The sequence below is a fragment of the Entelurus aequoreus genome, linkage group LG16 (assembly GCF_033978785.1).
Source record: "Entelurus aequoreus isolate RoL-2023_Sb linkage group LG16, RoL_Eaeq_v1.1, whole genome shotgun sequence".
NCBI lineage: Eukaryota > Metazoa > Chordata > Actinopteri > Syngnathiformes > Syngnathidae > Entelurus > Entelurus aequoreus.
This window is the reverse complement of record NC_084746.1, coordinates 17280671-17350670: the sequence shown is the minus strand read 5'-3', so window position 1 is coordinate 17350670 and position 70000 is coordinate 17280671. Positions and strand designations below refer to the sequence as shown.

The window sequence follows — 70000 nt, the reverse complement described above, 5'->3', positions numbered from 1 at the left end:
CGTTTTATACGCCGCAGGGTTCAAAGGTTTGGAAAAAAGTAGCGGCTTACAGTCCGGTAATTGTATTGTTTATATTGTAGTAAGCCTTTCCTAAGTGGCCTTTCCTGTTGTATCTTCATAAGAGCAACTAAAATAAAATTAACAGGGAAAAACCAATGAAGAAAGCAAAACACACTTTTGGAGTTTCATGGCAGCTCATGAAATTTTACACAAGATGGTTTGCATTTTATTTGAGGCGCAAATTTCCAGACTTGATGTAAATATATTTATCATCTGGGAGGATAAATGCACTTAATTATGAGAGGACTTTCAATATACAGTACATGGAAATATTAAAGGCCTACTGAAAGCCACTACTACCGACCACACAGTCTGATAGTTTATATATCAATGATGAAATCTTAACATTGCAACACATGCCAATACGGCCGGGTTAACTTATAAAGTGCACTTTTAAATTTCCCGCTAAACTTCCGGTTGAAAATGTCTATGTATGATGACGTATGCGCGTGACGTCAATCGTTGAAACGGGAAGTATGCGGACACATTGAATCCTATACAAAAAAACTCTGTTTTCATCTCAAAATTCCACAGTATTCTGGACATCTGTGTTGGTGAATCTTTTGCAATTTGTTTAATGAACAATGAAGACTGCAAAGAAGAAAGTTATAGGTGGGATCAATGTATTAGCGGCGGACTACAGCAACACAACCAGGAGGACTGAGAGATGGATAGCAGACGCGCTAGCCGGCAAACTCACCTTAACTTCCTATGTCTCCGGGCCGCCAACCGCATCTGTGATCGGGTGAAGTCCTTCATTGCACCGTCGATCGCTGGAACGCAAGTGAGCATGGGTGTTGATGAGCAGATGAGGGCTGGCTGGCGTAGGTGGATAGCTAATGTTTTTAGCATAGCTCTGTGAGGTCCGGTTGCTAAGTTAGCTTCAATGGCGTCGTTAGCAACAGCATTGTTAACCTTCACCAGGCTGGAAAGCATTAACCGTGTAGTTACAGGTCCATGGTTTAATAGTATTGTTGATTTTCTGTCTATCCTTCCAGTCAGGGGTTTATTGCTTTTGTTTCTATATGCAGTTAAGCACGATGCTATCATGTTAGCTCCGTAGCTAAAGTGTTTCGCCAATGTATTGTCGTGGAGATAAAAGTCACTGTGAATGTCCATTTCGCGTTCTCGACTCTCATTTTCAAGAGGATATAGTATCCGAGGTGGTTTAAAATACAAATCCGTGATTCACAATAGAAAAAGGATAGAGTGTGGAATGCTATGAGCCAGCTTGTACCTAAGTTACGGTCAGAGCGAAAAAAGATATGTCTTGCACTGCATTCTAGTCCTTCACTCTCACGTTCCTCATCCACTAATCTTTCATCCTCGCTCAAATTAATGGGGTAATCGTCGCTTTCTCGGTCCGAATCGCTCTAGCTGCATTGTAAACAATGGGGAAATGTGAGGAGCCTTTCAACCTGTGACGTCACGCTACTTCCGGTACAGGCAAGGCTTTTTTTATCAGCGACCAAAAGTTGCAACTTTATCGTCAATGTTCTCTACTAAATCCTTTCAGCAAAAATATGGCAATATCGCGAAATGATTAAGTATGACACATAGAATGGATCTGCTATCCCCATTTAAATTTAAAAAATTCATTTCAGTAGGCCTTTAAACAAAAACTGCAGTTTACCTCACTGAAAATCTAACTGTATATACCGTATTTCCTTGAATTGGCGCCGGGAATATGGTATTCGCATGCCTAGAATTACAGCCGGGTCAAACTCGTTTCGCAAAATAATTAGCGCATGCTTGGCACTTCCGCCGGGTCAAACATGAGTCATTAAATGACTCCCGCCTCCTGGTGGTAGAGGGCGCTAGTGATCCTTCTTGCGACTGCTGGTACTGCAGAAGACCTGTGCTGCAGAAGAAGACAACAGCAGCAATAGTGCGCAGCCATTTATTTTACCATGGAGGATTACATATCTAAAATAAAACAGTTTTCTAAACTGGACTTTCAATCGAAGCAGGAGGTAATACTTAAAAGGAAGATCTCCATCGAGACAGAGAGACTTTTAAAACTAAAGGAAGACTTCTATATCGATGCTTTTCTTCAAAAGGAGCTGGCATGGACTCATTTATATCTAAAGGTAAGACCATAATAATGTTTTTTTTTATTAAATGTGCTTTTCATGATAAGGTAAGCGCCGGAGCGAGAAGAGGTTTTAAAATAATTACCGCATGCATGGCAATCTCGCCTGCTTTTGGTAAACGCAGGGGTGAGAAGAGGTTTTAAATTAATTAGCGCCCCTGCGGCTATTCAAGGAAATACGGTACTCCTGCATGTACAAAATGTCTATGTTTCTTTTAACAGGCTTCTAAAAAGGCACACCTATTTAATATATATAATATGCAACTCTTTGTGTGCCCCCATGATGCATTGAGTTTGAGTTTATTTTGAACATGCATGCATACAACATGTTCGAAAAGGAGTAGGAAGAAGCAGAGCTTATTCAATCCTACCCCTTTTCACTTACATAGCAGTTGCTAACACTTTTGATCACTTCCTGTTCTCAGTTTATTCACAGTATACTCCATTAGTAATAACAATAAACATAACTAAATAAATATATTTCATATGGTGAGATAAATAAGATGATCTAGAAAATGAATGGATGGATGGAATAAATTCAGAATTGTTATCATGGTTCTTCTTATTTCTACTTTGTAAACACTTTAAGTTTGAAGAGTTTCTTGAATTGGATCATATTAGTACATTGTTTGATTTCTTTGCTTAATCCATTCCATAATTTAATTCCACATACTGAAGGTCCTAAGTGTTGTACGTGCATACAAATGTTTTCAATTAAATTTTTCACCAAGGTTATATTTAATTTCATTGCATTGTGACGCGACATTACTATTTCTTGGAAAATCATCCAAGCTTGACGACGACCCGAACAAACGTTTGTAGATTCCAACACACTCCCCCTCCAGAGATGCTAAATGTACACAAGCCTTCTAAAAGGACAACGACAATCACAGAAATGGAAATGTACTGTATATAACAATTATGTTTTCTTTATGTAATTATAAATACCATGGGACTATAATTGATGAACGACAGAAATTTGAAGCTAACTGTGATGCGGTATGTAAAAAGGCTCACCAAGGTTTGTACTGTCTGAGAAAACAGTCTCATTTTCTTGTTTTACAATGCTTTTATACAGTCTGTTTTGTCCTTCTCCCTGGTCCCATGGTTCAGTCACCTGTCACTGAAGGACAAGAATTCTCTGAATCAAATTGTTAAAGTGTCACATAAATTAATTGGTGAGTCTCAGTTGTCTCCAGCCACCCTTTACAACAACCATTTTAACTGATGTATCTCACTACCTATACAGCCATTTTCAGCTTCTCCCATCTGGACGGAGGTTTTTGTCCTGAAGAATTTGAAGGTAAACCTCCTTTTTCATTGTCCCATTTAAAGCACCAGTTCCATTGGCAGCGAAACAGGCCCAAGAGGCAAAACAAAACGGTACAGATGTAGTTTTGTTCCAGCTGCCATCACAGAACTAAATAAGCTGTAGTACAGGGGTGTCAAACTCATTTTAGATCGGGGGCCACATGGAGAAAGATCTACTCCCAGTGGTCCGGACTGGTAAAATCACGGCACGATAACTTACAAATAAAGACAAATTCAGATTGTTTTCTTTGTTTAAAAATAGAACAAGATCATTCTGAAAATGTACAAATCATAATGTTGTTTTTTTAAACTTACATGTCGTGGTTAATAACTTATTTGTCGTTATTTATATTTTCTGAATAAATTATGTGATAATGTTTATCAGTCAACTCATAGGTGTTAATTTTCAATCAAGATAAAAAAATGTATATCAAAATCAAATCACAAGATGTTATTTATGTAGTTTGATCATTTTCCTCGACTGATGTACTAACATCATGTGGTTTATTTTGTACGTATGTAGCATCATCTACGAAGATACAAAGAATTGCTATTGCGACATTCAGTGGACACATTTAAAACAGCTGTTTCATTCATTCAAAAATTTCAGCTTAATTTTTATACTTAGCAAATCATCCCGCGGGCCAGAAAAAACCTGTTTGCGGGCCTAATCCGGCCCTCAGGCCGAACGTTTGACACCCCTGCTGTAGTATCTATTTTTGTCGATATTCATTTTAGTGCAATTTATTCTTTTATTATTATTGTATCATGGTGTTTTATTCTGGCTTGTCCCAAATCTTATCTGATTGGGATTTTATGTTTTATCCTTTTTATGGGGAACTTTGAGTACATGTACTATTTTGTGATCTCGGCAATGTTTTTGATGCTAGGTCTTTGTATTGCATGTCTAAGATGTTACTTTCTCTGTATGTTTCAATGGATGTCCTGAAGAATTTGGAGGTAAACCTCCTTTTTCATTGTCCCATTTAAAGCACCAGTTCCATTGGCAGCGAAACAGGCCCAGAGCATCTGACCACAGAACTTTCCTCCAGAAGGTCTTATCTTTGTCCATGTGATGTCAGATGAAACAAAAAGTGAGCTGTTTGGCCAACAATACCCAGCAATATGTTTGGAGGAGAAAAGGTGAGGTCTTTAATCCCAGGAACACCAATCCCAGGAACACCATTCCCACCGTCAAGCATGGTGGTGGTAGTATTAGGCTCTGGGCCTGTTTAGCTCCCAATGGAACTGGTGCTTTAAATGGGACAATGAAAAATTACCTCCAAATTCTTCAGGACAACCTAAAATCATCAGCCCGAAGGTTGGGTCTTGGGCGCAGTTGGGTGTTCCAACAGGACAATGACCCCAAACACACGTCAAACGTGGTAAAGGAATGGCTAAATCAGGCTAGAATTAAGGTTTTAGAATGGCCTTCCCAAAGTCCTGACTTAAACGTGTGGACAATGCTGAAGAAACAAGTCCACGTCAGAAAACTAACAAATTTAGCTGAACTGCACTAATTTTGTCAAGAGGAGTGGTCATAAATTCAACCAGAAGCTTGTGGATGGCTACCAAAAGTGCCTTATTGCAGTGAAACTTGTCAAGGGACATGTAACCAAATATTAACATTGCTGTATGTATACTTTTGACCAAGCAGATTTGGTTACATTTTCAGTAGACCCATAATAAATTCATAAAATGCACAATGTGTCCGTCATGTCCTCATGTATTATGTCTTTTTATTTTTTCTGACTATAATGTGCAATAATGTTATATGTGTATATGTATATATATATGCATATGTATGGATATATGCATGTGTGTGGATATATACATATATATAGATACATATCTTCTTTTTTATCTTTTTTTTTTACTATTTATATTACTAAATTATTGTATATGCACCTTAGGGGATCTGCTCCAATTTCGTTGTTCTTTGAACCTGTTCACTGTAATAATGACAAATAAAACTCTATTCTATTCTATTCTATAAAAGAACCAAACTTCATGAATGTTTTTTGTGACCAACAAGTATGTGCTCCAATCACTCTATCCCAAAAAAATAAGAGTTGTAGAAATGATTGCAAACTCAAGACAGCCATGACATTATGTTCTTTACGAGTATATGTAAACTTTTGATCGTGACTGTATTTGTACCATCATTGACAGAAAGGCATCATATAAATGGTTTCTGTGGGCCTTAGAGAAACAGGGTTAAAGCGATGATATTCATCTTTTTAATACAGCACAGATGTCTGTCTATGGCGGGCTTATACACGGAGACTAAACGGCACAGCGCCTCATTGGCCAATTCAATAAAGTCCAGACAGAGCTAACTCATCTCTAACCGTCTGCCGTCTCCTGAGTGTTAAAATATGTAAATGTATGTAAGGGCCCATAGGAAACACATATTTACAATACGTTTAGGTAATCACAAGAAATGTGAACAGGCACTCAAGGCCCCGGAGACGAAGGCAGTCAATACAAAAATAGCTTTTATGTGTCATTAATTCCCTTTGCATCGTCCAATACATCCCCCTTGCACCGCAGTAATACAGTAATCACTCACAATCGCTCAGATAATTATCTGCACTCATCTGTGGAATAAAAAAGCGGAGGGGCAAAAGCGGGCCCATTTTAGCTCTCTGCTGCTGCCGTTTTAATGTTCATCTGGGAGCAGCGTGGCGGTCCAATGTGGACGGCAGTTGGTGTGCTCGGAGCAGCTTAATGACAGAAGCGAGTGGATGATACTCCCGCCTTCCCTGCTCGTTAGACACACACACCTTTTTCATGCTACATTGACTGGCCGGGACTACATAAAGGGTCATCTACGGCGTGATGGGGGAAAAAGAGACACCTCTCCACATTTCACCTCTGACTGATGTCAATGCAAAACAGAACGCTGCACATATTGAGATTGGTCAAATAAGTCATCGGCTGCCTGCTCGTTATGACCTCCTGCCACATATCGCGTTATTAGGCAAAGCTATCAAACCTGACGAAAGCTAAAAGAAGGCGGTGTATTGGGGAAGAAATTTGTGGATGTGATTTCTCAAGCTGAAAGCATCGCCGATGTTGATCGTTATCATCTGACACAGAGCAGGAGGACTGACTGGCTTCATATTTGCTTTAGTTATAGTCCATTAGTGGCCTCTAGTGGCCAAAGAATATACGAGGTCTATACACTTCATTTACTATGAACCAAGGTGGTTTGATCAAAACATTTTAGGGCATTTAGTTTTTACAAAATGATGCTCATAAATTCACTGAATTCACTTCCACAATTTAATGTGATCAAATACATTACAATACATGGTATCCAACACAATTTATATTTGATTACAATGCCTAAATTGGCCCTAGTGTGTGAATGTGAGTGTGTATGTTGTCTATCTGTGTTGGTCCTGTGATGAGGTGGCGACTTGTCCAGGGTGTACCCCGCCTTCCGCCCGAATGCAGCTGAGCTAGGCTTTGTGTTTTGCAATGATGTGCACTTCACTGGCTGGCAACTATATGCCCTTTTTAATTGAATTTTTAGGGGGAACATAGCCTTGATTAAAAACATACCTTAGTTGAAATAGTGCAAAACTTAAGAGAAATAAATGAAATAATAAGCATATTTTGTTTGTTAATTAAGTTGTGTTTTTGACCAACATACAATTGTATTTCTATTTTTGTATTTTTCTCTCAAGTTTAACATTTTTTTTATACATCACAAAAGCTGTAATTATTAAAACTATTATTTATAATATTTTAACGGTAGGTGTTGGTCTATACGTCAATTGTACAAACCCCGTTTCCATATGAGTTGGGAAATTGTGTTAGATGTAAATATAAACAGAATACAATGATTTGCAAATCATTTTCAACCCATATTCAGTTGAATATTACGGAGCCCCTAAAGGGACATGGGAATCTATTTTTTTTTAGACATGTATCTCGTGGCCACGAGAAAGTATCTCGTGGCCACGAGAAAGTATCTCGTGGCCACGAGAAACTTTTTATTTAAAAAAAAAAAAAAAATAATTATTATTATTTTTTTATTTTTTTTTTATAAAAAGTTTCTCGTGATGCGATGTGTAAATATCAAAATATTACGTACGTCGTATCACTTTTTGTCAGGCAATATTACATTTAATGACAATTTTACATAAATGAATACATCCAAACACGTTGTACATATTTATTATTTGCAGGAAGAAATAACAGTTACAATTGTGTGTGTATCTTCCAAGCAAGAAAGAAGTTTGATCACATCAACATCGGACTAACTGACACACTCCGCTTCGCTGCAGGTCCGCAAGCCACGCCCACCCCCCACAGCCACAGAAGAGGAAAACTGTCCTTTCCCGGGCATGATAAAGTCTTAAATAATGTCAAACACGTAGCGTTACAATAACCAGGAAGATAAAGTGTTTGTCTCACACCTACTAATCAAGCATTCACATTTTGCCACAACACACATGGGGGAAAGTCCTAATTGGAAATACAGCCATATTAACTCCTAAACTGCCATTTTAACACACACCAAACCATCAGCACGCATCCAATGCTTTCTCGTGGCCACGAGAAACTTTTTATAAAAAAAAAAAATTATAAAAAAAATATATATATATATTTTTTTAATAAAAAGTTTCTCGTGGCCACGAGATACATGTCTAAGAAAAAAAAAATTCCCATGTCCTTTTAGGGGCTCCGTAGAATATGCTAAAAAGACAACATATTTGATGTTCAAACTGATAAACTTTTTTTTTTTTTGCAAATAATCTAACTTTAGAATTTGATGCCAGCAACACGTGACACAGAAGTTGGGAAAGGTGGCAATAAATACTGATAAAGTTGAGGAATGCTCATCGAACACTTATTTGGAACATCCCACAGGTGAACAGGCAAATTGGGAACAGGTGGGTGCCATGATTGGGTATAAAAGTAGATTCCATGAAATGCTCAGTCATTCACAAACAAGGATGGGGCGACGGTCACCACTTTGTCAACAAATGCGTGAGCAAATTACTGAACAGTTTAAGAAAAACCTTTCTCAACCAGCTATTGAAAGGAATTTAGGGATTTCACCACCTACGGTCCGTAATATCATCAAAGGGTTCAGAGAATCTGGAGGAATCACTGCACGTAAGCAGCTAAGCCCGTGACCTTGGATCCCTCAGGCTGTACTGCATCAACAAGTGACATCAGTGTGTAAAGGATATCACCACGTGGGCTCAGGAACACTTCAGAAACCCACTGTCAGTAACTACAGTTGGTCGCTACATCTGTAAGTGCGAGATAAAACTCTCCTATGCAAGGCGAAAATCGTTTATCAACAACACCCACAAACGCCGTCGGCTTCGCAGGGCCTGAGCTCATCTAAGATGGACTGATACAAAGTGGAAAAGGTTTCTGTGGTCTGACGAGTCCACATTTCAAATTTGAACATTTTTGGAAACTGTGGACGTCGTGTCCTCCGGACCAAAGAGGAAAAGAACCATCCGGATTGTTATAGGCGCAAAGTTGAAAAGCCAGCATCTGTGATGGTATGGGGGTGTATTAGTGCCCAAGACATGGGTAACTTACACATCTGTGAAGGCGCCATTAATGCTGAAAGGTACATACAGGTTTTGGAGCAACATATGTTGCCATCCAAGCAACGTTACCATGGACGCCCCTGCTTATTTCAGCAAGACAATGCCAAGCCACGTGTTACATCAGCGTGGCTTCATAGTAAAAGTGACTGCAGACGCCGAGATGAGCGGTCGCACTCTCTTTCGCTCCCGATCGGGAATCCAAACAACTGCTCGGATTATCCCACACTTCCTCCTTTTTCTACTGTGGATTACGGATTTATATTTTAAACCTCCTCGGATACTCTACCCTCTTGAAAATGAGAGTCGAGAACGCGAAATGGACATACACAGTGACTTTTATCTCCACGACAATATATCGGCGAAGCACCTTGGCTTCGGAGCTAACGTGTTAGCATCGTGCTTGTCTGCACATCGAGGCAGAAGAAACATGCCCCTGACTGGAAGGATAGACAGAAAGTCAATAATACTACTATTACTTCTACTATCAGGAGACACTGAACTCAACCCTGGACCTGCAACAACACGGTTAATGTTGTCCCGACTGGCGAAGACTAGCAATGCTACTGCTAGCGTCGCCATCGAAGCTAACTCGGCTACCGGCTCATCTCAGCTCAAGCTCACCTGTGCTCCTGCGGTCGGCGGCTCGGCGGAGGACTTCGCCCCGTTCATCGACACGGTCGGAGGCTCGGCGGCGGCGGTGGAGGACGACCCAGTCATCAGAGAAGGCAGCGACTCAGCGGCGGTGAATGACGCGGCGGCTGCGGTGGACGGCGACCCAAACATCGGTGATTGCGGGGAACTGCACGAGATGGCGGGGGTCCACGCGACCTCTCCCCGGTCCCGGACGGCCGAGGACGCGCCATACACAGGATTTAGAGGCGCCTTTACACAGACATTTTCGTTATTCTCTTTCTCTTTGTCTTCAAAAAAGCCCGCTAAAAGGAAACCCAACCCATCCCCCAGCAACCCTACCTGGCCTCCTCCTCCCTCTCCCTCCCCTCCCCCTTTCTCTCCCTCCCCCTTCACCTGGAGGACGATCAATATGCCTCTCTCTCCTCTCTCTCCTTGCTCTTCAACTGCAACAGCAATAATAACCAACAATTTTTCTGGTCAGTACCACAACACAGCGGACTCTGATGCTCTTTTTGGTTCCAGTGGACTACACATCATCCACCTTAATGTGAACAGCCTCTCTGGAGCCAAACTCGACCAAATCAGAGAAATGTTCCTCAACACGAAGGTAAAAATCTTGTGTTTCTCTGAAACCAAATTTGATCAAAGTATTTCTGATTCAGAGATAGAAATACAAAACTTTTCGGTTATCAGAAAGGATAGGAATAAACACGGTGGGGGCGTTTGTATGTATATTCACCAAGATATTAAATACATAACTCGCACTGATCTTAACCACAATAACCTGGAATCTGTGTGGGCGGAAATCAAATTTAAAAATGCTAAGCCGGTACTAATAGGGACTGTTTATAGACCCCCTAATCAGAGTGATTTCTATGGGGCTTTGGAAGAATGCTTGGCGGGGACAGACAACATGGAGAAAATTATAACTGGGGATCTGAACACAGATATTCAACGCAAAGATGCGCCTGTCTTCAGATCCTTCAGCAAGTTTTGTAATCTCCACGGTCTTTCCCAGCTAATAGCGCTACCCACAAGGGTGTGTGATTCCACCCAATCAACCATAGATCTCATTCTCACTTCAGACCGGCCTAAAATAAAAAATAGTGGGGTCATGATCTGTGGTCTTAGCGACCACTATCTAACCTTCTGCACCCGTAAAATAGCTAAACCTAAAGCCAATGGCCACATAACAGCCCAATCCAGATCACTCAAAAAATACTCCAATGACAATTTCAATTTAAAATTAGATGAGTGGGACTGGTCCCCTGTGCTCGCGAGCAACCTGGTCGATGTCGCTTGGGATCGCTTCAAAACGGCGTTCCTAAAGATACTAAATGACATGGCTCCCGTGAAAACAGTCAGGATCAAAGCCCGCTCGGAACCATGGATGAATCCGGACCTATTAGCTGCCATAAAAGACAGAGACAGGAAATACTCTGAATACCAAAAATGTAAAACAGAAGTAGATAAACAACCCAATAATATCAACCTCAAATTACTCCTTTCAACTCTCAAAAAGCAATGCAATAAATTAAGAAATAAGTCAACCAACCTGACTAAATCCTTAAAAAAAAATTACATTAACGACAAAATAGAGGAAAACACGAATAAGCCACGTGAGCTCTGGAAAATTCTCAACAACCAGCTTCCTGGTTGCAGCCAGAAACTTAAAACAAGACTCACCAACATCAGCATCAAGGAGGGTGACTCCCTCATTACAGACAAAATGGAGGTAGCTAGCAGACTTAACGCCTTTTTCACCAGCATAGCTGCAACTCTTGTCAACAAGCTGTCCCACCACTCTGGTCGCTTTGGTGTAGAACACATTAAAGCCTTCTACAGAAAGCTAGGAGTATCCAACAATGATTTCAAATTAGAAATGGTCACAGCTGATGAGGTGTTTAAAAAATTGAGCGCTCTCCACCCTAACAAGGCCACCGGCCTTGATAATATTCCCTCCAGATTCCTCAGGGACTCTGCCTCCATCATTGCCCCGATCATCACGCACATAATAAACCTATCAATTACACAAGGCCAAGTACCAAAAGATTTTAAGATAGCAAGAGTAACTCCCCTCTTTAAAAAAGGAAGCAAATTGGAACCTGGCAACTACCGACCTGTTTCTATTCTCAGCTCCATTTCGAAAGTAATGGAGAAAATAGTTTATGAACAGGTCGATAGTTACCTTGCCACTAATAAACTCATGTACAAATTCCAATCCGGCTTCAGAACTAACCACTCCACTGACACATGCCTTCTCTATCTGACCGACCACATCAAACATGAGGTGGACGCGGGCAAATACTGCGGCATGGTCATGCTGGACCTTCAGAAGGCCTTTGACACCGTTAACCACGCTATACTGTTGGATAAGCTCAGAGCAATCGGATTTAACAAAACCTCTTGGAGCTGGATGCAGTCTTACTTGGAGGGGAGGGAGCAGGTGGTAGAGGTGAACGGCACCGTGTCCCCCCCCCTCTCGGTGAACTGTGGAGTCCCCCAAGGCAGTATATTGGGACCTTTACTGTTCCTAATATACATAAACGACATGTCATCGGCATGTGACTGTGAATTGTTTTTGTTTGCGGATGACTCTGCCCTGCTGGTATCCAGCAAGGACAAGTCACAGGTGGAGAAAATCCTCAGTGCTGAGCTCTGTAGAATTTGCACCTGGCTCGCTGACAACAAGCTATCCATCCACTTGGGTAAAACAGAATCCATCCTGTTTGGGTCCCACATCAAACTTAAGAGAGTCAATCACTTCACCATAAAAGTAGGTGACAGTGTCATCACCAGGAAAGATGAGGTCACCTACCTAGGTTCCATTCTAGAGGCTAACCTTTCCTGTGATAAAATGGCAACCAAGGTAATCAAAAAGGTTAACCAACGAACGAGATTTCTCTACAGAATTTCCTCTCTGGTCAACAAAAGCACCTTGAGGATTCTGGCGGGAACTCTCGTTCAACCCTTTTTCGATTACGCATGCACCTCCTGGTACCCTAGCACCTCCAAAACCCTCAAATCTAAACTCCAAACATCTCAGAACAAGCTAGTCAGGTTACTTCTAGACCTCCACCCCAGATCCCACCTCACTCCTACCCACTTCTCTAAAGTGGGCTGGCTCAAGGTGGAGGACAGAGTTAAACAACTTGCACTGAGCCTAGTCTATAAAATCCGCTACACCTCCCTGATACCGAAGTACATGTCAAACTACTTCCTTAACGTAAATGACCGCCATAACCACAACACCAGGGGGTGCTCCACTAACCACGTTAAACCCAGATTCCGAACTAACAAAGGTCTTAACTCATTCTCTTTCTATGCCACATCAATGTGGAATGCGCTCCCAACAGGTATAAAAGAAAGGGCATCTCTATCCTCCTTCAAAACCGCTATAAAAGTTCACCTCCAGGCAGCTACAACCCTAAACTAACACCCTCCCCGGATTGCTAATAATCAAATGTAAACAATCAAATGCAGATTCTTTTTCTTATGCCTTCTGATCTCTCTCTCTCTCTCTCTCTCTCTCTATGTCCACTACTTGATGTCCATACCCCCCCCCCCCCCACCCCACCCCCCCTCCACACTCCTGATTGTAAATAATGTAAATAATTCAATGTGATTATCTTGTGTGATGACTGTATTATGATGATAGTATATATGATAGTATATATCTGTATCATGAATCAATTTAAGTGGACCCCGACTTAAACAAGTTGAAAAACTTATTCGGGTGTTACCATTTAGTGGTCAATTGTACGGAATATGTACTTCACTGTGCAACCTACTAATAAAAGTCTCAATCAATCAATCAATCAAGAGTGCGGGTACTAGACTGGCCTGCCTGTAGTCCAGAACTGTCTCCCATTGAAAATGTGAGGTGCATTATGAAGCCTAAAATACCACAACGGAGACCCCCGGACTGTTGAACAACTTAAGCTGTACATCAAGCAAGAATGGGAAAGAATTCCACCTGAGAAGCTTCAAAAATGTGTCTCCTCAGTTCCCAAACGTTTACTGAGTGTTGTTAAAAGGAAAGGCCATGTAACACAGTGGTGAACATGCCCTTTCCCAACTACTTTGGCACGTGTTGCAGCCATGAAATTCTAAGTTAATTATTATTTGCAAAAAAAAAAAAAAAGTTTATGACTTTGAACATGAAATATCTTGTCTTTGTAGTGCATTCAATTGAATATGGGTTGATAAGGATTTGCAAATCATTGTATTCCGTTTATATTTACATCTAACACAATTTCCCAACTCATATGGAAACGGGGTTTGTACTTACTTCCCCAACAATGAAACATTGTATTGTATTGTGGATAGCAGTGTACTTAAAGCTCAGATTCCTTTGCTTACATTCCAAATCACTACTCAGTTGGGATGTGTATCGTTAGGATTTTATCGATATCTCTTATCGTTACCCGAGAAAGAGCCATCAATCTGTCAATCCTTTCCATTTCATTGGTTCTCTTATTAGTACTCTATGTAATTTGTGGAAATAAATATGTGAAATAACACATTTTTTATTAGCACAAGGGGTTGTGCACCAGCAACTTCATGATGTAACATCTCACAGCAGGGAAGTCTTTCATCAACACTAGCCTTTTGGGTCTTCAATAAGTTAACTATGTGTGCATGTGCAAGTATCAATACAGTTGTTATGTCATCATCTTGTAAAGACCACACATGCTCATCACTGTGTTTCTATTCATACAATCAGCATATCTATCCATTTTCTACCGCTTGTCCCTAAAATAATATTTAAAATAATGTAATAAAATTATAAACAAGTAAAATAGTATTAATGTATTAATGTTCATTCATAAAGCTAAATATATAATATATATCAATACAATCAATTAGCATGTTAAGTAGTACCGGTAATCGTGTTTATGTTGCACAGGGACCTATTTGGGTGATGGACCGGACATCAGTCTTGACAGCCATCGACTTATATGTGTCTGTGTGCAATATATAACAAAAAACACTCAGTGATTATTTAAAATGTTCCCTTTTTTTGAGTGGATTAATATTGGCCTACTGGATCGCTTAGACCAGGGATGTCAAACTGATTTTCAGTGAGGGCCACATGGCAGTTATGGCTGCCATCAGAGGGCCGCTTGTAACAGCGAATAATGTATGAATTTGCCTCTGGGTTTCATTATTAATTATATAAATTATTTGAAATAGACTGTCGATATTACAGTAAAAACTTTACATTTACAAAATTTTACTGCAAAATATAGTGGTTTTTAAAAAAATTTTTTACAACATTTTACAGTAAATGGAAAAACAGTACCACTGTTTTATTTTGGAGGGAAGGGGGGGTTTAAGGAAAAAGCTGGCAGCTTGGTTGACAGAATGTTTGTGTTAAATTTACATTTACAATGGACAAAAAGTACAAGTTATTTTGTATCGTTTTTCCATTTACAGTAATACACCGTTAAAAACAAGATTTTACAGTAAAAAATATGGCAGCTCAGTCAACAGAAATTTAACGCAAGAAAACTTGTCGTTTTTTTCAATTTACAGTAACATGCTGTAAAGAACACTGTAAAATATATTGTCATTTTTATTACTTTGATGGGAAATTTGCTGTAAAATCACAAGCCAAGCAGATATTAAAGTATGTATTTTTATTTAGACAAAAAATGTTTGGAACGTATGATAATATACTGTAACATTTGTTGCAATAATGGATACTGTGGAAGTTTAAAATGCACGCAAGTTCAAGCAGTACATATATTTTTTCTGTCAAAATGAAAAAAATCCATTACATTTAGTGAGAAAATATTAAGTACTTTATTGGCAAATATCATTTCCAGGTGTTTGCGGGCCAGATAAAATGATGTCGCGGGCCAGATATGGCCCCTGAGCCTTGAGTTTGACACCTGTGGCTTAACCGTCGGTCGGATTGATGAAGCGCAGTAGTGGCGGTCGTGAGTTAGGTAGCGCTCACTTCAAATTGACACTAACTCTTATTTGTTGCATTGCAAACTTTTGTATGGTGTTGCCTCCTTATTTGTGATTACTCCAAGCTGATTATCATCTACCAGTGCTTATTAGCAGCACTTGAACTGAATGTGACAGCGTGTCATAATAATAATAGCAGTATTATTTGTTCAGAATCTAAACAGTCTTCCTGGACTGGCCCAATTTGGAACCAGTACCAAAAAACAAAAAAAACGGTACATGGTGTACATCCCTACTCCTCAGTGTTTGTTAAGTGTACTTATACTGTTGAACATTTCATATTACAAAGTATTGATGACTTTTATTGGATGTGTGGCCATGCATTCACTTTTTAACTGATCTTAGCAAACAAGCAAAAAGTAAAAACCTCAGCAGAGTCTTCCCACTGTCCACAGTCTATGTCAGCCTCCTCAACTTGCACATATAAATGGGTCCAAAGTTAGCTGTTAAATGTGGGATGACCATCTCACCCACATGGAGGCCAGGAGCGAAGTCAAAGGTGTTCCTGAACATGTGTGTGAGCGGTCGCAGGTCCACTACCTGCATGTGGATTTCATATTGGAGAGGACAAACCAAAACGGTTGAATTACTTCTTGTGTTTGTTAACAAAATGTACATTGTTGGTAGTCTGCATCTACACTGGTGTCTTCTTCATACTGACCTGAAGCTGAATGCCATGGTTCTCCTGAGCCAAGTGGATGGCTTGCTGAACAACGCCAACATTCTGGATTTGAGAAAGCGTACAGGTGGAGTAAACGATCTCGCCTCCCGGACACGCCGCCGCCACTCCTGCCCTGCAAGACAATAGGAGTTTTAGTTTACATCCAAATAAACATGACCCTTTTAATAGGTAGGGATTGACTAATATTTTTTGGGTCACTTGTGGGGAAAATTAACAATCAATAATTAATTCACTGATACCCTTTGAATATTCAAGGATTCATGGAATAGGACAAGCTGTAGAAAATATATTACATGTATTATATAATATTTTATTTATTAATATGAGTAATTGGATGGAAGAAGTTGTCCGAATAATTGTATCTAAGTTATCACAAATCTTTATGTTTCCATAAGTTCCCAGCGAGAGGACAAAAGCTGTCTTTGATCTTACCAATCAAAAGGCTTGTAAAACTCCACTGTGTAGGATGGGAAGCGACATGAAGGTGTCGGTTTCTTTGATCTATTGTAATCCACAGGAAGATTTTGTCTTGACCCGAGATCTACAAAGCGGAGAGGAAGCAGGACCTGACCCCCCTCCAGGCACCTTTTCTTTGAACTGTTTTGTAACCAAAACAGGAACCAAAACTTCCTTTAGAAACAGCTGTTGCCATGTAATCAGGGAAAGTCCAAATAAAAGAGGATGCGTACAATCTTTCGTCAGAGCGTGGTGGAAGACTGTGCAAAGAGTACAGCCCAGACGTTTCTCCTCAATGAGCTAAATTGAATTCTGTCTCTGTTTAATTCCTTGATTCTTGTCTGTTTAATAGATGTCATCAGTGTTTGAACCTGACAGAAGTGTCATGCTGACCAGAGCTTTTCAGAGCAATTTTGTGTCAGCAGCTGACACATGTTGTTGTTCTTCAGACTAGTTGAGGCTGAATCAACAGCACTTCTACTGGCGGCAGCCAAGTAGTGCACTCTAGTTTGCGGCACTTCAAGAAAAGATGAATTCTACACTCCACAATCAACAGATTTATTATCAAATTAATTAGGGATGTCCGATAATGGCTTTTTTGCCGATATCCGATATTCCGATATTGTCCAACTCTTAATTACAGATACCGATATCAACCGTTACCGATATATACAGTCGTGGAATTAACACATTATTATGCCTAATTTGGACAACCAGGTATGGTAAAGATAAGGTCCTTTTTAAAAAAACAACTTAAATATTATTATTTATCATTATCATTATAAATAAAATAAGAAATAAATTAAAAACATTTTCTTGAATAAAAAATAAAGTAAAACAATACAAAAACAGTTACATGGAAACTAGTAATTAATGAAAATGAGTCAAATTAACTGTTAAAGGTTAGTACTATTAGTGGACCAGCAGCACGCACAATCATGTGTGCTTACGGACTGTATCCCTTGCAGACTGTATTGTTCTATATTGACATATAATGTAGGAACCAGAATATTAATAACAGAAAGAAACAACCCTTTTGTGTGAATGAGTGTGAATGAGTGTAAATGGGGGAGGGAGTTTTTTTGGGTTAGTGCACTAATTGTAAGTGTATTTTGTGTTCTTTATGTTGATTTAATAAAAAAACAAAAATAAAAAAAACGATACCGATAATAAAAAAACGATACGCGATTCATAACGTTACTTTTTGGTGTAACCATCATGAGCGTTCTGTTCAGGTATATTTCTTTTATATTTTGATAAATCATCATATTTATGTATTACTAAATTTAAATAGGTATTGATCAATCTTTAAGCTGTGTGTATTTGATTTCAGTTTGCTTTTGACATCTTATTTAGAATTGTAGTTGAAACTTTTACAACCTTGTGTTGCGCTCATGATGGCGTAACCAAACTAGATTTCATTTAATGATCTCATTTTGAATATTTATTCCCTTTTTTACATTTAGTATATTTAAATATTCATTTATAAACATTGAATACATTTCAAATATCAATAAAATGCAATTGCTTTCATCTTATAGGGTAATGTTTAGTTACACCAAGTCATGAGCGTAACACTAAGCTTCATCACTTTGACTTGTAATATCTCTAATTCTGGTGGTGTTTTATGCTTTTTTTCTTTTTGGACCATGTACTATACATATAATACAATAAAGTCCCATATAAAATTATGTTTCTAGCAATACTTTAATTTTGCCTTTGAAAGTAACACTCCAATGTCCATTAGTGGAGCTGAACACATATACGAATCCTGTTCAAGAACCAATTAAGTTCATAAATCAAGGTTTCACCGTATTACAATCACAAAACTATAATCAACTACATTTTTTGGGGGAAATATTTTCAGAAAGCTAAAACCTGGGGGCCGTACTTCTCCCTTCACTATTAGTTTTATTGTGTATATTCTGAAGGACAAGCACCCTGTTGAGTGGACATTTGTTTTTGCTGTATTTATTTTGTCAAAATTACAGGAGCGCTCTGTTGTTTTTAGGGACCTTCTGCAAAAAAGCTGGTCAAAGATCATCTCTATGACAGCACTCTAGTGTTTTGAAGAATTTGTTGCAAAACAATTTTTTTTCTTTTTACTGAACTCTCTGGCCACCAGTTGAATAGCCCAAATGATGAAAAAGAGAGGACCTAAAGTGGAACCTTGAGGAACACCACTATCCATCCATCCATCCATCCATCCATTTTCTACCGCTTGTCCATTTCAGTGTCGCGGGGGGTGCTGGAGCCTATCCCAGCTGCATTCGGGCGGAAGGCGGAGTACACCCTGGACAAATCGCCACCTCGTCGCAGGGTCAACACAGATAGACAGACAACATTCACACTCACATTCACACACTAGGGCCAATTTAGTGTTGCCAATCAACCCATCCCCAGGTGAGGAACACCACTAGTATAACTAAAACAGTTGAACTAATAACTGACTGCGTCTAAAGTAAACAAGCTACAGCAACACCTTACTTACATAAATCACATTCCGAAAAAAATGTTTAACAGTCAAAAAGAAGAGGACTTAAAGGAGTGCCTTGAGGAACGCCTCAAATTTGGACCCCAGTGTTCCATGTTTGCTAGTAAGGTTAAAATGTCAACGCGAGGATCTTCCAATGTGTTTACAGTGGTCCAAGTTCCTCTATACAACAGGAGCACTCTAATGTTTTTAGGAATTTGCTGCAAAAATGTTTGTCTGCCAAGTTTTAAAGTGAACTCGAGGGCCTGTATGGTGTCATTCACTGGCCAGAATTTACAGCTTCAGACAAGATTAAATAAAGAAATGTGGTTCCTTATGTGAACCACACAATAAAACATATATTTATTATACTGTCATATAGATAGATAGATAGATAGATAGATAGATAGATAGATAGATAGATAGATAGATAGATAGATAGATAGATAGATAGATAGATAGATAGATAGATAGATAGATAGATAGATAGATAGATAGATAGTACTTTATTGATTCCTTCAGGAGAGTTCCCTCTGGAAAATTAAAATTCCAGCAGCAGTGTACAGAATTGAGATCAAATTTAAAAGTAAAAAGTAAATAATGGGTGTATAAATGGAAACAAAATAGAAAAATATTACAATAGAATAAAAATAAAAAGCAACAATGAGAATAAAAATATAACAGTAAAATAAGAATATAACAAGAGAAACTAGGCAGTAGTGACCATGTTATGAAAAATTATTGCATTGTTATTGTTTTGCATCCCCTGTCATCCCAGTACCCCCCCTCCCTCCCAGAGAGGAGTTGTACAGTCTAATGGCGTGTGGGACAAAGGAGTTTTTTAGTCTATTAGTCCTGCACTTGGGATGAAGCAGTCTAGCACTGAACAGGCTCCTCTGGCTACTGACAACGGTATGCAGAGGGTGACTGGCATCATCCAGGATGCTCACTAGTTTTTCCACAGTCCTCTTCTCTGCCACCGTCACCAGTGAGTCCAGTTTTATTCCGATTGTAGAACTATAATGTACATACCCATTATAATTAATGATAAAAAATAGACAAACATTTAGAAGAAACAGGAACGAAAGACAAAACACGCATGTAATTGTGCATCTATTTGATGATCAGCATATAGCTTACAGACTTTCACCAATTTTAATTGATAACCCAAAATAAAAAACCTAACCAAGGACAGGTTTCTCGTCCTAACCATTGGTTTGGGGAAGGCTGGTAAGATAGACTAACGTGATGGACAAGTTCCGAGACTAAATTTAAGTCTGACATAGGGCTGGGCGATATATCGATATACTCAATATATCGCGGGTTTGTCTCTGTGCGATATAGAAAATGACTATATCGTGATATTCGAGTACCGTATTTTGCGCACTATAAGGCGCACCTAAAAACCTCCAATTTTGTCAAAAGCTGACAGTGCGCCTTATAATCCGGTGTGCCTTACATATATATGGACAAATATTGAGCCACAACAAACTTCATATTCATAAAGTTTAGGTCTCGCAACTAAGGTAAACAGCCGCCATCTTTTTTCCCCCGTAGAAGAAGAGGTAAGCAGCCGCCCCCGTAGAAGAAGAAGCGCGCGGTGCATGCTGGGATATATGACGTTTCATTTCCATTTGTGTGTTTATATAAAGACCCCAAAATGGCTCCTATTAAGTGTGTTGTCTGTCTAATTATAAATAATGCAGACGAGGCGTGTTGGCTGAGTTCTCAACGTTTACTCACAACGTGCTCATAACCACATTCTAACTGCCGGCATGGCGAGTCTTGGCGACATACAACAACACTTCTCAGGGCTACCGCGCATGCTCGTCACTCCCGTTGCATGCTGGGTAGTGTAGTTGTTATATTCCCTAGCCTAGCTCATAACATCACATTAAGAGACACGCTTACGCGCTTAATTCAATACTCGCCGTCATTCCGGGTGGGTTGACAAAAGAACTCCAGCCGCTAGATATTGGTGTCAACAGGGCATTCGAAGCTAGACTGCTAACTGCGTGGGAACAGTGAATGACAGAAGGCGAACACACGTTCACCAAGAAGGAGACAGCGCCGGACGACATACGCCACTATCTGCCAGTGGATCGTAAATGCCTGGGCTGATTCAGTCTCAACTGTGGTCCGAACTTTCAGGAAGGCAGGAATTGTCACTGAACTGCTGGACAACAGCAGCATTAATGACTTCGACGAGACGGATCCGGCCATTTTGGATGCCGTATTCGCCCACTGTTTAATTCGGACACTGAAGAAGAAAAATTCGAGGGATTCGAGAATGAGGAATAACTTCATAAAGTGAGCTTTACATGTTTATTGTGTGTGTTGTGTTGTGTTGTGTGACATTAACGTTTGAGCAACGTTGAGTTATTGATATATTGTTATTGCTCTGCACTATTTGGAGTGTTACTATATTGTGATAGCACTAACGTTTGATTTACGTCACACGAGTAAATCAGCTGTTTATTCATTTTGGGAGTGAACAGAGTTGTCAGAACGCTGGTTTGTAATCTATTAATAAAGTTTGACTGACCTATCTGACTGTTTTGTTGACATAGGTGCGCCTTATAATCCGGTGCGCCTTATATATAGGGTTGGGTATCGTTTGAATTCGAACGATTCCGATTCCGATTCTTTGTTTCGATTCTGATTCCTGGCGATTCTCTGTTCCGATTCTTTTAAGAGGCAGGGTCAAAAAAAAGTTTAGGATATTTTAAATGAGCTAGCTAACCTACAGTCTTTCTGAATGAAATAGTCTGACATTCTCCATCAATTTTAATTCTATTAACTTTTTATGAACTTTACTATACATTCCTCACAGGGCTGTTTTCAACTAGAATATAAATATCAAATCTATGAACTTGAATATAAATATTATAAATTATGAATACATTTTCCCAGGGGTACACTTTCCTCAAGAGAGCTTTATTTTTGAAAACCTCATGAAAACACATTTACACACACAAGTGTATGATGCTGCAGGTACTTAAACATGTTACCGTGCTCTCACTGATGGGCTAACCTGGTGCAGAAAAGCAAATAAACAATAAGAAACAACTTGCAAAACCCAGTCCAGATTAGCAGCAGGTACAGTATAAAATCAGAGACAGTTCTTGTTTAGGAAAATGACCATATCCGCCTTCTCAGGCAGGATGCGTGAGCGTTCTGGACAGATAGTGTCTCCTGCTGTGGAAAATACACGTTCGCTGGGTGTGGAAGAAGCTTGAACGCATAAATAGGAGAAAGCGCGATCTGACAGCAAAGGATAAGTCTTTTGTTGGTTCCACCGGACCACCACCATGCAGCAGGGTCGTCAGACATAAGTATCGGTGGAACGTCCTGGTACATCTGCAGCTCTCTCTCCACTCGTTTCTTGATGGACATGGAGCTCTGTTATTTCGCGGTTATTTCAATTTTTTTTGTAAAGTGAAGCCACACTTTCGACCGCCGACGCCCGCTATCCATGCTTGAGCTTGACTGACTCGCTCGGCTATTAGTGTTGTGTCGTTCGCGAACGATTCGTTCGAAAGAACGAATCTTTTGAGTGAACGTACTGAACCGAATCACTTCATGAACTGATTCGTTCCTTTCTCAGTTCAGTTGAGCTCTGCCGCGACCATGCCGGTATGAGTGGAACTGGCGCATTCTGTGACTCACTGAACCCTCGACGTCGGCGAACGACGCAGCCAATGAGAGGGCGGGGGGAGGGACTGAGCGAACGATTCGTTCACCGCGGATTAACGACATGAATCACTCAGTGAACGACAACGCTCTCGCTCTCTGCTCTGCGGGGGCGGGGGGTAAAGTGTAGGGCAGGCTGTTTTGAGAAGATTTAAAATAAAAATAATAACTAATGTATGTACACATACATAGGCTATTATTTACACAGTTATTGTAACAAAAATACATTTCTCCTTGGGGATCAATTCTGATTCATATTATTATTATTATTATTATCCATTCTACTGCAACTGTTGTTGTTGATGTTGTTTAGTAGCTATCATCATCATTATAATAATGCTGATTTGCAATTAAACTGTACTGCTGCTGCAGAAGTGATTCGGTTCACGTACTGAACTGCGGCCACAGTGTGGCGCTGTGTCAGTCACTGATTCTAGTAATTCAGTACAGTCAAAAGAACTGCAGAAGTGATTCGGTTCACGTACTGAACTGCGGCCACAGTGTGGCGCTGTGTCAGTCACTGATTCTAGTGATTCAGTACAGTCAAAAGAACTGCAGAAGTGATTCGGTTCACGTACTGAACTGCGGCCACAGTGTGGCGCTGTGTAAGTCACTGATTCTAGTGATTCAGTACAGTCAAAAGAACTGCAGAAGTGATTCGGTTCACGTACTGAACTGCGGCCACAGTGTGGCGCTGTGTCAGTCACTGATTCTAGTGATTCAGTACAGTCAAAAGAACTGCAGAAGTGATTCGGTTCACGTACTGAACTGCGGCCACAGTGTGGCGCTGTGTCAGTCACTGATTCTAGTGATTCAGTACAGTCAAAAGAACTGCAGAAGTGATTCGGTTCACGTACTGAACTGCGGCCACAGTGTGGCACTGTGTCAGTCACTGATTCTAGTGATTCAGTACAGTCAAAAGAACTGCAGAAGTGATTCGGTTCACGTACTGAACTGCGGCCACAGTGTGGCGCTGTGTCAGTCACTGATTCTAGTGATTCAGTACAGTCAAAAGAACTGCAGAAGTGATTCGGTTCACGTACTGAACTGCGGCCACAGTGTGGCGCTGTGTCAGTCACTGACTCTAGTGATTCAGTACAGTCAAAAGAACTGCAGAAGTGATTTGGTTCACGTACTGAACTGCGGCCACAGTGTGGCGCTGTGTCAGTCACTGATTCTAGTGATTCAGTACAGTCAAAAGAACTGCCGATCCCATGAAAACAAGCCACATGAAAACAAACACACGTCCCCATTATCTCAACACATAAAGTTATGAGAGTAGACTACTAGTCTACTAGCAGTCTACTGGCTGGGGGTAAAGTGTAGGGCAGGCTGTTTTGAGAAGATTTAAATTAAAAATAATAACTAATGTATGTACACATACATAGGCTACTATTTACACAGTTATTGTAACAAAAATACATTTCTCCTTGGGGATCAATTCTGATTCATATTATTATTATTATTATTATTATTATTATCCCTTCTACTGCAACTGTTGTTGTTGTTAGATTAACGCGAGTCCCTACGCAGTGCGTGGGGACTCGCGTTCACCCTATTTGCTGCTTCTCCCGCGAATGTCTGCACTGTACTGTACTATGTACTGTACTAAGGGGCGCCCCCTTAGTGTTGTGTCGTTCGCGAACGTGATTCAGGGAGGGGCGGTAGTGTTGTTGTTTGCGAACGTGATTCAGGCAGTGTTGTGTGGGCGCCTATTTGCTGCTTCTCCCGCGAATGTCTGCACTGTACTGTACTACGCACGCCCCCCCCCTCCTATTTTTTTATTTTGGGGGGAGGGGGGGATTCGGTGAACAAATTTTTTGAACGAATCATTTTAAGGAACTGATTTTAGTGATTCAGTACAGTCAAAAGAACTGCCGATCCCATCACTATCGGCTATGCTAACACTTCCGGGGGTGGGCGCTTCTTCGTTGGTGTTCAGCGGCTTCTTCTTCCGGTTCGGCGGACATATTTTTTTCCGGTCGGCGGACTAAATTGGCGTGACAGCATCGAAAATAGGAATCGAAATGTAAACTTTTGTACGATTCCGGGAGAATCGGAACGTTAGTCCCGGTTCCGATCGATACTCGATACCCAACCCTACTTATATATGAACAAAGTTTTGAAATATGCCATTCATTGAAGGTGCGCCTTATAATCCTGTGCGCCTTATAGTGCGGAAAATACGGTATATGTTCTCACGCAGTTGCTTTTAGCTGCGGGCATTACACTACAGGCGTTTCTCACTCTTTGTTGTCTCTCCTTCTCACAGAGACGTAAAACAAGCGCACCTTCTTACATACGTACAGTATACGCCCTCGCGGAGCAGAGAGGTAGCGGCATGGGTAACGTTAGCTGTGGTGCGGGTGGTAATACGAGAGAAAGAAGGTGCGAATCTGGTAACAAATGAAGGAAGAATTAATTCCCAAGAAAAACAGCAGGGTGTCCATCGTCTGGCGGTGGTTTGGTTTCAAGCGGGAATATATTGAACAGACAATCGTAATTTGTCAAGTGTGGGGCAAAAGCGTTGCTACAAAAAGTAGCATTACTGCTAATATGTAGCATCATTTGAAAAGTCACCCACTCGAGAATGAAGAGTGTTTGAAACTCTGCATGTCAACATCTCTGTTCGGTGCCACACCAACAAAATGCCGAGGCAATCATTTCCAGATCAACACCGTTTGAAAAAAATAGTCAACAACAGAAGGAGATAACGTCCGCAGGAACCTACCACATAGCGAAGGACATACACTATTTGATTTCCTATTATGCAGCTCATTTTCATTTGACAGTTATTGAAATATCTTGTGTGACATCATGCACAAAAGTGCACTTTATTTGTTTTAAACTCTGGTAGAGGCGTTCTGTACAAAAAGTGCACTTTAATTTAGGGCTGTTTTGATATGTCATCTTAGTGACATCATACACAAAAGTGCACTCATAGCTCTGACAATATTGCACTTTCTGTTTTGAAATGACATGAATGTTTGTGCCACTGCTTAATAACTGTTTAATAAATACAGTTTTGGTCAATTGACTTAGTTGTGATTTCCCTCTCTGCATGAAAGTTTAAAATGAGCATATATTAATGCAGTATGAACAAGAATGTTTTAATGTAGACACAGAATCATCATACTGCTGTGATTATATGCATCAAGTGTTCATTCAAGGCTAAGGCAAAATATCGAGATACATATCGTGTATTGTGACATGGCCTAAAAATATCAAGATATTAATAAAAGGCCATATCGCCAAGCCCTAGTCTGACATAACAGCATAAAACGTGTTCCTTGCTTACATTAGTAGCTCTAGCTGCAGTTGAGGCAGACGTCGTCTCTCGATGGTTCTGCTCTTGTTGAATATATTGTTGTCATCCTCCATGAGTGAATGTCGGTCCGTGGTACAGGGAACATCCACGAGGACCTAAACACAGACCGAGCACAGGCAGTTAGCGTCTTGAGCGTACAAACGCTATAACATGACTGTCTTACTCTGTCAAAAGTGTTGTGTTCTATTTCCCCCCACTTGCTGCCATCAAAGGAAGTGACGCGCAGCTTCTCAGGGTTCAAAAGCGCTTTAGGGATGAAGCTGTGGAGCACCTTTCTCAGTCTTGATGTCCGAGACACAGAGGCGTCGTTTAAACACAAAAAACCTGAGGTGTGCAGATAATGGGTTGACGTTATTTGCAATCATTGAAAGAAACAGCAGGAAGGAGCATATGAGGACAAAAGTATTGGGACACCTGGTGACTAAAGCGATAAGAAGGTCAAATGTAAGTTGGTCGTAGGGTCGTCCCGATACCACTATTTTAGTACCGGTACCAAAATGTATTTCAATACTTTTCGGTACTTTTCTAACTTTAAGGGGGACCACAAAAAATGGCATTATTGGCTTTATTTTAACAAATAATCTTAGGGTACATTAAACATATGTTTCTTATTGCAATCGAAGAACAATTTTGTCCTTAAATAAAATAGTGAACATACTAAACAACTTGTCTTCTAGTAGTAAGTAAACAAACAAAGACTCCTAATTAGTCTGCTGACATATGCAGTAACATATTGTATCATTCTATTTTGTCCAAATTATGAAAGACAAGCTGTAAAAATGGATTATTAATCCACTTGTTCATTTACTGTTAATATATGCTTACTTCCTGTTTCAACATGTTCTATCTACACTTCTGTTAAAATGTAATAATCACTTACTTATTACTTATTTTCTGTTGATACTTTACATTAGTTTTGGATGATACCACAAATTTAGGTATCGATCCGATACCAAGTTGTTACAGGATCATACACTGGTCATATTTAAAGTGCTCATGTGTCCAGGGACATATTTCCTGAGTTTATAAACATAATATACATTTTTAAAAAAGGAAAAAAGATTTTGTGACGATAAAAAAATATTGATGTACTTATGGTAGTCGACTTGGTATCATTACAGTGGATGTTAGGTGGATGCCAATTGTTAACATTCAGGGGTGCTAGCTTGCTGTTAGCGGTTAGCTATTGTATCCTCCTACGGTGTGTAGTGAAGCATGTTTAGCTATTCCTCGTCCTGCAGGGATGATACTTGTAAGAAACTTACTTTATTTGTCGCCATGGAGGCGAGGATTAGTCATTTAGAAGTAGCTAAAACACTGCAGACTGCGGATGGATGTTAGCTGCTAGCTAGCTGGCCATGTCTTAAAGCACCTCTTCCTGAGGGCGTTTCAGTGTTATAGCTTCACCTTTATCTTTAGTTTTTAAGCCAAAATGCATCCATTCTCCCTTTTTTTGTCTACCACTATGTCTGCTTGTAAGTACTCTGTGTGTTTGCGCTGCCGAACATGCTCCTCTGCTCCTAAAACCAGCAAAGTCATGAGGTGACGACGCGCCGTCATGCCCGGGAATCAGAATACCAGTACTTTTCAGAGTATAGTACCGTTTTTGATTCATTAGTACCGCGATACTATACCAGTACCGGTATACCGTACAACCATAGTTGGTCGCAACACCTTCTGCTCTTCTGGGGAGATTTTTTTTTACACATTTTAGAGAATATTTGTGTATTTATTTGTGATGTCAGAACCTGAAGTTACTGGTGTAGAAAAGAGATGCTCTGCTGGCTCACAGTCAGTGTTCAAAATGTGTTTGATGGGCTCATCTAAGCATGCCAAGTGTACAGTGGGGCATGCTGGGACAGAAAAGGGTCTTCCATGAGCAATAATTACTGGTGATGTGCGGATTGATAATCAAGTATCAATACCAGATCTTTATACTCTGATGTCTATTCTCGAATAAAAATATTGATTCTTTTGAGGGGGGTCCAAAGTGCTACCCGCAGCTCGAGTTTTGTAGGCCCGTAGTAACATGTTGGGAAAAAAACAACAAAAACCCAAAACCAGTGAAGTTGTCACGTTGTGTAAATGGTAAATAAAAACAGAATACAATGATTTGCAAATCCTTTTCAACTTCTATTCAATTGAATAGACTGCAAAGACAAGATACTTAAAATTAGAACTGGAAAACGTAGTTATTTTTTGCTCATTTGGAATTTGATGCCTGCAACATGTTTAAAAAAAGCTGGCACAAGTGGCAAAAAAGACTGAGAAAGTTTAGGAATGCTCATCAAACACTTATTTGGAACATCCCACAGGTGAACAGGCTAATTGGGAACAGATGGGTGCCATGATTGGGTATAAAAGCAGCTTCCATGAAATGCTCAGTCATTCACAAACAAGAATGGGGCGAGGGTCACCACTTTGTGAACAAATGTGTGGGCAAATTGTCCAACAGTTTAGGAACAAAATTTCTCAACCAGCTATTGCAAGGAATTTAGGGATTTCACCATCTACGGTCCGTAATATCATCAAAAAATTCAGAGAATCTGGAGAAATCACTGCACGTAAACGGCAAGGCTGAAAACCAACATTGAATGCCCGTGACCTTCGATCCCTCAGGCGGTACTGCATCAAAAACCGACCTCAGTGTGTAAAGGATATCACCACACAGGCTCAGGAACACTTCAGAAAACCACCGTCAGTAACTATCAATAAATGCAAGTTAAAACTCTACTATGTAAAGCGAAAGCCATTTATCAACAACACCCAGAAACGCCACTGGCTTCGCTGGGCCCAAGCTCATATAAGATGGACTGATGCAAAGTAGAAATGTGTTACTGTATGTGTTCTGACGAGTCCACATTTCAAATTGTTTTTGGAAACTGTGGATGTTGTGTCCTCCGGAACAAAGAGGAATAGTTATAGGCGCAAAGTCCAAAAGCCAGCATCTGTGATGCTACGGGTAACTTACACATCTGTGAAGGCACCATTAATGCTGAAAGGTGCATACCGGTTTTGGAGCAACATATGTTGCCATCCAAGCAACTTCTATTTCATGCGCGCCCCTGCTTATTTCAGCAAGACAATGCCAAGCCACGTGTTACAACAGCGTGGCTTCAAGAGTGCGGGTACTAGACTGGCCTGCCTGTAGTCCAGACCTGTCTCCCATTGAAAATGTGTGGCGCATTATGAAGCCTAAAATACCACAACGGAGACCCCAGACTGTTGAACAACTTAAGCTGTACATCAAGCAAGAATGGGAAAGAATTCCACCTGGAAAAGCTTCAAAAATTGGTCTCCTCAGTTCCCAAACGTTTACTGAGTGTTGTTAAAAGGAAAGGCCATGTAACACAGTGGTGAACATGCCCTCGTGCCAACTTTTTTGCAAGGTGTTGCTGCCATTAAATTCTAAGTTAATGATTATTTCCAAAAAATAAATTACTTTTCTCAGTTGGAACATGAAATATCTTGTCTTTGCAGTCTATTCAATTGAATATAAGTTGAAAAGGATTTGCAAATCATTGTATTCTGTTTTTATTTACGATTTACACAACATGCCAACTTCACTGGTTTTGGTCATTTAATTAAAAAAAGCTGAAATTGTAATTAAAAATGAACACAAATTAATACAAAAATTATGTGGGGGACATTTTAATATTTGTTTTTGTTTAAAAAAATGCTACAAACAGACGTATATATCCAAACTTAGTGTCAGCTTTGTGTTACAAGTGAAACATTGTATTATTATTAGTTAGTTTTCCTAAATAGATTACATCTTTTCGCTCTTTTTTTTTCTTACATTTTTACTGTTGTTTTTCATCTGACAATATTTTGCATGCCAACAAGACCGGCGCTTTGGTACGCAAATGGCCCCCTGGCCGCACTTTGGACAGCCTGCAATAACTAATGATACTATACTTTGTCACCTATCACACAAAGCTGAACCTTTGAATGTATGTCATCGGTCTATGTAGCATTTTGTTTCCTTACAAAATAAAATAATACTAAAATGGCCCCTGCATACATTGATAACGTTCATTTGTTTAGCCCTGGGATTTTATATCGTTTAAAGATGATCCCCCAAGAGCAGCAACATTTGAAATACTGTATACTACTTATTACATTTTACCACACACATTAGGTATACTTGTGCAAAGTATGTGTATCAGATCATCGTCGATACCAGCCTGAATTTTACTCAATATCAGATCGGAAATAAAATCAGTGGTATCGCACATCACTAATACATAGGATTTAGAAAGAGCAGAACGTACTGTGCTTCAAAGACAATTGGGTCGGTTTTTTTCCGATTTTCCCCATTATGATTACTAAAAAAAATATGTAATGCAAATAAAAGTATTTTATAACTAAATACACATTTTAAAACAATGTTATAGTATATTAAGTATCCCCTTTCAGTTGCACACTACAGACAATTGTTTCCAGTCACTATTAAATAATAGCAACACAGTGTTTCCCATAAACTGCCAAGATACCTGTGGCGGTGGAGGCGTGGCTATGGGCGTGGCTATGGGCGTGGTCACCATGACATCATCGAGTAATTTGCATAATTTACTACAATATGATTTTCTCTAAAAAGGCTCAAAAAAATGTATACTTACTAATTAATAACAGTTTTGTTTTAAACGTCCATCCATCCATCCATCCATTTTACAATATAATTACAACAATTTATGTACATATTTAAATACAGATTTGAACAATAAGTTATTCACTGAAATATATTTATTAATTGTGGGTCTTACAAAAAATATATCTTATAAAATATAAAAGCTAAATGTCTCTTAAAGCTCTGCCCCTTTAATTAGTGCATACTAAATAATTTAAATTTAGCCTACTACTACAACCATATTATTTACCAGCAACATAAAGTGAAACAGAGGCAGAGGTGTCCTGCCACAGTCAGTAACAAATAAACAGAAAACAGTAGTGGTGAAATACAAATAAGGCCTACACTATCCTACACTTCTCTTTTGTAATGTAAATCTGAACAGCCTATATGGGCATCTACATCAACTATATGATTTGCCTGAGAAGCTGGACAGGACAAAAAAAATACAAAAAAAATAAAAAATATTTTTTTTTTTTTTTTTTTATATTTGTGGCGGACGTAATTCTTTCGTGGCGGGCCGCCACAAATAAATGAATGTGTGGGAAACACTGCAACAAAAGTAACAATGTATCAAAAATGTACTTTAAAATGTAAACAAAACCACTAAAATAACCAACATGACATGCAGATATTTGTGAAAAATAACACTGAAGACTAGAAGAGATAATAATAATGATTATTTGAGGATAATCGAGAAATTTGCTGGAGGTATAAAATAAAAACTACAACAAAAGTATCGATCCGACTATGCTTGTATTAAACCAACACCCAACTTGCTGTCAATACTATCTATATTTAGATCGATACACCCACCCCTTCAGATCACGTTTGTTCACACAGCCTTTTGGGCTTGGAGGACTAGAGTCTGGCTTTATGGTAGGACAGATGTGTTGTGTGTGGTGATATTATCGTAGCACACCACACACATAAAGATCAAAACTGCTACTTAGTTAATCAAGATGTACGTCCCAAGACCTTTAGTCAAATAGTGAACAATATTTCACAATACCAATGGCTTGAGTCTGCAACAAAGCCAAGGTCTTTCCTCCTGGGGCCGCACAGAGGTCCAGCACATTGTGGCCCTCGAGAACGTCTAGAGCAAGGCAGGGCAACACTGACGCAGCATCCATCAGGTAGTGGCTTAAAAGCCCCGATGCATCTGGTCTTAAGAGAGCAAGAGCAGACAACTGTTGAAGGAATCAGACCATAAACACAATAATACTAATCTCACCTGGCTTGCTTGAATCTTGTTATATCCCCTCTCGGAAAGACAACGCACTTGATGTTAGGACTGAGGTGTGGAAGGGATGCGCCACCTTCTGAGTCACACTCCACACCTGAATAATGTAATCACAGAGAATCAACTGTTTGAGACAAAATTAAATATTCATTGAAAATAACACAACATGAATAACACTTGGGAGTGGCAGCATACCATCCTCACCTTTTGTGTTTATATCTGTGAGGAAATCTCTACATCCTAGAGAATGGAGATCTTCCACCAAAGCATCACTGCAGAAATTATTTAGCAGAGCTCCATATTTTTTCTCCGAGAGCAGGGCGACTCGAACCGATGGCCAGAGCTGCCCCAGTTGAGTGTTGTAGGTGATGTCAAACTGCTGCTGAGCTAAACTGGTCGCAGGGTGTTTCGGGTGCGAAGCAGCCTGTGAAAAAGTTGCCAATATGTTAGCAAATGTGATCGCACAAGCAAATTACATTCTCTTTTAATATGGATGTAGAACATATTAATTAATTCACTTCAATGTATGATTCAATAATGATTTGCAGAAGTCAGTCTGGGGTTTAGACAGGCACAGCATAAACTCAACGGCAAGAAAACGGAAATGCTGATTATCGGTTCTGCTAGACACCGACATCTATTTAATAATACCACCTTAACATATGACAACCAAACAATTACACAAGGCGACTCGGTAAAGAATCTGGGTATTATCTTCGACCCAACTCTCTCGTTTGAGTCACACATTAAGAGTGTTACTAAAACGGCCTTCTTTCATCTCCGTAACATCGCTATTCATGCGTTCATTACGTCTTGTCTCGATTACTGTAACGTATTATTTTCGGGTCTCCCTATGTCGAGCATTAACAGATTACAGTTTGTACAAAATGCGGCTGCTAGACTTTTGACAAGAACAAGAAAGTTTGATCATATTACGCCTATACTGGCTCATCTGCACTGGCTTCCTGTGCACTTAAGATGTGACTTTAAGGTTTTACTACTTACGTATAAAGTACTACACGGTCTAGCTCTATCCTATCTTGCCGATTGTATTGTACCATATGTCCCGGTAAGAAATCTAAGTTCAAAGAACTCCAGCTTATTAGTGATTCCCAGAGCCCAAAAAAAGTCTGCGGGCTATAGAGCGTTTTCTATACGGGCTCCAGTACTATGGAATGCCCTCCCGGTAACAGTTAGAGCTGCTACCTCAGTAGAAGCATTTAAGTCCCATCTTAAAACTCATTTGTATACTCTAGCCTTTAAATAGACCCCCTTTTTAGACCAGTTGATCTGCCGTTTCTTTTCTTTTCTCCTCTGCCCCCCTCTCCCTTGTGGGGGGGGGGGGGACACAGGTCCGGTGGCCATGGATGAAGTGCTGGCTGTCCAGAGTCGGGACCCGGGGTGGACTGCTCGCCTGTGCATCGGTTGGGGACATCTCTGCACTGCTGAACCGTCTCCACTCGAGATGGTCTCCTGCTGGCCCCACTATGGACTGGACTCTCACTATTATGTTAGATCTACTATGGACTGGACTTTCACAATATTATGTCAGACCCACTCAACGTCCATTGCATCCGGTCTCCCCTAGAGGGGGGGTTACCCACATATGCGGTCTTCTCCAAGGTTTCTCATAGTCATTCCAATCGACGTCCCATTGGGGTTGTGAGTTTTTCCTTGCCCTTATGTGGGCTCTGTACCGCGGATGTCGTTGGGGCTTGTGCAGCCCTTTGAGACACTTGTGATTTAGGGCTATATAAATAAACATTGATTGATTGATTGATCATATTATACCAGGGGTGTCAAACTAATTTTAGCTCTAGGGCTGCATAAAGGAAAATCTATTCCCACGCGGGCCGGACTGGTAAAATAATGGCATAATAACTTAAAAATAAAGACAACTTGAGATTATTTCCTTTGTCTTACTTTGGCCAAAAATAGAACAAGTACATTCTGAAAATGTATATACTACAAATAATCTTCTTGGCAAAACACTTGACATAAATTGAAAACTCTGAGGAAAAAATTGGTGCCGTTTCAAAAACACCATGAAGAACACAATAAATTTAGATTTTGTCTCAGTGTTTTTACAAAGCCATTAAACTTCAAGCACTTCCTGTTTAGCATTCTAACGTTGCCAGTTAATTAAAAATATTATGAAAAGTTTTCACAAACTGAAGCATTGGTGAAATCTGCATACTGCCACAACACATTCATTTATCATCATTCAAATATTACAATTATATTTAAACATGATGTCAGTTATCAAAATCCCACCATAGCTTTGTGATGTGGCTTTTGTAAACAGAGCCTGCCGGGACTTAAGACCTTTTTTTGCTTCTTCCACCTTCTGTAGCCTTTGTTCCGTGTCCATATTCTTGTCTTTGTGTTTCTTAGACATTTCCTAGTGCCTTCTTAGATTATATTCTTACACTACAGCCACACTTGTTTGCCTTTTACCTCCGAGAACATGTTCTCTGCCTCCTACCTGGCTTGAAACCCCCCGTTCTCACCGTCCACCTTCCGTTTAGCCATTATTGGGGAAGGGGTTTGCTGAAAGTTGACATCTGCCCTGTCTGTTGATGAATAATGAAGCCGAGGCACACTTGCGGCGCTGCAGTGAGTTCGCAGGCTACCGTTGCATTGTGGGGAATGGAATATTGGTGGGTGCGTGTGGTTCTAACTCTAAAAAAATATCATCCCGGAGGCCATAGATAATTCATTCTTGGGCCTTGACTTTGACACCTAGGTATTATAGTGAAGTCACTTAAGGTGAGCCTTAGGCTATGTCTACATTAAGCCGGATAACCCCTTAAACGAATAATTATTTAGCCTAAGCCCCGTTTCAGCCACACTAAACTATCGTTTAAGGTTCCCCTCCTCGGACAAATGTTTACACGGGTAAGTGCGCCGTGTATTTCTTGAATCTTCGGCTCTTGTATGGACTCATTGATCGTTTACAAACTGAGTTCGGAGAGGAAGTGACGCCAGAAAGACCGTGCCCCACACAGGAAGTGACGTCAGAAAGAACGCGCCACAGCCAGCTTCATAATAAAGCGGTTTTGTAACTAGGAGCTAACCACTGGAAATATGGAGGCGAGTCATCCAGACATGCCCTTGTTTCTCCTTCCGTCTGTACAGACACTTGTGGAATTCACACATGAATACCTTAAGAGAAAGCGATTGCAGCTATTTGGGATACAACACTTCTCAGACGGCAAGAGAACTTTCCAATGTCCAGGTCAGCTGTGATTCTACTTTACTGAAAAACTTCGTCCATTTGTCGAAGGAGTCAACGAGAATGCGGGCTACCGTGGAAGTGATTAAAAAGGTAGCGTGTGCTTTGTGTTACCTGGCCGTCGAGGGAAGACTAACTACGGAAAACGGCGAATGCTTTTGGACTGGCAAAGCAGACTGTATCTGTTACTTTCCGCCATGTATGTCGCGGACTCAACGTCTAGGTCCGGAGTATATAAAGTCACCAAAAAGGAATGGACAATGAAAGTGAAGGCAAAAGAGTGAGGAATGTCCTGACCAGATATCTAGATCCCTAGATTGATTGTTGTCAAATGTTCTTTGTCACATTGTTTACTTTCGTGTCCAATAAAGATTTGATTAATTTATGATGGCTCAGGTGTGACTCACTACAACAGGGCCCCACAGCACACTGGATTCTAGTTAATTGAAATACCACAACACTGGATATTTTTCAAATAAGATCAATTTAAGAACTTGCACACAAAGCAACCACTGGAGGTGACTATTACGTGCCAATTTGTCCGCCATGTATGTCACAGACTCAACGTCTAGGTCCAGAGTATATAACGTCACCAAAAACGAATGGACAATGAAGGTGAAGGCAAAAGAGTGAGGAGTGTCCTGACCAGATATCTAGAACCCTAGATTGATTGTTGTCAAATGTTCTTCACATTGTGTACTTTTGTGTCCAATAAAGACTTGATTAATTTATGATGGCTCAGGTGTGACTCACTACAATAGGGGCCCACAGCACTCTGGATTGCAGTTCATTGAAATACCACAACACTGGATATTGTTCAGATAAGATACATTTAATAACTTGCACACAAAGCAACACTGGAGGTGACTATGACGTGCGCATTTTCCACGCATGCGTAGTAGGTCGCGTTGCGCCGGCTGACGGAGCGGGTGAGGGGGGTCTTAACATTAATCTGCTCAGTGCCTTTGTGGTTAAGAGTGTCCGCCCTGAGATCGGTAGGTCGTGAGTTCAAACCCCGGCCGAGTCATACCAAAGATTATAAAAATGGGACCCATTACCTCCCTGCTTGGCACTCAGCATCAAGGATTGGAATTGGGAGTTAAATCACCAAAATAATTCCCGGGCGCGGCCACTGCTGCTGCTCACTGCTCCCCTCACCTCCCAGGGTGTGAACAAGGGGATGGGTCAAATGCAGAGGACAAATTTCACCACACCTAGTGTGTGTGTGTGAGACAATCATTGGTACTTTAACTTAATTTTAAACGGTGGCATTGTTCTGTGTGGACACGGATAAGGTTAGGTGGGATTTAGCCTGGATAACCTAAGTTATCTTAGTGTAAACGGGCCTTTTTGACTTTGTACCAGGGGATTTCATTCACTATTGCTTTGGCTCCTTCTTCATGTGTATTCAATTAAGTATCTTTTCATTAAATTAAAAACATTAAAACTGCACGATCTTGTTGACCTCAACACTGCTATTGTGCCTCGGTGTCTACAGGAGAGGTTCAAACCTAGGGAGAGTCCCTATGACCTCAGAGGATCAGCTGTCTTTCAGAAAGCAAACATAAGAACGAGCTTAAAAAGTAGATGTGTTTCTGTCAGGGGCGTTCATCTGTGGAACAGCTTGGATGATTCCTTAAAATGTTACAGTTCCATTCACTCATTTAAAAAACACTTTAAGACCAATGTCTTGGGAAAATATATCACTCTTGAATCAACACAGTAGTTAATACTATGATCAATGTTAATTACAAACTAAATGTGGGATATAACATACTTGCCAACCTTGAGACCTCCGATTCCGGGAGGTGGGGGGTGGGGGCGGGGGTGTGGTTAAGAGGGGAGGAGTATATTTACAGCTAGAATTCACCAACTCGAGTATTTCATACATATATATATATATATATATATATATATATATATATATATATATATATATATATATATATATATATATACATATATATATATATATATATATATACATATACATATACATATATATATATACATATACATATATATATATATATATATATATATATATATATATATATATATATACATACATATATATATATATATATATATGTATGAAATACTTGACTTTCAGGGAATTCTAGCTATATATTAGGGCTGCAACTAACGATTAATTGGATAATCGATTAATCTGTCGATTATTACTTCGATTAATCGATTAATAATCGGATAAAAGAGACAAACTACATTTCTATCCTTTCCAGTATTTTATTGAAAAAAAAACAGCATACTGGCACCATGTTGTGGACATTGGGGGTGCAGCATACACCAACAATAACACAGAAATGTAACTCATCAGAACTGAATCAGATATTGTACATGTTTCTGTTGTGAATAATAAAGGATTAATTTTAGGCTGCCTCTGAATAATAGCATGAAATATTCCAGCACCTTCATAACGTTTAGTTATACTAAAGCGTCACTCAAATCTAAATATATTTATATAGCTTTATCAGCCCGGCTACATTGATCCATTATGAAACCAACATGAGATATTTCTGTCCGTTACGTTTATTTCGAAATTGGTAACCGTGCGTTTTCTCTCTCAAAACGGAGTCAAATGTGCCGGAGACACATTATCAGCCCCGCGTTGCAACAAAGGCATAACTTTAACGTTACTCACAAAAAAGCTGAACTCATGAATGGTTGTTGCCACTATGGACTTAAAAAGTTACGTACTGTGAGTTCTTCCCTTCATCCATGGCTCCAACATTTTTCTTCTTCAGGTGCTTCTGAAGCAATGTTGTACTTCCGTGCCGTTTTGCAAGATACGGTCTTCTTTGAAGTCTTTAAAGTGAAGTGTTCCCACACTTTTGACAACTTAGGTCGTACACTTTTCTCCATTGAAACAATAACTTTAAGATGTTTCTCCGCTAAACTATCGGTAGTGTTTTCCTGCGCCATTTTTCAAATTTTTCTATGAAAGGAGACACCGTCGTCACGTGAGCTGCACATGACACATCATTGGCTAGCTTACGCCACCTCATGAGACGTAGCCTCAGTGCCGCCCTGGCGCTGTTTTGTACTGTTTTTGTACTGTTTTTGTACTTATTTTGATTATTGTTTCTCAGCTGTTTGTAAATGTTGCAGTTTATAAATAAAGGTTTATAAAAAAAAAACAACAACAACAAAATAATAACCAAAAAAAAAAAAGCCTCCGCGCATGCGCATAGCATAGTTCCAACGAATCGATGACTAAATTAATCGCCAACTATTTTGGTAATCGATTTTAATCGATTAGTTGTTGCAGCCCTACTACATATATATATGTACTGTATATTAAGGCTGAAACGACGCGTCGACGTAGTCGACGTCATCGGTTATGTAAATACGTCGACGCCGTTTTTGTGCGTCGACGCGTCGCATAATTACGTCACACTACTGTCATGGCGGAGCGCAAAGCAGACTGTGCGAGCGAGGGGAAAAACGCACGCCAAAAGTCGTCAAAAGTGTGGGAGTATTTCAATACACAGCCTAATAATGTTGTTGTATGCACACTGTGTCGAGCATAGCAGCACAACGGCTATGAACGAACATTTGAAAAGAAAACCATCAACCATCAACTAGTCAATCGTCCGCGTTAGCATACGTTGTCATCATTACACAAAAACATGAATGTGTCATTTGTATCTGCTAGGGGTGTAACGTTATGTGTTTTGTATTGAACCGTTTCGGTACGGGGCTTTCGGTTCGGTACGGGGGTGTACCGAACGAGTTTCTAAGCTAAAGCTAACTTTAGCTGCTAAAGTCTTAACAAGTTGCTTTGCTCCTTCTGCGGCTGCCTCTGTCTCAGCACGCAGCATTGTCCCACCCATACAACCATCTGATTGGTACACACGCAGCATTGTCCCACCCATACAACCATCTGATTGGTACACACGCAGCATTGTCCCACCCATACAACCATCTGATTGGTACACACGCAGCATTGTCCCACCCACACAACCATCTGATTGGTACACACGAAGCATTATCAGCCAATCAGCAGTGCGTATTCAGAGCGCATGTAGTCAGCGCTTCAGCGTGGAGCAGATAGGTGTTTAGCAGGTGAGCATCAGGCAGCGGACTCTCCCCAAATGATAATAAACACCTCCCAGTCAACTACTAGTAACATCACTATGAGCCCGTTGACCTTCTAGAAACTTAAACTGCAGCTCAGCTCACTCGCAGTCCTGGCTTGAGGTGAAGGCTAATTACCTCTCAGTTCCAGCCACATCGACCCCTTCTGAGCGCCTATTTTCAGCTGCTGGGAATATTGTAAACAAGAAAAGAAGCAAAGCAAGTAGACATGCTAACCTTTCTTCATTACAACTGTTAGTCACTCACTGGAATGAGTAGAATTGGTTATTGTGTACTGTGTTGGACTGGATGTTGATTTTGCACATTTTAAAAGCAATACTTAATGTTTACAGTGCTCCAGAATATTTAGATTGGCACTTTTTTGTATTGATGTTTATCTTTATTTTTGCACATTTTAGCAAATAAGCAATACTTTCACTTTTGTTGAAATGTTTACACTGTTACAGAAATATTTCGTTTTGCACTTTTTTGTATTGGATGTTTATCTTTATTTTTGCACATTTTAAAGCAAAATAAGCAATACTTTTACTTTTGAAATGCTTAAGATTTGCACTGGATGATTACTTTTATATTTGCACATTAAAAAGCAAATAAGCTACTTTTAATTTTGTTAAATGTTAAAAGTTTTAAATGTTTACATTGTTACAGAATATTTTGTCATGTTGTTGTCAATGTTGACTGAGTGGCCATACTTTTTTTTTTTTGTAAATAAAAGCCATGCCTTTTGAAAAAACTGGCCTACTTTTATTTTTTCTTCTTCATTTTAAATAAAATAAAATAAAAAATAATCGGTAAAAGGAAAAATAATCTATAGATGAATCGAAAAAATAATCTATAGATTAACCGATTAATCGAAAAAATAATCTATAGATTAATCGATAGAAAAATAATCGTTAGCTGCAGCCTTACTGTATATATATTTTTTTATACATATAAATAAAAGAAATACTTGAATTTCAGTGTTCCGGAGGCTATCCAGTAGATGGCAGTATTGTCCTGTTTAAGAGTGTCACAACATTGCTGTTTACGGCAGACGAACTGCTTTACAGTAGACGAAAACGTGACTGCTGTTGTTGTGTGTTGTTACCGCGCTGGGAGGACGTTAATGAAACTGCCTAACAATAAACCCACATAAGAAACCAAGAACTCGCCCTCGATCATTCTACAGTTATAACGTGATTGGGCAGGCACGCTGCTTATATTGTGGGAAAGCGGACGTGAAAACAGACTGTCGCCGCTGTCCCCACTCAGGTCCGCATTGAGCTGGAGGGGGCGTGGCCTTCAGCTCCGGCTGAATTCCGGGAGTTTATCGGGAGAAAATTTCTTCCGGGAGGTTATCGGTAGAGGCGCTGAATTCCGGGAGTAAAACCGTGAGGGTTGGCAAGTATGGATATAAATAATAATGCAAGTATAATTGGCTGCAGGATTAGGTCTCTGCTTTTTGCAGATGATGTGGTCCTGATGGCTTCATCTGGCCAAGATCTTCAGCTCTCACTGGATCGGTTCGCAGCCGAGTGTGAAGCGACTGGGATGGGAATCAGCACCTCCAAGTCCGAGTCCATGGTTCTCGCCCGGAAAAGGGTGGAGTGCCATCTCCGGGTTGCGGAGGAGATCTTGCCCCAAGTGGAGGAGTTCAAGTACCTCGGAGTCTTGTTCACGAGTGAGGGAAGAGTGGATCGTGAGATTGACAGGCGGATCGGTGCGGCGTCTTCAGTAATGCGGACGCTGTATCGATTCGTTGTGGTGAAGAATGAGCTCAGCCGGAAGGCAAAACTCTCAATTTACTGGTCGATCTACGTTCCCATCCTCACCTATGGTCATGAGCTTTGGGTTATGACGGAAAGGACAAGATCACGGGTACAAGCGGCCGAAATTAGTTTCCTCCGTCGGGTGGCGGGTCTCTCCCTTAGAGATAGGGTGAGAAGCTCTGCCATCCGGGAGGAGCTCAAAGTAAAGCCGCTGCTCCTCCACATGTAGAGGAGCCAGATGAGGTGGTTCGGGCATCTGGTCAGGATGCCACCCGAACGCCTGAGGCGTTTCGGGCACGTCCGACCGGTAGGAGGCCACGGGGAAGACCCAGGACACGTTGGGAAGACTATCTCTGCCGGCTGGCCTGGGAACGCCTCGGGATCCCCCGGGAGGAGCTGGACGAAGCGGCTGGGGAGGATAAGTCTGGGCTTCCCTGCTTAGGCTGCTGCCCCCGCGACCCGACCTCGGATAAGCGGAAGAAGATGGGTGGATGGATGGAAGCATAATTGTTTGTATATAGTATATATATGGTACAAAGGTTTAACTAACACATGTACAATGATATTTCACATGTCTTTACTGTGTATATAGTTGAACAGTGTTCATGTTATGTACAAGGTGTATTTATAATATGTTGTGCAAAGGAAATTTCATATTTTGACATCGTTTAAAGGGTTAGGCGCAGTAAGTGTTCAACTTCAGCCTAAACCCTTTCGGTCTGCAACATTTTAAATTTATGAATGTACAACTGTTTGTTTATTTTGTTGACCACTGACCGAAGAAATAATAAACTAAAACTAAAGTATCCTGCGAGTAAACAGTTAGAAAATGGGTGACATTTGAACATTGTCCTTCAACAACCACAGCTACAAACATGTAAATGGGTGTAAAATAACAGTCATTCATTGAATATAAATTTTATAATATTAGTGACATTTTGTACACACCCATTTCTCTTTGAATCGATGTCTTCTGAACGTTAAATTCCTTAAATCCTTCATTTTTCGGATTAAAAATGTGGAGTCTAAACGTAGCGCCATTTTTTATTCCGGCCCGTCGACTTTCTCCGTCCGGCACTGCGCAAACACATGAAACAAAAGTTCCGGGTGCGGAATTTGCAGGAGTGGGCGGGACTTAAATATAATCATAGTATATCATTGGACTAGATTGACTTCAAACACACTCTTTGCCCAATAAGATAGCTTTTTCCGGGAAAACCTTCCAGACTTTTCCGGCGTGTGACCGAGGCTTCGTCCTCGACGGAGATCTGCTCAGCAGGCCTGCCTTCTTTTTGGCGAGCAATTCTGGGCAAATATGGTGTTTGAAAGGAAAATGCTCACTAACGGCGACCCAGAAGAGGAGGTAAAGAAAACAAGTTTTAATTTATGCATGTAGTTTTGTTCTTAGACTGTGTTCGTGTCAACTTTTACTGGCGTACTATTTATTGACCAGGTGTGAATGTTATGGCAGCCATTGCCTGATGAGGCAATGGTCAATTCCTTTTAATATTACACAAATAAATCTTGATATTTCATTAAGAGCATCGTTAATAAACATATAGTATCTTAAACATGCAATGTTCATGATAATTGTTCAATGGAAACAACTTGCATTTTGTTTAACACTCAAGTTTAATACAATAACACTAGGGTTGCAACTAACGATTAATTTGATAATCGCTTAATCTGTCGATTATTACTTTGATTAATCGATTAATAATCGGATAAAAGAGACAAACTACATTTCTATCCTTTCCAGTATTTTATTGGGGGAAAAAACAGCATACTGGCACCATACTTATTTTGATTATTGTTTCTCAGCTGTTTGTACATGTTGCAGTTTCTAAATAAAGGTTTATAAAAAAAAGTAAAATAAAAAAATAATTTAAAAAAAACTGCCTCTGCGCATGCGTATAGCATAGATCCAACGAATCGATGACTAAATTAATCGGCAACTATTTCTATAATCGAATTTAATCGAGTAGTTGTTGCAGCCCTAAATAACTTTTTATTTTTTTTTATGCACTCACAAACATTTCACTGCATTTCCATTACTGTGCAGGAGGAAGAAGCCCCTGAAGAGAAGGAGGAGGAAAAAGAAGAAGAAGAAGAAGAAGAGGAGGAGGAGGATGAAGAGGACCTGGTGGTAAGTTATGTGTATGTAATGATTGTTTGGATAGTACAATAAAACGGAATATTTCACTATATTGTCTGGCTACAGTAAGAAGTTCCATCTCACATTACCTAACTGGGTACCTCAGTTTTCGAAGCAATTTTTACCATAAATCATGCAAATTTTTTCCATTTAATAGTTAATAATTAAATTGTTTCCCAATGCAAAATATATTTTAACGACCTGCTGGGGTTGATGTTGTGTTCCTGAGTGGGTGATATTTAGAGTTCCCGTTGTCGTGGACCAGTGGTGTGCCGTCACGGCCAACAAGGCCTTCTCTGCCGGCCTAACATACCGTATTTTCCGCACTATAAGGCGCACCGGATTATAAGGCGCAACTTCAATGAATGGCCTATTTTAAAACTTTGTTCATATATAAGACTCACCGCATTATAAGACGCACCGCGTTATAAGGCGCGTAGAATAGACGCTACAGTAGAGGCTGGGGTTACGTTATGCATCCATTAGATGGAGCTGCGCTAAAGGGAATGTCAACAAAACAGTCAGGTCAGTCAAACTTTATTAATAGATTACAAACCAGCGTTCTGACAACTCCGTTCACTCCCAAAAGGAATAAACAGCTGTTTTATTATTTTCCCCGAGGTAAAGTCAGTGACTAGGTGTTTTGTTTATCTTTTAACAAAAGCAAGGTATAACATGTAGTCCAACATTTATATCACATAGTGGAGGGGAACTTTTCCTCGATTCAATAAACACGTAAAAAACAGTCTGATACTGTTACGGTAAATCAAACGTTAGTGCAATCACAATATAGTAACACTCGAAATAGTGCAAAGCAATAACAATATATCAATAACTCAACGTTGCTCAAATGTTAATGACACACAACACACAAAATAAACATGTAAAGCTCACTTTATGAAGTTATTCCTCATCCACGAATCCCTCGAATTCTTCTTCTTCATTGTCCGAATTAAACAGTTGGGCGTCTCGTCGAAGTCGTCATTAATCGAGTTAGTGTCGCTGCTGTTGTCTCGCAGTTTAGTGACAATTCCTGCCTTCCTGAAAGCTCGGACCACACTCTGCGTTGTAAGCGTGTCTCTTAATAGGAGCCATTTTGGGGTCTTTACATAAACACACAAATGGAAATGAAACGGCACGCCTCACGCAGTCATATATCCCAGCATGCACCGCGCGCTTCTTTTTCTACGGTAAGCAGCCGCAAACTTCATTTTCCCCCGTAGAAGAAGAAGCGCTTAGTAGAAAAAGGTCTCGTAGTTGCGAGACCTGTTGTGGCGCAATATTGGTCCATCAATAAGGCGCACCGGATTATAAGGCACACTGTCAGCTTTTGAGAAAATTGGAGGTTTTTAGGTGCGCCTTACAGTGCGGAAAATACGGTAACCAGAAATCATGATCATAATTAAAGATAAAAGTATTTTTTTATTTACTTTCCCTAAATATCTAAAAAGTATTCATATTCTCTTCATGTCATATTATGCTCCTTCCAGCGCTGTTGTTTTTAGGTTATAGAGTTTTAATCCAATCAGAATTATGATAGCTTATGTTGCCATGCTGTACCAAATCTGCCCGAAGCTGTACATATCCTACCAAGTGAGATTTCTCAGATGGTAAAATTGTTGATGACTGAAATATGCTGATAGCAACCCAACCTAACCTAACCTACCCCCCACCCCCCACCACATCCCACCCCCCGGATTGTAAATATTTTAATGTATATACTTTGATGATTAACTTGTGTGATGACCGTATTATGCTGATAGTATATATTCAGTGTTTCCCATAAACTGCCAAGATACCTGTGGCGGTGGGGGCGTGGCTATGGGCGTGAACACCATGACATCATCGAGTAATTTGCATAATTTACTACAATATGATTTTCTCTAAAAAGGCTCAAAAAATGTATACTTACTAATTAATAATAACAGTTTTGTTTTAAACGTCCATCCATCCATCCATTTTACAATATAATTACAACATTTTATGTACATATTTATATACAGATTTGAACAATAAGTTATTCACTGAAATATATTTATTAATTGTGGTTCTTACAAAAAATATATCTTATAAAAGCTAAAATGTCTCTTAAAGCTCTGCCCCTTTAATTAGTGCATACTAAATAATTGAACTTTAGTCTACTACTACAACCATATTATTTACCAGCAACATAAAGTGAAACAGAGGCAGAGGTGTCCTGCCACAGTCAAATAAACAAATAAACAGAAAACAGTAGTGGTGGTAGATAGACACAGAGCTTCATCCAACATCTGATCCACTGAACAAAGAGCTCCAAAAATCTTGAACTTTAGACTGCCATCAGTTTTACTCTCTACACTTAACCATGTGTTTCCTACTGCCTGCAGAATTTGCACCCTTTGTTATATACACATGTTGTGTTTCTAATATAAAAAACATTTAATAAAGTCAAATACAAATAAGGCAACAAAAGATACTTCTTTTGTTGCCTTATTGCCTACACTTCTCTTTTGTAAAGTAAATCTGAACAGCCGATATGGGCATCTACATCAACTGTATGATTTGCCTGAGAAGCTGGACAGGACAAAAAAAATTAAAAAAAATCTATTTATGGCGGACGTAATTCTTTCGTGGCGGGCCGCCACAAATAAATGAATGTGTGGGAAACACTGATATTTGTACCATGAATTGATTAACGTGGACCCCGACTTAAACAAGTTGAAAAACTTATTCGGGTGTTACCATTTAGTGGTCAATTGTACGGAATAGGTACTGTACTGTGCAATCTACTAATAAAAGTTTCAATAAATCAATCAAAAAGCCTTCAGAATCAACAATGTAGGCGTCTGTGCACTGTAAGTGAAGTGAAGTTAAGTTAAAGTTAAAGTACCAATGATGGTCACACTAGGTGTGGTGAAATGTGTCCTCTGCATTTGACCCATTCCCTTGTTAAACCCCTGGGAGGTGAGGGGAGCAGTGAGCAGCAGCAGCGGTGGCCGCGCCCGGGAATAATTTTGATGACTTATCCCCCCGATTCCAAGGGAGGTAATGGGTCCCACTTCTATAGTCTTTGGTATGACTCGGCCGGGGTTTGAACTCACGACCTACCGATCTCAGAGCAGACACTCTAACCACAAGGCCACTGAGCAGGTACACTGATTGACAGTTGCGATAGCCAATCAGATCACCAGTTGTTGTCAGTAAGGCCTTCTAGATGGCCTAAGGCAGATATATATAGTGATGTCATGGGCTAGGTAACATAAGAACTCCATTACCCAGCATGCCACAGTAATAAATGATAAATGGGTTATACTTGTATAGCGCTTTTCTACCTTCAAGGTACTCAAAGCGCTTTGACAGTATTTCCACATTCACCCATTCACACACACATTCACACACTGATGGCGGGAGCTGCCATGCAAGGCGCTAAACAGCAGCCATCAGGAGCAAGGGTGAAGTGTCTTGCCCAAGGACACAACGGACGTGACTAGGATGGTAGAAGGTGGGGATTGAACCCCAGTAACCAGCAACCCGCCGATTGCTGGCACAGCCACTCTACCAACTTCGCCACGCCGTCCCTAGTGAAGAACGGCGGGATGTTTTTGATGAGCACCTTGTGGAGTAAACTTTAAGAACTCAGCCAACACGCCTCGTCTGCATCTTTCCATAATTAGACAAGACAACACATATATTTGCAAGGCCATTTTCAAGAAGGATATTTAAAGAGAAACTACATTTTGTGAGACCATGTCGGCCAACCCCGGAAGCTCGAATAGGTTCTACAGATTATGAGTTCAGATATTTTATTTCTTTATTTTTTCACGTTTAATATGTTTTTTGCTATTTTAATTTTGACAGTACCACATGAGATATGTTTTAATTGCTGATGCGGGTTTCTGTATAGTATTTCTTCAGCAATGGTCATGTGGTGACATCAATTATGGTATTTTGAGAGGTAACCATTGAAGTCTGACATCACTGAAGGCCTAGGTGGGAAACGCACGGCCCGCCACTGACGTGAACGTTCCACGCCTGTAAGGTGATTGACTAGGAGGGAGGAAGCGTTCGTTGTTGTGGAAATGAGGGATGAGGATAGACGTGCATGTGGGAGGAATGAGATAAGTTGAGCTGAGTTACCACAGGTTGCTCAAAAAAAGTTAAAAAAAGAGCGTCAGACTGTGTGTGCACTTCTGGACGCTACAATTAAAAAATGAACTCTTCCTCCCTCTTCGACAATCACCTTACGGGCGTGGTACGTTCACGACAATGGGAACTCTGAATATCACCCACTCAGGAACACAACATCAACCCCAGCAGGTGGTTAAAATATAAACATTATTAATAATATAGATAAAACATTTAAATTTCGCCACACCGAGTGTGTGTGTGACAATCATTGGTACTTTAACTTTAACTTAACATTTAAATTTCTCCTTTGTTAAAAACGTTTGTTGCCACCTGTGTACTGTTGCTGAAAGTTTTTTTTCTGGATTTCAATAATGTTTCTCATGGTCCTTATCAAAGTGCTGGCACTTGCAACTTTTTTTGGCCCTGCGGTGGATTATTTTGCAGTCGCACTTGGTAAAAAAGCAAACATTCAGTCACCCAAGCACTCCAATATTAGGGAATGATGTGCCTGCTAATGTGATTCCTATGATTACCGGGACTATACAAAAACAAGGGCACGAGAAACTTAGTCGTGAATCAAATCCCAGGACAATGTGGGTGTACAAAAAACTGAGGTACCGTATTTTCCGGACTGTAAGGCGCACTTAAAATCTTTCTCTTTTTTTCCTCAAAACTCGACGGTGCGCCTAATGTACGGGTTAATTCTGTTATTGCTTACCGACCTCGAAGCAATTTTATTTGGTACATGGTGTATTGATAAGTGTGAGCAGTAGATGGCAGTCAAACATAATATATATGTGTAGACTGCACTATGATGGCAATATGACTCAAGTAAACAACAACAACACTTCATATGTTCCATTGAAAATATAAACATTACACACAGCGCCCAAATCTTTTAAAAATGTTTAAATACGACTTTGGTAAACTATGAAGCCGGACTGCTTGATGGAGTATAAGGTAAAACATATTATCTGGCGTTTTGTTTTGCAATATTATGCAAAAGCAACTTTTCTTACCTTCTGGTACCTGCTGATCTGTATTTGGGATCTGCATAAATCCTGAAAAATGCGCCTTTGTAGTACATGCCGACTCCGTAGTCGATAAGCTTCTTCTTTTTCTCTATCTTCTTGTTATGGGACATTCATCCTCCACTGTTGCCATTTCTAATATAAAGTAGTGTAAAGTTAGGGCTGCAACTAACGATTAATTTGATAATCGATTAATCTGATAATCAATTAATCTGTCGATTATTACCTCGATTAATCGATTAATAATCGGATACAAGAGACAAACTACATTTCTATCCTTTCCAGTATTTTATTGAAAAAAAACAGCATACTGACCGCCATGTTCTTTCAACTTGCCAAATAAAACAAGGAAAATGTTACAAAATTGCACACTTTTGACACCCCTGCTACAGATAATAAAAAATTTAATCTGATAAATCTATGGATAAAAAGCAGAGCCTGACGACGCATGCGCGTTTATCATAACTCTCTCGCTCTCTCTGTCTCTGCCCCTCCCTCACCAATGCTGCTGTGTGCGCACACCTTCACAATTTGTTGTGTTTTTAACCTTCTTAACCCTGAACGTACATTGAAAATACACGCAACCCTAACTCAAAATGCCGGACATTTGAAGCATTTAAGAAACACCGCCCGGACAGTCCCGCAAAAGAGGACATGTCCGGTGAAAAGAGGACGTATGGTCAGGACCTAGCCCGTTAGCTGCTAGCATGCTAGCAGCGATCGGTTTCACCGGATATGTCCTCTTTTGCTAGCATGCTAGCAGCTAACGGGCTACGATAGACTGACCATATGTCCTCTTTTCACCGGACATGTCCTCTTTTGCGGAGCTGTCAGGGCGGAGTTTCTTAAATGCCTCAAATGTACGGCATTTTGAGTTTTGAGTATTGTTTACACAACGTGCAGTACGCTACTTAATATGTCCGTGTGGAAACTCGTTCGGTACACCTCCGCACCGAACCGAAACCCCCGTACCGAAACGGTTCGATTCAAATACACGTACCGTTACACCCCTATTATTTTGATTATTGTTTCTCAGCTGTTTGTAAATGTTGCAGTTTATAAATAAAGGTTAAAAAAAAACGAATCGATGATAAATTAATCGCCAACTATTTTTATAATCGATTTTAATCGATTATATGTTGCAGCCCTATGTAAAGTTCTTACTTATATCTGACAGTAAACTCGCCATGAAAGCGCTAAAACATACCGGTGTAGTGAGTTTACATTATTCACCCAAAGAACTGTAGTTATTAGAGAGTTCCGATCGGACGGTTTTTCACGGGACACATTTCCGGCGGATGAGGAGATGCTGCTCCGTTATTGATTGAAATAAAGTCTGAATGTCATTTAAACAGTTAGCTCCATCTTTTGACACTTCTTCCACTCCCGTCCTTGCACGCTACACCGCTACAACAAAGATGACGGGGAGAAGACGCTGTTGAAAGTGAGCCACGTAAATAAGACCGCCCACAAAACGGCGCATCCGGAAGAGACGGTCAGAAAGCAGCTTGAAGATGATGTGTAAAACATCATCTATGCAACATTTTGACCAAAGAACCACCATTACATGTTATGTAGACCACAAGAAAGTCTTTTACATTTAGAAAAAAAAAGAGACTCCTTTAATGCGCCTTATAATTCAGTGCGCCCTATGGTCCGGAAAATACGGTACAGTCATTTTATTGGCTTTCTCCACCATGGCCTTTTCAGGATCCCCTTGACACAATCCGCAGCAAGTGTGAGCAGTCAGAACACTGCCTGCACTACAAGGAGCTTCTGGAGCTCTGCGAGACGCGTGTCAGCTCCAGGTCCAACACCAACGAAGAGTGCACTGAGGAGCTCTTTGACTTCCTGCACGCGCGAGACCACTGTGTAAGTGCGCCACATTCTTCTTACATTCTCCGTGTGGCCTAATGCCTGTTTATGGTTTCCTTATAGGTCTCAAGCAAGCTGTTCCACATTGTGAAATGACGTGTGTGACGGACGTGACTGCTACAACTGTAAAATATGGAGGGGAGTGCTTTCAAATAATTTTTCTATTTTAGTAGAGTACACATTGTGTGGGGGTCCTGGTCTAACCACACCATCCTCCTCACATAATGATATAAGTCACTTTGTACATAGTCAGTCTGCTTGTTTTGTGCTCAGTTCCTATAAGAAATATGAAATAACAAAGTTGTGGATTTTACCTCTGGACTCGTACATAAAAGGGTTTATCACAGTCACTTGTCAGTAGGATTACTATAGTGTAGAGAAAATACCTTTCCAACAAATAGTTAGAAATTTATCATATAACCCTGTTGCTAGGCATACTTAATTGTTTTTTCTGTTAATGGAAAAGTGTTCATGCCCACTAGTTTTTTTGGATGAAGATATAAATTATCAAATACATGTTAGGAAAGAGAAAAGTGCTATCTGGTGGCACATTGAACTGGAATACACAAGCAAAAGACAAAAATAAATACATTTTGAAATTAGACTCATTATTTCCTCATTTTATATATGCTACTTTTAACACCAAATGTATCAGAAGTGATACATATGTTTTGAGACCTCTACATGATCAGCGTAATTACTTTTTCCTAAAAAGCCTGACATATCAGATCAAATGCATGCATTACACGCATAATCCACACGAGGGCAGTAATTGACTTATTAGAGAGCTGTCAGTCAACCTGCAAGATTGCCACAAAGAAGAAACCAGACACCTGTTTTATGAGAAACTTCGCCAAATTTGAAAGGGATAAGGTAAGATTTTTTATTTACTAATGAATATTTGATGGTCGTGTGATGGGCAATGAGCCAAGGAGACGCCAACGAGGAATCGTCAAACTAAAAGCTTTATTTGTTTAAGCGAGCCTCCGACTGGAGCTGCAGCTCCAGGAGAACGAGTATGGGCCTGATTACTCTTCTGATGTCCTCTCGACAACTATCCTTAAAGGCCTACTGAAACCCACCACTACCGACCACGCAGTCTGATAGTTTATATATCAATGATGAAATCTTAACATTGCAACACATGCCAATACGGCCGGGTTAATTTATAAAGTGCAATTTTAAATTTCCCGCTAAACTTCCGGTTGAAAACGTCTTTGGATGATGACGTATGCGCGTGACGTAACCAGTGAAACAGAAGTATCGGTACCCTATTGAATACAATACAAAATAGCTCTATTTTCATCTCATAATTCCACAGTATTCTGGACATCTGTGTGGGTGAATCTTTTGCAATTTGTTTAATGAACAATGGAGACTGCAAAGAAGAAAGTTGTAGGTGGGATCGGTGTATTAGCGGCGGACTACAGCAACACAACCAGGAAGACTTTGACTCGGATAGAAGACGCGCTAGCCAACGCTAGCCACCGACCGCACGGATGATCGTGGTGAAGTCCTTCGTCCTTCCGTCGATCGCTGGAATGCAGGTGAGCACGGGTGTTGATGAGCAGATGAGGGCTGGCTGGCGTAGGTGGAGCGCTAATGTTTTTATCATAGCTCTGTGAGGTCCCATTATACTAAGTTAGCTTCAATGGTGTCGGTAGCAACAGCATTTTTAAGCTTTGCCAAGCTGGAAAGCATTAACCGTGTATTTACATGTCCCTGGTTTAATAGTATTGTTGATCTTCTGTCCATCCTTCCAGTCAGGGATTTATTTATTTTGTTTCTATATGCAGTTAAGCACGATGCTATCACGTTAGCTCCGTAGCTAAGTTAGCTTCAATGGCGTCGTTAGCAACAGCATTTTTAAGCTTCGCCAGGCTGGAAAGCATTAACCGTGTAGTTACATGTCCCTGGTTTAATAGTATTGTTGATCTTCTGTCTATCCTTCCAGTCAGGGATTTATTTATTTTGTTTCTATATGCAGTTAAGCACGATGGTATCACGTTAGCTCCGTAGCTAAAGTGTTTCGTCGATGTATTGTCGTGGAGATAAGTCACTGTGAATGTCCATTTCACGTTCGCGACTCTCATTTTCAAGAGGATATAGTATCCGAGGTGGTTTAAAATACAAATCCGTGATCCACAATAGAAAAAGGAGAGAGTGTGGAATCCAATGAGCCAGCTTGTACCTAAAATACTGTCAGAGCGAAAAAAGATATGTCTTGCACTGCATTCTAGTCCTTAACTCTAACGTTCCTCATCCACAAATCTTTCATCCTCGCTCAAATTAATTGGGTAATCGTCGCTTTCTCGGTCCGAATCGCTCTAGCTGCATTGAAAACATGAGGAGGCTATCAACTGACTACGTCACGCTACTTCCGGTAGGGGCAAGGCTTTTTTTCATCAGATACCAAAAGTTGCGATCTTTATCGTCGTCGTTCTCTACTAAATCCTTTCAGCAAAAATATGGCTATATCGCGAAATGATCAAGTATGACACAGAATGGATCTGCTATCCCCGTTTAAATAAAAAAAATTCATTTCAGTAGGCCTTAAAATACCTTTTACCCAAAACCCCCCACTCTTCGTAACTCTAGCCTTGGAGCCGGCTCGTCTGGACAAAATCCCCGCTTGTTGTTTGGCCAGTTAAACTATTTCCTGTGATCGGTTTGAGTCGGACGACCTCCGACCCTTATCTTCTACCCCTATCTGTGGGGGCTTCCTCCCAGATGTTGCTGATGTCTTTAAAATATCTCCTAAAATCCAACTGCTGCTGTCCTTCAAGTTCCCCAATGTCCTGCGGGCGAAAGCCACCACTCCCTGTAGCACTTTTGACCTTAGTAGAAAAATCCTCTAAAGGATTCTGTGACCAAATACAAATACATGCTACTATAATTGACCTCACTGACACATCAGTGTGAACAGTTAATCTGTTGATGCAATGTGAAATGACTTATTAATGTATAGTAAAACCTGAAAATGCGTGTATCAAATTTGAAACCGCATGTACAAAAACACTAAAATAGTCAATTGGCATTTTCCATCCATCTTCTTCCGCTTATCCGAGGTCGGGTCGCGGGGGCAGCAGCTTAAGCAGGGAAGCCCAGACTTCCCTCTCCCCAGCCACTTCGTCCAGCTCCTCCCGGGGGATCCCGAGGCGTTCCCAGGCCAGCCGGGAGACATAGTCTTCCCAACGTGTCCTGGGTCTTCCCCGTGGCCTCCTACCGGTCGGACGTGCCCTAAACACCTCCCTAGGGAGGCGTTCGGGTGGCATCCTGACCAGATGCCCGAACCACCTCATCTGGCTCCTCTCGATGTGGAGGAGCAGCGGCTTTACTTTGAGCTCCCCCCGGATGGCAGAGCTTCTCACCCTATCTCTAAGGGAGAGCCCCGCGACCCGGCGGAGGAAACTCATTTCGGCCGCTTGTACCCGTGATCTTGTCCTTGTCATAACCCAAAGCTCATGACCATAGGTGAGGATGGGAACGTAGATTGACCGGTAAATTGAGAGCTTTGCCTTCCGGCTCAGCTCCTTCTTCACCACAACGGATCGATACAGCGTCCGCATTACTGAAGACGCCGCACCGATCCGCCTGTCGATCTCACCATCCACTCTTCCCTCACTCGTGAACAAGACTCCAAGGTACTTGAACTCCTCCACTTGGGGCAGGGTCTCCTCCGCAACCCGGAGATGGCACTCCACCCTTTTCCGGGCGAGAACCATGGATTCGGACTTGGAGGTGCTGATTCTCATCCCAGTCGCTTCACATTCAGCTGCGAACCGATCCAGCGAGAGCTGAAGATCCTGGCCAGATGAAGCCATCAGGACCACATCATCTGCAAAAAGCAGAGACCTAATCCTGCAGCCACCAAACCAGATCCCCTCAACGCCTTAACTGCGCCTAGAAATTCTGTCCATAAAAGTTATGAACAGAATCGGTGACAAAAGGCAGCCTTGGCGGAGTCCAACCCTCACTGGAAACGTGTCCGACTTACTGCCGGCAATGCGGACCAAACTCTGGCACTGATCATACAGGGAGCGGACCACCACAATCAGACAGTCCGATACCCCATACTCTCATTGGCATTTTATGAATTATAATTACAATCAAGCAAAATAAATGTTTACATTACACTAGGGCTGTAACAACTAATCGATTAAAATCGATTATAAAAATAGTTGGCAATTAATTTAGTCATCAATTCGTTGGATCTATGCTATGCGCAGAGGCTACCTTTATTTATAAACTGCAACATTTACAAACAGCTGAGAAACAATAATCAAAATAAGTATGGTGCCAGTATGCTGTTTTTTTCCCAATAAAATACTGGAAAGGATAGAAATGTAGTTTGTCTCTTTTATCTGATTAATCGAAGTAATAATCGACAGATTAATCGATTATCAAATTAGTTGTTAGTTGCAGCCCTACATTACACAATATTGTATAATTGAGGTAAATACATATCCAATTTTGTGTATTATTTTGTGGTGATCACTTTGTTTTGCAATAATAAATTATAGCCGTTTGATTTTTATGAAGGAGAAAAAATACATAATGTTTACTTTGTACGTTTGTTTTTTTTTACATGGAAAATAATTCCAACATTGAAGATGCTTTGAAAATGCTAAAGAATGTGAATTCAAGTGATGTGGAGCAACTGAGGGAAGGAAGATGACAAACGTTATTTTTATGTTTGGAACTAACATGATAGACATTAGGTTTTGGTTTGTGGTAAAAAATAAAAATATGACACAAATTGAAAATCATATAATGTTCAAAAGTACCAATAAAAGCTCCAGCTTCAAATAATTGGACAACTTTCATTGTCCTGAAAGTGTTTACATGCACTTCATTAACACGTCATGGTAGTGATCATGTGCAGTGCATCTGGAAAGTATTCACAGCGCCTCACTTTTTCCCACATTTGGTTATGTTCCAGCCTTATTTCAAAATATAATACATCTGCCCAACTTTTCAATCTCCCCAGCTGCCTTGCACAAGTCATTTCATGTTTGACCAGAAGATTTGTTACTTTTACACTCACATCTGACAAAATATCTCAAAACATTCCTGCAGCTATATTTATAACAATAAACTTCAATACATTTGATCAATCCCAATACACATGACATTAAAAATCTTTATTTAAAAAAGACACTATCGAACACATGATGGCAGTATGACTACATTTTGGATGGCAATAAAAGGCCACAAGATGGTGGATGTTTCCCACCTTGTAGCAAGTGCAATAAAGTTGGAACCTGCAGAAACGTTCTCACCGAAGATTCTCTCTGTTGCCACTGTCGACATAATCCTCCATGGCAGTCTGCAGACACAAATTGGTTAGGAAGAACATGTTCAGTAGTTGTGCAGAACACAGCATCATCTACGCTCTACTAGCAAAACCAGTGAAAATGGCACGTTGCGTAATTCGTGAATAAAACAATACAATGATTTGCAAATCCTTTTCAACTTATATTCAACTGAATAGACTGCAAAGACAAGATATTTAATGTTCAAACTGAGAAACTTAATATCCATCCATCTTCTTCCGCTTATCCGAGGTCGGGTCGCGGGGGCAGCAGCCTAAGCAGGGAAACCCAGACTTCCCTCTCCCCAGCCACTTCGTCCAGCTCCTCCCGGGGGATCCCGGGGCGTTCCCAGGCCAGCCGGGAGACATAGTCTTCCCAACGTGTCCTGGGTCTTCCCCGTGGCCTCCTACCGGTCGGACGTGCCCTAAACACCTCCATAGGGAGGCGTTTGGGTGGCATCCTGACCAGAACCACCTCATCTGGCTCCTCTCGATGTGGAGGAGCAGCGGCTTTACTTTGAGCTCCCGGCAGAGCTTCTCACCCTATCTCTAAGGGAGAGCCCCGCCACCCGGCGGAGGAAACTCATTTCGGCCGCTTGTACCCGTGATCTTGTCCTTTCGGTCATAACCCAAAGCTCATGACCATAGGTGAGGATGAGAACGTAGATCGACCGGTAAATTGAGAGCTTTGCCTTCCGGCTCAGCTCCTTCTTCACCACAACAGATCGATACAGCGTCCGCATTACTGAAGACGCCGCACCGATCCGCCTGTCGATCTCACCATCCACTCTTCCCTCACTCGTGAACAAGACTCCGAGGTACTTGAACTCCTCCACTTGGGGCAGGGTCTCCTCCCCAACCCGGAGATGGCACTCCACCCTTTTCCGGGCGAGAACCATGGACTCGGACTTGGAGGTGCTGATTCTCATCCCAGTCGCTTCACACTCAGCTGCGATCCGATCCAGTGAAAGCTGAAGATCCTGGCCAGATGAAGCCATCAGTACCACATCATCTGCAAAAAGCAGAGACCTAATCTTGCAGCCACCAAACCGGATCCCCTCAACGCCTTGACTGCGCCTAGAAATTCTGTCCATAAAAGTTATGAACAGAATCGGTGACAAAGGGCAGCCTTGGCGGAGTCCAACCCTCACTGGAAACGTGTCCGACTTACTGCCGGCAATGCAGACCAAACTCTGGCACTGATCATACAGGGAGCGGACCACCACAATCAGACAGTCCGATACCCCATACTCTCTGAGCACTCCCCACAGGACTTCCCGAGGGACACGGTCGAATGCCTTCTCCAAGTCCTCAAAACACATGTAGACTGGTTGGGCAAACTCCCATGCACCCTCAAGGACCCTGCCGAGAGTATAGAGCTGGTCCACAGTTCCACGACCAGGACGAAAACCACACTGTTCCTCCTGAATCCGAGGTTCGACTATCCGGCGTAGCCTCCTCTCCAGCACACCTGAATAGACCATACCGGGAAGGCTGAGTGTGATCCCACGATAGTTAGAACACACCCTCCGGTTCCCCTTCTTAAAGAGAGGAACCACCACCCCAGTCTGCCAATCCAGAGGTATCGCCCCCGATGTCCACGCGATGCTGCAGAGTCTTGTCAACCGAGACAGCCCCACAGCATCCAGAGCCTTAAGGAACTCTGGGCGGATCTCATCCACCCCCGGGGCCTTGCCACCGAGGAGCTTTTTAACTACCTCAGCAACCTCAGCCCCAGAAATAGGAGAGCCCACCACAGATTCCCCAGGCACTGCTTCCTCATAGGAAGACGTGTAGGTGGGATTGAGGAGGTCTTCGAAGTATTCCCTCCACCGATCCACAACATCCGCAGTCGAGGTCAGCAGAACACCATCCTCACCATACACGGTGTTGATAGTGCACTGCTTCCCCTTCCTGAGGCGGCGGATGGTGGTCCAGAATCGCTTCGAAGCCGTCCGGAAGTCGTTTTCCATGGCTTCCCCGAACTCCTCCCATGTCCGAGTTTTTGCCTCCGCGACCGCCGAAGCCGCACACCGTTAGGCCTGTCGGTACCTGTCCGCTGCCTCAGGAGTCCTATGAGCTTTTGGCTCATAGGAGAAACTTAATATGTTTTTGCAAATAATCATTAACTTAGAATTTAATGGCAGCAACACATTGCAAAAAAGTTGTCACAGGGGCATTTTTACCACTGTGTTACATGGCCTTTCCTTTTAACAACACTCAGTAAACGTTTGGGAACTGAGGAGACACATTTTTGAAGCTTTTCAGGTGGAATTCTTTCCCATTCTTGCTTAAATATACAGCTTAAGTTGTTCAACAGTCCGGGGGTCTCTGTTGTGGTATTTTAGGCTTCATAATGCGCCACACATTTTCAATGGGAGACAGATCTGGACTACAGGCAGGCCAGTCTAGTACGAGTCTAGAAAATAATGGATTTTTAGATGCATCGCAACTCGGACATGGACGATTATAGAATCGCAGACAGTTCTAAAACCTCATTAAGAAACCCCACCAGCTCTTTTAGTATCAGGCAATTATGGTCCAGTTTTGCACACATGTTCATTACTTTAATAAATGTGAAAACTAATTTAAGTGTTTTTTTTAAGTTGCAAGTAATAAACGCTTATTTAGTGAAACGAAAATAAATGTAAAACTGCATCAATATACAAATGGTAAATAAAGATAGAATACAATGATTTGCAAATCCTTTTCAACTTATATTCAATTGAATAGACTGCAAAGACAATATAATTAACATTGTAACTGGTAAACTTTGTTATTTTTTGCAAATATTAGCTCATTTGGAATTTGAGGCCTGCAACATGTTTCAAAAAAGCTGCCACAGGTGGCAAAAAAGACTGAGAAAGTTGAGGAGTGCTCATCAAACACGTATTTGGAACATCCCACAGGTGAACATGCTAATTGGGAACAGGTGGGTGCCATGATTGGGTATAAAAGCAGCTTCCATGAAATGCTCAGTCATTCACAAACAAGGATGGGGCGAGGGTCACCACTTTGTCAACAAATGCGTGAGCAAATTGTCCAACAGTTTAAGAACAACATTTCTCAACGAGTTATTGCAAGGAATTTAGGGATTTCACCATCTACGGTCCGTAATATCATCAAAAGGTTCAGAAAATTTGGAGAAATCACTGCATGTAAGCGATGATATTATGGACCTTCCATCCCTCAGGCGGTACTGCATCAAAAAGCGAAATCAGCGTGTAAAGGATATCACCACATGGGCTCAGGAACACTTCAGAAAACCACTGTCAGTAACCACAATTTGTCACTACATCTGTAAGTGAGAGTTAAAACTCTACTATGCAAAGCAAAAACCATTTATCAACAACACCCAGAAGTGCTGCCGGATTCGCTGGACCCGAGCTCATCTAAGATGGACTGATGCAAAGTGGAAAAGTGTTCTGTGTTCTGGCGAGATCACATTTTTGGAAATTGTAGACGTCATGTCCTCCGGACCAAAGAGGAAAAGAACCATCCGGATTGTTATAGGCGCAAAGTTGAAAAGCCAGCATCTGTGATGGTATGGGGGTGTATTAGTGCCCAAGACATGGGTAACTTACACATCTGTGAAGGCACCATTAATGCTGAAAGGTACATACAGGTTTTGGAGCAACATATGTTGCCATCCAAGCAACTTCTTTTTCATGGACGCCCCTGCTTATTTCAGCAAGACAATGCCAAGCCACATGTTACAACAGCGTGGCTTCATAGTAAAAGAGTGCGGGTACTAGACTGGCCTGCCTGTAGTCCAGACCTGTCTCCCATTGAAAATGTGTGGCGCATTATGAAGCCTAAAATACCACAACGGAAACTGTTGAACAACCTAAGCTGTACATCAAGCAAGAATGGGAAAGAATTCCACCTGAAAAGCTTCAAAAATGTGTCTCCTCAGTTCCCAAACGTTTACTGAGTGTTGTTAAAAGGAAAGGCCATGTAACACAGTGGTAAAAATGCCCCTGTGACAACTTTTTTGCAATGTGTTGCTGCCAATAAATTCTAAGTTAATGATTTGCAAAAAAAAATTAGTTGGAACATTAAATATCTTGTCTTTGCAGTCTATTCAATTGAATATAAGTTAGAAAAGGATTTGCAAATCATTGTATTCTGTTTTTATTCACGAATTACACAACGAGCCAACTTCACTGGTTTTGGGTTTTGTACATAAATGAGTGTCCCTTTTAAGCCACTGAAGGAAACCATTGCGTTGAAATAAAGGGAGAGGTTCCTCACGCACCTGCAGGAGCAGCCTCTCTTTCCTCAACTTCTTGTAGAAGAGAAGCACCTCGGGGTCCGCCCGCACCACACGCGGGTCAAAGTCCATAACCCTCAGACCCTCCAAGCTCCGAGCCCGCGACAAGGCCACGTAGGCCTGGCCGCTCTCAAAGACACGGGCCAGGGAGATCTCCACACAGTCTAAGGTCATCCCCTGGAAGACACGAAGAAGCGCTCATTAAAAGTGCACACACCTTCTCCACCACAGTGATCTCATTTCCACGCGCGGAGCTGCTGATCCTTGCGTTCTCTGGCGGAGATGAAACATTGCCGCCAGAAAATGAACTCAATTACCCACAGGGCTCTCTCGCTCTTGTTTTGTCTCCCAGCCAGGGAGGATATTAGAAAGTGACGTCAAGACGGCAGAGAGATTTGTGAGTGACCACGTATTTGTTGGTAGAAGGTTAAATGAAGCAGCTGACACCAGTGAAGGGCAACGTGTGGGAAAACTTCAACCAGCTGCAAAACAATAATAACAACTACAAAATTCCCGCAAAAATTTTGATGGGCCTGCTATCTTTGCCGGAAGCCGCCGTACTTTTAAGATGCTGCAGAGTGTCTGAAACCATAAGTTTTAAGTGTAACTGTACAAAATGAGCCACGGGGCTAGCCTAAAACAGTAGCATGTTTACACAAAAATGCTAACACTTAGCATGTGTGCTAAAGATAGCATGATAACAGTCAGCATGTTTTATATACCCATAAAATCCAATTAAAACATTCAAAAAGCGCCAACAACACTCCATTTACATTTGGTGACTTGAATATTAAAGGCCTACTGAAATTAAATGTTTTTATTTAAACGGGGATAGCAGATCCATTCTATGTTTCATACTTGATCATTTTGCGATATTGCCATATTTTTGCTGAAAGGATTTAGTAGAGAACATCGACGATAAAGTTCGCAACTTTTGGTCGCTGATAAAAAAAAAGCCTTGCCTGTACCGGAAGTAGCGTGACGTCACAGGTTGAAAGGCTCCTCACATTTCCCCATTGTTTACAATGCAGCGAGAGCGTTTCGGACCGAGAAAGCGACGATTACCCCATTTGAGCAAGGATGAAAGATTTGTGGATGAGGAACTTAAGAGTGAAGGACTAGAGTGCAGTGCAGGTCGTATCTTTTTTCGCTCTGACCGTTACTTAGGTAAAAGGGCTCATTGGATTCCACACTTTCTCCTTTTTCTATTGTGGATCACGGATTTGTATTTTAAACCACCTCGGATACTATATCCTCTTGAAAATGAGAGTCGAGAACGCGAAATGGACATTCACAGTGACTTTTATCTCCACGACAATACATCGGTGAAGCACTTTGGCTACGGAGCTAACGTGATAGCATCGTGCTTAAATGCAGATAGAAACAAAAGAAATAAGCCCCTGACTGGAAGGATAGACAGAAGATTAACAATACTACTAATCAGGAGACACCGAACCAAACACTGGACCTGTAACTACACGGCTAATGCTGTGCCGCCTGTCGAAGCCTAGCAATGCTGTTGCTAACGATGCCATTGAAGCTAACTTAGCTACGGGACCTCGCCAGAGCTATGATAAAAAACATTAGCGCTCCACCTACGCCAGCCCTCATCTGCTCATCAACACCCGTGCTCACCTGCGTTCCAGCAATCGACGGCGCGACGAAGGACTTCACCCGATCATCAATGCGGTCGGCGGCTAGCGTCGGATATTCAACGATTGACGTCACGCGCATACGTCATCATACATAGACGTTTTCAACCGGAAGTTTCGCGGGAAATTTAAAATTGCTCTTCATAAGTTAACCCGGCCGTATTGGCATGTGTTGCATTGTTAAGATTTCATCATTGATATATAAACTATCAGACTGCGTGGTCGGTAGTAGTGGCTTTCAGTAGGCCTTTAACAAGTATTAGTGATATTGTTATTACAAACACTTACACAGACAAACTATTTATAGCGGCGACGTGTTCACTTCCTGTGTACAGTTTCGACGTAAAAGACCGGCGAGGGGTTTTCCTGGCTCCCTTTCTCCCGGGAAGTTTATTCTAGATCATGGGCATCAAACTCTGGCCCACGGGCCACATTTGGCCCGCCGTGTAATTTTACTTGGCCCTTGAGGCGATATCAAATTAACACTAGAGCTGGCCCGCCGATTATATACACTGCGGTGCCGCGGTAACACCGCATTCACCGCTAATTCTCATACTTGCCAACCCTCCCGGGAGACTCCCAAATTTCAGTGCCCCTCCCGAAAATCGTCACGTCCGCTTTTCATCCAGTCCAACGTGTGCTGGCCCAGTCACATAATATGTGCGGCTTCTGCACGCACACACATTAGAATGCAAGCATACTTGATCAACAGCCATACAGGTTACACTGAGGTTGACCGTATAAACAACTTTAACACTGTTACAAATATGCGCCACACTGTGAATCCACACCAAACAAGAATGACGAACACATTTCGGGAGAACATCCGCACCGTAACACAACATAAACACAACAGAACAAATACCCAGAATCCTTTGCAGCACTAACTCAACAAGGTGTGTGTTTGTGTGTGTGGGGAGGGGGGTGTCCCGCAAGAGTTAGGACTGCAAAGGGTTCTGGGTATTTGTTCTGTTGTGTTTATGTTGTGTTACGGTGCGGATGTTCCCCCGAAATGTGTTTGTCATTCTTGTTTGGTGTGGATTCACAGTGTGGCGCATATTTCTAACAGTGTTAAAGTTGTTTATACGGCCACCCTCAGTGTAACCTGTATCGCTGTTGATGAAGTATGCGTTGCATTCACGTGTGTGTGTGCGTACAGAAGCCGCACACATCTCGTGACTGGGCCGGCACGTTGTTAGAATGGATGAAAAGCGGACAGCTCGTAGAGGACGATAAAGGCAGTGCCTTTACGGCACGCCCCCAAGACTGTGGTCCGGGTGGAATATGAGATATAATGACTGATGAACACCTTCGTTGGATAATGAAGGTTGCCTCAGCTCAAAGCCTGAGCCCCGACATTAATGAAGTAGCATCCAAGAAAAGATGGCAGGTATCTGGCTTGGGCACATCAGATTAGATCAGTGTGTTGCAAACTGAGCAGTTTAAAGTCCTGAATGGTTGTTTTATTCATTGTTTTTTTATTTTCTAATTTATTAGCCTGTGGAAAAAGTTAATGTTGATATTTAGAAGGCTGCAAATAGGAAAGAGGCATTACATTTTTATTTAAATTATATTTGATATGCCATTGATATTTTTTAATTATTATTATTATTATTTGAAACTGGATTTTGCATGTCACTATAAAGTTATATAAGCCTTGCTTGTTCAATATTCAATGCAAAACTTGTTTGGGTCCCTATTAAAAGGTTAATTTGTTCAACCTTGGCCCGCGGCTTTGTTCAGTTTTAAATTTTGGCCCACTCTGTATTTGAGTTTGACACCCCTGTTCTAGATCAGAAATCATGCCTCTCACCTGGACAGTAAAAGGCTGAGGATATAATCCGACAAATTGGGACACTTTGACAGCCATTTAAGATTTGGGAAAGGTGAGAACGACACAAAAAGCACTTGTCCCCCCCCCAGCCCGTTTCCTGGCTTGTTTATGAGACATTCTTCATCTAAATGGGAATATATGAACATCCGAGCAGTCGGCAAGTCAAAGGCCGACTTAGAGGAAGAGGTCCTTTGACGTCAATTTGCAAGGCCTTACTTTCTCTTTCCTGACACTGACGTCCTATTCTTTCAGCGTTACCCGGAAAGGCTGCGTGAGGAGTTAAGGACCGACTTTATGATTCCTCCTGAGGGCGAGCGGACCGTCTGGAACTTTTATGGTCTCGTTTAGCCTGCAGTGATGAATCCTTCTGTGCCGCCGATAGAAACGTGAGTGGATTACGCCGATCGGTGGGCAGACGTAACGTTCTTTTTGTCCAAATGTATGCAGGAAGATTTCCACCTTGAATCAGAGTGATTACGCTTTAGGACAGTGTTTTTCAACCACTGTGGTGTGCCGTGGGAGATGATCTAACTTCACCTATTTGGGTTAAAAATATTTTTTGCAAACCAGTAATTATAATCCGCAAATAATGTGTTGTTGTTGAGTGTCTGCACTGTCTGGAGATCGGCAGAGTAACCGTGTAATACTCTTCCATATCAGTAGGTGGCAGCCGGTAGCTAATTGCTCTGTAGATGTCGGAAACAGCGGGAGGCAGCGTGCAGGTAAAACGGTATCTAATGCTTGAACCAAAAATAAACAAAAGGTGAGTGCCCCTAAGAAAAGGCATTGAAGTTTAGGGAAGGCTATGCAGAACGAAACTAAAACTGAACTGGCTACAAAGTAAACAAAAACAGAATGCTGGACGACAGCAAAGACTTACTGTGGAGCAAAGACAATGTGCATCCGAACATGACATGACAATCAACAATGTCCCCACAAAGAAGGATAAAAAACAACTGAAATGTTCTTGATTGCTAAAACAAAGCAGGTGTGGGGAATAGCGGTCAAGGAAGACAGGAAAATACCAAATAAAGAGAAAAAGCCACCAAAATAGGAGCGCAAGACGAGAACTAAAACACTACACACAGGAAAACATCAAAAAACTCCAAATAAGTCAGAGTGTGATGTGACAGGTAGTGACAGTACACCTACTTTGAGACAAGAGCTATAGTGATGCAAAGTTGGTTATGGTTTAAAGCAAGCCTGGGCAATTATTTTGACCCGGGGGCCAAATGTACAGAAAAAAATGTGTCTGGGGGCCGGTATATCTATTTTTAGGAACACTAATACAAAAAGTCACAATAATGTCTGAATGCTAAAAACGTTATGACGGACTGGAATTTAAAATTTTTTTTTACTGAATAAGACATAGAATGTACATGTCCATAAAGAATGTGGGATTTACAATATTAACTACGAACGATAAAACACTGAATATTGACAACATATGAACGTCACACCCCCTCTCCATCCACATATTTTACAATGAAGCGAAATGCAACAAACGGCAAAATATGAACACGAAGGGTAAAAAAACCCCACCTACAATCTGATATATCACTAAAGGCCTACTTAAATGAATTTGTTTTATTCAAACGGGGATCGCAGATCTATTTTATGTGTCATACTTGATCATTTTGCGATATTGCCATATTTTTGCTGAAAGAATTTAGTATAGGACAACGACGATAAAGTTCGCAACTTTTGGTCTCTGATTAAAAAAAGCCTTGCCCCTACCGGAAGTAGCGTGACGTCACAGGAGGAAGGGCTGCTCATATTTCCCCATTGTTTTCAATGCAGCGAGACAAATTCGGACCGAGAAAGCGACGATTACCCCATTAATTTGAGCGAGGATGAAAGATTCGTGGATGAGGAACGTGAGAGTGAAGGACTAGCGTGCAGTGCAGGACGTATCTTTTTTCGCTCTGACCGTAACTTAGGTACAAGGGTTCATTGGATTCCACACTCGCTCCTTTTTCTATTGTGGATCACGGATTTGTATTTTAAACCACCTCAGATACTATATCCTCTTGAAAATGAGAGTCGAGAACGCGAAATGGACATTCACAGTGACTTTTATCTCCGCGACAATACATCGGTGAAGCTCTTTAGCTACGGAGCTAACGTGATAGCATCGGGCTTAAATGCAGATAGAAACAAAATAAATAAACCCCTGACTGGAAGGATAGACAGAAAATCAACAATACTATTAAACCATGGACATGTAAATACACGGTTAAAGCTTTCCAGGCTGGCGAAGCTTAACAATGCTGTTGCTAACGACGCCATTGAAGCTAACTTAGCAACGGGACCTCACAGAGCTATGCCAAAAACATTAGCTATCCACCTACGCCAGCCAGCCCTCATCTGCTCATCAACACCCGTGCTCACCTGCGTTCCAGCGATCGACGGAGCGACGAAGGACTTCACCCGATCATAGATGCGGTCGGCGGCCCGGGGACGGAGGAAGTTAAGGTGAGGTCGGCGGCTAGCGCGTCTGCTATCCATCTCAAAGTCCTCCTGGTTGTGTTGCTGTAGTCCGCCGCTAATACACCGATCCCACCTACAACTTTCTTCTTTGCAGTCTTCATTGTTCATTAAACAAATGGCAAAAGATTCACCAACACAGATGTCCAGAATACTGTGGAATTTTGAGATGAAAACAGAGCTTTTTTGTATTGGATACAATGTGGCCGAATACCTCCGTTTCAACGATTGACGTCACGCGCATACGTCATCATACATAGACGTTTTCAACCGGAAGTTTAGCGGGATATTTAAAATTGCACTTTATAAGTTAACCCGGCCGTATTGGCATGTGTTGCAATGTTAAGATTTCATCATTGATATATAAACTATCAGACTGCGTGGTCAGTAGTAGTGGGTTTCAGTAGGCCTGAACTTTGTTGTAAAAATCTCCTTCCACGTCTGTCCCTGACACCCACTTTTCAGGCTGGCCGCTCTGGAAACACTCCCCACCCACACTGCTTGGTGCCTCATATGAGCTGCTGTGACTTAGATTACCATAGTAACTAATTAGATGACCATAGTAACTAATATATCATGCAAAAGCGCAGATTCCAACCATTAAAATAATTTGTATAGTTCAAGACTTACGGTCATTTAAAAAGATTAATGCACATCATAATGGCAGCTACACTTTCCATCTTAAAAATAAAAATAAAATTATTTGGGAATGTCCATCGGGCCAGATTAAAAAGCTTACCGGACCGCATGTGGCCCCCGGGCCTTACTTTGCCCAGGTATGGTTTAAAGTCATATTCAACAATTGCGAAAACTACTTTTTACGGTCAACTGAGTTTCGTTTTGTAATGATTTCTGCTGGTGGTGTGCCTCCGCATTTTTTCAATGAAAAAAAATGTGCCTTGGCTCAAAAAAGGTTGGAAAAACACCGCTTTAGGAGATTGCATGCTATTTTTAGCAGTATGGATGGGATTGGATGCAGGGGGCAAAAAAAAGAGGAAAATAATTCAGTTTTGTGGCAAATTGAATTAAAAATAGACATGCAACAAGTACGTCAGTGACTCAGGGAGAACGAGTGAGGGCACGCAATCACTCAAGTCATCTTCCAACATTTGCGTAAACATGGCCGGCCCCACCTGACTCTTGTGGATGGAGACGGCCCAGGCCAGTTTGAGTGGCAGCTGCAGTCGGCACAGGTGTGTTCCGCCCGCGGACTTGAACACCCAGCGTTCAGGCTTCAATGTTTCGGTGACGCCACACATAAAGCGCACACGTGGGAGTCCTGGGGGGGGGACAAAAATCAACAGTGAAGCAGTTTTCTTGAAATTAATGACTTTTTCCTGAAGTCATTCACAGCATAGAATTATAATAATAATAATAATAATAGATTTTATTTGTAAAAAGCACTTTACATTGAGCAAACAACCTCAAAGTGCTACAGTGTATTAAAAAAAATAAAAAGATAATAAAAAAAACAACCTAGAACTAGTATGCATATATCTAAAAAAATGCTTTTTTTTAAAAAAAAAAGAAGGGTTTTTAAGCCTTTTTTAAAAGCATTCACAGTCTGTGGTGCCCTCAGGTGGTCAGGGAGAGCGTTCCACAGACTGGGAGCGGCGGAGCAGAAAGCCCGACCGGGTAGTGCTGCTAGGAAATACGACCATATCGCACCAATTCTCCAATCCCTTCACTGGCTTCCTGTTCCTCTCAGGATTGAATACAAAGTCTCCCTACTAACCCACCAGTGCCTCCGTGGAAATGCCCCCCTCTACTTCAAAGAACTACTCACCCCCAAATCCTCCAGACGACACCTCCGCTCCGGACAGGCTAACCTCCGACGACAAAGCTACAAACAATGGGAGCCCTCCCATTGTTTTAGCATAATATTGCGAAACAAAAGGCCAGCTAATATGTCTTACCTTATACACACACCATAATAATACTCTTATGTTGAAGCACAGTACAATCCATCAAGCGGTGTGGCTTCATAGCTTACCAAAGTCCTACTAAAACATTTTGATAGACTTTTGAGCGCCGTGTGTAATGTTCTATATTCTCAATGGAACATATAAAATGTTGGTGTTGTTTACTTGAGTCATATTGCAGTCTACACGTATCTCTTATGTTTGACTGCCATCTACTGGTCACACACATCATTACATCATGTACCAAATAAAATTGCTTCGAGGTCGGTAAGGAAAACCAGCATAATTCTGTACATTAGGTGCACCGGGTTATAAGGCGCACTGTCGAGTTTTGAGGGAAAAAAAATTGATTTTAAGTGCACCTTATAGTCCAGAAAATACAGTACAATCAAATCATGAAATAATACTTTACAGATACTGTAATATCATAGTTCATGTTTTTCACTCTGTACAGATTGGTGTCCTATCACAGTGTTGTGTATTACAAACTCAAAAGCTATCTCATCTCTTGCCGTAGTTAGCTTTTACGGCTAATACCGTAGCATGTTGATGTGTTAGTACGCTAGAAAAAAAAAAAAAGAGTTCCTCTTACAATAACAATGTTGCTACAGTTTGGTTATTATACAGGTTACAGAACGTAAATTAAGTATTGTTGATGCTTTTTGAAAGCATTTTTAAAGTCATTTAGAGGTAGAATTGATTGCTAACATTAGCTGCATTGCTAGCCACCAAGAACGAGATGATTTTTTTGTTAGAAAAAAAAAAAACTAGAAAAACTTTTTTTTTGTCTCTCATAATGACTGAACGATATAAAAATGTGCAATTCCCCTTTAAAGGCCTACTGAAATGAATTTTTTTTATTTAAATGGGGATAGCAGATCCATTCTATGTGTCATACTTGATGATTTCGCGATATTGCCATATTTTTGCTGAAAGGATTTAGTATAGAACAACGACGATAAAGATCGCAACTTTTGGTATCTGATTAAAAAAAAAGGCTTGCCCCTACCGGAAGTAGCGTGACGTAGTCAATTGAACATTTCCGCAAAGTTCCCTATTGTTTACAATGATGGCCGCCAGAAGTGAGAGCCATTCGGCCCGAGAAAGCGACGATTTCCCCATTAATTTGAGCGAGGATGAAAGATTTGTGGATGAGGAAAGTGCAAGTGAAGGACTAGTGGGAGAGTGGAAGCGATTCAGATAGGGAAGATGCTGTGAGAGCCGGGGGTGACCTGATATTCAGCTGGGAATGACTACAACAGTAAATAAACACAAGACATATATATACTCTATTAGCCACAACACAACCAGGCTTATATCTAATATGCCACAAATTAATCCTGCATAAAAACACCTAGGTGTTTGTTATGCTAGCTCCTAGCTACTAGTTCGAGCGGGTTATATGGACGGGATCCCGTCCATATAACCCGCCAATACAATTCAAACACCTGCACAACACACACAATCACTCAGTCCAAAGAACCGTTCACCTAACCCAAGGTTCATAAAGCTTATATATTTAACCAAAGTTACGTACGTGACACGCATGTACGGGCAAGCGATCAAATGTTTGAAAGCGCAGCTGCGTACTCACGGTATCGCGTCTGTGTATCCAAATCAAAGTCCTCCTGGTAAGAGTCTGTGTTGTCCGAGTTCTTCGATCTTGACTGCATCTTTCGGGAATGTAAACAATGAAACACCGGCTGTGTTGTGTTGCTGACTTCCCTCGCAAAATACTCCGCTTCGCACCGACAACTTTCTTCTTTGCTTGCTCAGCTTCTTTCTCCATAATGCAATGAACAAATTGCAACAGATTCACCAACACAGATGTCCAGAATACTGTGGAATAATGAGATGAAAACAGAGCTATTTCGTATTGGCTTCAATGGTGAGCCATACCTCTGTTTCACTGGCTACGTCACGCGCATACGTCATCATCCAAAGGCGTTTTCAACCGGAAGTTTAGCGGGAAATTTAAAATTGCACTTTATAAGTTAACCCGGCCGTATTGGCATGTGTTGCAATGTTAAGATTTCATCATTGATATATAAACTATCAGACTGCATGGTCGGTAGTAGTGGCT

General features: G+C 41.0%; 3 protein-coding genes across 5 annotated transcripts in view; 1 reads left to right on the top strand and 2 right to left on the bottom strand.

Annotated features, from left to right (window-relative positions):
• Window positions 1-15361: 15361 nt before the first annotated feature.
• Window positions 15362-42373, bottom strand: nsun4 (NOP2/Sun RNA methyltransferase 4). 2 transcript variants are annotated; one of them, XM_062022265.1, is made up of 8 exons: window positions 42216-42373; window positions 32370-32589; window positions 32157-32262; window positions 31935-32089; window positions 26456-26616; window positions 26263-26387; window positions 16322-16449; window positions 15362-16200 (listed from the first exon to the last, which is right to left on the bottom strand). In XM_062022265.1, exons 1-8 carry the CDS (start codon window positions 42306-42308, stop codon window positions 16154-16156), a joined length of 1035 nt encoding a protein of 344 aa, XP_061878249.1. In that variant the 5' UTR covers window positions 42309-42373; the 3' UTR covers window positions 15362-16153. The 2 variants fall into 2 exon arrangements, with proteins under 2 accessions (XP_061878249.1, XP_061878248.1); XM_062022264.1 differs by having other exon boundaries at window positions 15363-16200; window positions 16322-16454.
• Window positions 42374-42475: 102 nt separating this feature from the next.
• LOC133630655 (cytochrome b-c1 complex subunit 6, mitochondrial-like) lies at window positions 42476-51039 on the top strand. The gene is made up of 4 exons (XM_062022266.1): window positions 42476-42630; window positions 43330-43413; window positions 50271-50432; window positions 50499-51039. The coding sequence occupies exons 1-4, from the start codon at window positions 42583-42585 to the stop codon at window positions 50529-50531; spliced, it is 327 nt and encodes a 108-aa protein (XP_061878250.1). The 5' UTR covers window positions 42476-42582; the 3' UTR covers window positions 50532-51039.
• Window positions 51040-55560: 4521 nt separating this feature from the next.
• pif1 (PIF1 5'-to-3' DNA helicase homolog (S. cerevisiae)) overlaps window positions 55561-70000 on the bottom strand; it is a 72213-nt gene continuing 57773 nt past the window's right edge. For both annotated transcript variants that reach the window (XM_062022262.1, XM_062022261.1), the window contains exons 11-13: window positions 67129-67274; window positions 60008-60199; window positions 55561-55764 (exon numbers count right to left, since the gene is read on the bottom strand). In XM_062022262.1, the coding sequence (XP_061878246.1) occupies window positions 55714-55764; window positions 60008-60199; window positions 67129-67274 (389 nt within the window). In that variant the 3' untranslated portion in view covers window positions 55561-55713. The remainder of the gene's footprint in view (window positions 55765-60007; window positions 60200-67128; window positions 67275-70000) is intronic.

What these genes read in the sequence shown, in the direction of transcription:
- nsun4 (XM_062022264.1), bottom strand. Translation starts at nt 42,308, where the DNA reads ATGGCGCTACGTTTAGACTCCACATTTTTAATCCGAAAAATGAAGGAT. An exon ending in ATCGATTCAAAGAGAAATGG is followed by an intron (nt 32,590 to 42,215) that starts GTGTGTACAAAA and finishes ACTTTTTCACAG; the next exon opens with GCTGCTTCGCACCCGAAACA. An exon ending in GTTGCAGACTCAAGCCATTG is followed by an intron (nt 26,617 to 31,934) that starts GTATTGTGAAAT and finishes TGCACACCTCAG; the next exon opens with GTTTTTTGTGTTTAAACGAC.
- LOC133630655 (XM_062022266.1), top strand. Translation starts at nt 42,583, where the DNA reads ATGGTGTTTGAAAGGAAAATGCTCACTAACGGCGACCCAGAAGAGGAG. An exon ending in ACGGCGACCCAGAAGAGGAG is followed by an intron (nt 42,631 to 43,329) that starts GTAAAGAAAACA and finishes ATTACTGTGCAG; the next exon opens with GAGGAAGAAGCCCCTGAAGA. An exon ending in TGCACGCGCGAGACCACTGT is followed by an intron (nt 50,433 to 50,498) that starts GTAAGTGCGCCA and finishes GTTTCCTTATAG; the next exon opens with GTCTCAAGCAAGCTGTTCCA.